The sequence below is a fragment of the Haemorhous mexicanus genome, chromosome 4, assembly GCF_027477595.1.
Source record: "Haemorhous mexicanus isolate bHaeMex1 chromosome 4, bHaeMex1.pri, whole genome shotgun sequence".
In the NCBI taxonomy this organism is placed as follows: Eukaryota; Metazoa; Chordata; class Aves; order Passeriformes; family Fringillidae; genus Haemorhous; species Haemorhous mexicanus.
The window spans coordinates 7701204-7773292 of NC_082344.1; positions in this window are offsets into that span (position 1 = coordinate 7701204).

Below are 72089 nucleotides of genomic sequence, written 5' to 3' on the forward strand. Positions count from 1 at the left end.
CCTCTTTTATACCACCTTAGCATTTTAGGCAGGTTTTATGCAGAGTGAGAGGCCTGTGCCTTCAGAGCCACCAGAGAGAAAGAGACCAGTAAAGGTTTGGGGAAAGAATACCTCAAAAATGTTTTTTCTTGTTTTCTTCTGTCTCATTGCTGTTTTTCTGTTTGTTTTTTTAATTCGATTCTCTTAGATCCAATAGCTGATGATGGATAGAATGGCATTGTGTTCTCAACATCACAAAGGAAATAAAATGAATCTAGAAAATATCTTCTTACAAAACAAGCTCAATGTATTAATTTTCCACTTAAATCACAAACCAGATTTTGTTTTGTAGTTTCAACTGATTGCTTCAGGAGTGAAATAGCTTTTCAGGGATGATACACTTAAGGATATAGTAGAAGATGTTGCAATCTATAACAAGAACTTTAAAAGTTTTTATTACATAAAGCATACATAGTTTCATGCTGAAAAAGAATTTATATTCCTCAGTCAACTATCAGGTAGAACCAGAAATGGTTGCAGGAAGGACAAATCTTCACAGAAAGAAATGTATATATGATAGCACAGGCTTTTGGTGCTCTAGAAAGCTGCCCCTGCTGAAATCACCCCTAGCAGGTGCAGAAAACCCCAAATTCCTCATTTTATGGTTAAACCACATAAAATTCACAAATAGTTTGAATGCAGTTGATAAGTTAGGATTTTTTATGAACAGCTCTATGGATGTGCTTGCAACCACAGTTCACAATCTTGAAAGTTTCCTACACTGTTAAATAGTATGGACAGACTAGCTGGATGTTACACTATCTCTATAATTTAAACATTTTCCAACCAATTTTCGCTTTTAGAATCTGATCAGTTCACAGAGTAACTGACTGTGCTGTTATTTCACTTACACACACATAATAGAGAGATTTTCTGGCAAAAATCTGCTCAGGCTCTTCCTTCTTTTCCTTGGTACTGTTCCTTCCTTGGAATCTGTTATTCTGCAACCAAACCCACATGCATTTTAAGATGTTTTAAGATACATAAACTGCATCAGAGTGGTCAGATTGTACTGCTTCTTGTTTAAAGAATTAACTGCATATCTCTTCAGTCTGATTATAGTCCTCTAGTTTATCTACTTACTAAATAAAGTTGCAAGGTCACAGAATCCCCCTAACAAAGAATACCAAATTAAAGTAGCAAACCAGTTATAAGATTTAGAAAGGTTTATTTACTTGGAGAAAAATTCCCTAGCATTTTCCACTTAGGTATGTAATACTCCCTATGGCTGATATTTGCTTTTGTTAATTTTTTTACAGATTATGTTCTATTGCCATGGAATTAAAAAAAAAGTTGATGTAGAATTCTCTGGGCATCAATCTTCCAATGACCTTTCATCTTAACTGTAGGGTACCTGGAAGAGGATTCTCTTTAGTAACACTTTTCACACTCAGGATTAATTAAATTTTAAGAACTCTCTACATTCTCAGTTATGAAAGCACCACTCTGATAACCTAATGTGGCTCCTTAGCCAAGCCCAACTCTTTCCTCATCTCACCACTAGCAGGTGCCTGAGCTATGACATTATTTCAAGCACTCATCTAATGGATGGCATAAGAGAGAGAGAGAGAAACAATTGATATCTTCTGAATAAGCCAAAATATACAGTTGTAGATTTGATCTTCTCCATGAAAACTTAGTTCCATGTCCAAAGAGTTTGGGGCATCCCACAAGCATAAGTTCAGCAGCATCAAGCAAGCTTAACATTGCAGGACTTGTCCCTGAAAGAATTGTTGATGCAAATAATTTCCTGTTCCAGTAGGTTGTATCCTGGAAATAAAAGTGTTCAAAAGGTACTGCTTGGGATTTTGTTTGGGTGTTTTGTCAGTTTGGTGGGAAATGACCAATTTTTGGTGGCCTGCCAGAAGATCATTCAAGATTGCACAATGTGACTGTAAGGTCAAACATGGAGGTACAGTAAAAGAAGAAGAAAAAGGGGGGAAAAATCCCTCAGCAATGAGAATTGTCCAAATAAATCAAGATGATAGACGTCATAAATCAGACATCACCATTGCCCTGAAGTCAGCAGCTGTCAAAAAATTTTTCCTTTACCAGAAAAATGCTCTGCATTTATAGTGCCCTGCATGTGTAGACAAATGCATCTCAGGGAAAGGAACAACCAGAAGTCTAAGACACTCCAAGCACAAGCTGTGAGGAACAAGGCACAATTTTGCCTTTGGATCTTACCAAGAATAGCATTTTCATAGGTTCATATAATGTCTTGGATTGGAAGAAACCTTAAAGAAAATCTATTTTTAACTTCTCCCCTTAGAACTGGCTGCAATTTTCCTAATTAAAAAATGTTTTCTTTTTTAAAACACTAATTTGATATGTTAGTTTGTTACAAATGTTCTGAATCATCCTGTTAAATGGAATTGTTGTGAATTTAGGAGCAGCACAACTTTGTCAACATTTCAATAGCTGTCTTAAATTTACAATTTTCCTGCTGGATGTAGCCAAGAATAAACTGAAAAAAATGTCATTGAGAAGAAGGAAAAAATTTGCCCTGAAATATAATGAAAGTGATTTAGCAAAATCATGTTGATGTTCTTTGGCCAGCTGGGAATCATAAAGTGGTGCATAGAAAAAGGAACTTTTGGGTGAAAAGTTTGGAGACATTATGTTAACTATGCAAAGCTCACCTTCCTTCTCTTTCAACTTCTCACTTGCAATATACTGCCCCTTTCTGCTCTTGTAAAGTCCTGCTTCCAGTCCCATGCTACCTTTAAGCTTTTCCTTCAGAGGTTTTAATGCATATAAGAGGGTGTCAAATTTAGAGTCTACTGCTTGCTGGCTGTCATCTGAATGAGCTTCACAGATCATTCCTTTTTTTTTTTTTTTCCTGCAGCTGAGGAAGTGTGAGAAGATTCAAGTGACTACTGACATCCTTTCAATTTGCCTTAGTCTCAACAGGGTTTTCTTTTGTTGCTTCTTAAGTTAAGCAGAGCAAGCAGAGAATGGGAAGCACACTGTGCACTTGAAGTCACAAGACATGTGGAAGAGAGGAGGGGAAAATTGTAGGAAGCACACTTCAGAGACATGGGTACAATGCATGAGAGAGACATCCAAACATTAAAATTGTGTGTAACTGGTGAGCTACTGCTGCTCTGTTGTCTCTCTCTCCTCATAGCAGTTATGTTCCTTTAATCCACCATGCCTTTGAAGTACTGACTGTCCTCCAGCTGACCACTCTACTATGCTGTCTGCATTGAAGTCCTGACTGGAGCTACAGCTCAAGCTTTTCAAGAGTACTGCGGAAGTGTAAGGAAGCTGCTAGTCTTAATTTAAATGCTAGGAGCAGGGCAGCTTGTAAGTGCATGAGTAGAATCAGATTTTTTACAAGAATACATTACAGAGAAAACTGCATTCTCTCCCCTACTTGCTTGTGTTCTTTTGCTTATAATCTTGTTTCTTTTCAAATGGAAATTTTACTACTGGAAGTCAAAGATAATATCCAGAATTTATAATTTTGTTATTTAAGGAAGACTGCTAAAATACTCTTTCTAATGTTATTGAAAGACAAGGACTCATATTTGCTGTAATCCTGCTCAGTTCTTTTTATTCATGGGCATTTTCCTCTTAATGCTGAGTTCACTTTGGAACCATATCTTTCCCAAATATAAATGAAAGCAACACTGCTGAAACTTGCCATCATGAAATTATGTGTAAATCTACACTAAAAAATAATAAATCTGAATTCAAAGCCCGTGAGATATTTGGAAAGATTATTATCACTTTCAGTGTGTTTGTAGCCAGGCCCTTTTTCAGTAACGGAAGGTAAATCTCTTTCTGAATTTTCATATCATTTCATGGCAGTAACAAACAAAGTCCTCTCCCTTACCTGTTAGGAGCCTTCTATTATAGCAGAATGGAGAAGTCAGGCAGGATATGGTGACACAAACTTTGAGTTCAGCAATCATTTATTTATTATGCTCTAAGTATTTACAGAATCTGTATCTGATTTATATAAACCTAGCAATGTACACTTTTTTAATGAGATTTTTCTGGTCGTAAATTCCATATTCCTCTGAGTGTGTTTTCATTTTTAATTTACTACATCCCCCAAAGGCTTTCTTTTAACTAGTTTGCTTGTTGTAAATTCAGCACTGATATTCTTTAAATAAACAGAAGCACAGAACATAATTTCCTGGTAACACTGTTTAGAAAATGGATCAGAATAAGGCCCCAAAGCTATTCTGATGATGAATTAATTATAAGATCCCAAGAAAAACGTGGCATTGACATTTTACAAGTTTTGGCATGCAGCCTTGTATAATGCTGTGCACTTAATAAAGTTGTTTTGACGCTTATAGTATGAACAAAGACTTAAGTCTCTAAGAATCAAACAGTGTTTCAGCATAATGTAAACTCAAAGGGTAACCTCCTGCAGCTAGTTCTCCATTTAAATTGTGGTAATCTGTATTATGCAAACAGAACAAAAGAATGGCTGTTAAAATTCTGAGCCTATATTACAGTATCTTGACTTGCCTTTTCTCTTGTGTATAAATTTTCAACAGCTTTTTCTTTAACAGTGAATATTTTTCAGTCTTTCATCATAAGAATGATCAAGAGAAAAACACAGAGTAGTAAATGTTTTACCTTCATACTATTTCAGTAACAGTTTGGGTTTTTTCTTCTTTACATTTATGCATTTTCAAGTAACCTGTCTATATATACCCATATTTTTCTGTGTCTCCAGCTGAGAAATTTACCAATATTTAAACTCAAAATTCCTGTAAAACTGAGGTAAGATATACCTGGTTTACAGTTTGGAAACTGAAACAAACATGTCCAAGCCTGGTATACTCATAGGAATGCAATTCACACTCCAATTAATGGAAATTAGATCTCTAATAAACCTTTCAATATTTCACCTAAAGAAATAAGGCTGCTAACAGGAAGAACAGAAAATTCAAATGAGTTGCTGTGTGGTTTCGTATGCTTGCTTTCTCCTTTCTCTGAAGGAAGAAAGCTGTAGCACAGCTATTTTTGCCACTTTTGTTACTGCAGGAAATATCTCTCAATCTTTCTCAAGATGAAGGAGTTGCATAAGTTCATAAACATTACATTTTGCCTAACTTAATTAGCTATTCTGAGAGCAGGAACAGGATCTAGTAAGGAAAGTTGCTGTGCTGTGCTGCAGTCAGTTATGTTAATTTGTTTAATCCTAGCTTGATTTTCTGCTGGGTTTGGTGTGCCACAGCCTAAAATTTTTGACCATACATGGACTGGCAGAGAAATCCTGGCCTTGCTGAAGTCTTTGTGATGTGAATTGCTCGAGTGTGACTGTGTAACATCTGTCTGATCCTTACTCATATTCAGCATCATAAAAAAGGGGTTTATAGTTGCTCAGTATTCTGGTGTTTCTGCATTTAGTCCTGGCCAAGGGAGTGCCATAGACAGTGAATAACAAAAATTAATTTTCCAAATTTTCTAATAATTTCATAAAATGCAAATGATGTTATGACAAGTGTTTTAATTAGTTCTTGTTTTTATTTGACTACTTTATCCAGCTCTGTTATTACTTAGCCTTGGAAATTGCCTTAATGCTGATGAAGCCCTTTTTCAGTCATAATGCTTCCTACAGAAAATACTACATTATGTATTCAGTGGGTATGCAAACTGTCTGAATAAAGGAACTCCTTGCAGATAAAGGAATGGATTACAGAATCACAGAATCAACAAGGTTGGAAAAAACTTAAGGGATCATCAAGTTCAACTTCACACCACCTTGTCAACCAAACCATGGCACTGAGTGTCAGGTCCAGTCTTAAGAACCTCCAGCAATGGCAACTCTACCACCTCCCTGGGCAATCCACTTCTATGCCCCATCACTCTTTCTGTGAAGAAATTCTTCTTAATGTCCGGCCTAAACCTCACCTGGTGCAGTTTAAGTCTGTGTCTTCTCAACCTGTCACTGGCTGCCTGGGAGAAGAAACTGATCCCCACCTGGGTACACCCTCCTTTCAGGCTTTTGTAGAGTGTGATAAGGTCTCCTCTAAGCCTTCTCTTCTCCAGGATAAAAACCCACAGCTCCCTCAGCCTCTCCTCATAGGACTTGTGTTCCAGAGTCTTGCTCAGCCTTGTTGTCCTTCTCTGGACATGGTCCAGCATCTCAACATCCTTCCTAAATTGGGTCTGGGCACAGCACTTGAGATTCAGCCTAACTAGTGCCATGTACAGGGGAAGAATCACTTCCCTGGTTGTTCTGCACACACTATTCCTAATGCCTGGTTATGGTACCCTGTGCAAAATTTATTATTGTGTTTTCTTTTCCCTCTTGGATGCTGGATAACCCAGGCTTAAGTCAGAGTAGTAGAAACTCAGATAGACCAAGGATGCAGATATTTGTGCCTTCTTGGGAATGCCCTGTTTGTAGAGATATCTCAGAGTTCACTGTGAATTTCTAGAGTCCTTCTAACCTGGCCCAATGGCAGGCACCCACCAGAGTCACTCCCTCACCCTCCCCTGCCACAGCTGGGCAGAGAAGGGAACAGGGGAAAGTTAACAAACACTTCATGAGTGAGATAAGGACCGGGAGAAATATATCAAGAGCAAAACAGGCTCGACTTTGCAAAGTGAAATTTATTACTAACAGAATCAGAGGAGGACAACGAGAAGTAAAATAAGCCCTTAAAACATCTTCTCCCCTCCAGCCCTCCCTCCTTCCCACTGACAGCACATGGAGATGGGCCATGGGGGTTTGGTCAGCTCATCGCCGAGATTTTCTTCTGCTGCCCTGGGAGAGGAGTCCTTCCCCTGTGAGGCCGTGGGGGAGACAGTTCTCATGACCTTCCCTGGCCTGGGTTCGCTCTCACGAGCAGCAGCCACCCCGGCCCTGCTGCAAGGTGAGTCCCTCCCTCGGGCAGCCATTCCTCCCAGAGCCGCTGTGGCGTGGCTCTCTCTTCCCACAGGGTGCAGCGCTCCAAGGCCAGGCTGCTCCAGCCTGGAAGCTGGGCCCTCTCTCTCCACCGGCTCTCCCACTGGAGCAGAGCCTCCTCCAGGCTCTCCCCCTCTGGCGAGGGCACCTCCCCCCGGGGCTGCGGGTGGATCTCGGCATTGCCCGTGCGTCCCCAGGGGCTGCAGGGGCGCGGCTGCTTCACCGCGGGCTCGGCAGGGCCTGCGGGGCGATCTCGGCTCTGGGGCCTGCAGCACCTCCTGCCCTTCCTTCTCCGCTCACCTTGCTGTCTCCAGGTTGTCTTCTCTCACGTGTTCTCACCTCCTCCTCTGACTAGAAGTAAAACCCATGAGGTTTGTTTTGAGTTCCTTCTCAAATATGTCATCCCAAGGCATTACCAATCCCTAACAGGCCCAGCCTTGGCCAGCAGCAGGTCCATCTCCAGAGCCTCAGGGACTGGCTTTGCTGGACACGGTGGAAGCTTCCAGCAGCTCCTCACAGGAGACACATCTGTGACCCCCTGCTACCAAAAACCAGGCTGTGCCCAACCAATACACCTGTGTTATCTGTAGTGTGGCTTGGAATTAATTTGGCTTCAAAATCTAAATCACTAATACCCTGCTGATTGCAAGTTTTTCTGATGAACTGGTAGGCAAAATGTTTTACTGCCATGCTATTGCTTTTCTGATGATGCTGTAAATACAAACTAAACATAGCATGCACTCTGAAAACTCTCAGAGCAGCAGTCCATCCTCCAAGAAATAAATAGAAATGAATGAGATTTTTTCACTTATGGTAGGGCAGAATCAGTCTCAAACATCAGTGCAAACAATTCATTTTTACAGCTCTACCTCTGTCAAGCTCTTATTACTTAACTTCTGATTTCTTATTATTGTTTCCAAAATCATCTTATACATTTCCATACTTTTTAGTATCTAATGTTAATCACTCCTGTTTAGCATTAGGAATCTCAGAAGGAATGCTCTTTACTCATGACCTGAAGGAATAAACAAGTTTTGTTCTCCCATCCATTTTGTCAGTCTCAATATTTATGTTTTTGCCAGCGTGGGTAAAACCACATGCATGCACATGTACATTCTATCTCCTTCACTGTCTTGGGTTTTCTACTGGCCTTCTAGGTTATTTGATGTATATTGGCTTTGGCCTAGAAAAAAAAAAAGTGATTTCTTCTGGTCAAAAGACCAAATTGGTGTAACTCTGAGCAAGACACTGCAATAGCAGCCTTGGTTTTCTGAGATACTTGTGAGGAAATAGCACTTTGTACTTCATGTCTGCTGAATGGAAACTCTGACCACAAAAGTAATCTTGTTAGCAGAATAATTTAAAAAAAATAGCTAAACATTTTGGGGTTTAGAAAATTCTTATTATTAAGAAGATAGCAATATTTTCATATTTGTTAAAAACAGTGTTCTCTTGCGCTCCAGCCAGGAAGGTATTTATTTATATAAAGAATAATAAACACCTGTAGGTGTCTGAGCAATACATCTATTTCTCAGTCCAGGCTCTCTGTGTATTCCATTTACACAAGAGAAAACCCTTCAATTTTAAGATCCTTAATTTACCCAGGAAATTTCATAATGGAAAATTATTAATTACTTCAGGCAATCAGTTTAGAGTTAATCACAGTTCTTTACTTACACTGAGAAAGCAAAAGGGGATCTCATGAATAAAATATAAAGAAAAAAATGAATATACATATAAAATTTAATAAAATATAATACATTAAAATACAAAGAAAAAATGCAAAACATCTTTTAGCCTAATAAATATGAAGTTAGCATTGAAATATTTCTTTCAAGTAGACATATCTTTTTAAGATTATATCTCCTCCTAAGATTGTATGGAATACAATGCTGCCAATGTCTCAGGATACTCAAGTGTTTGTGTTTTGAACAAAACCATAGCAATTTCACTGTGAAAACCCAAAGCACCCATGGTGCTGGATAGCAAGCAGGCATTCTGTTTCAGAAGTCCTGTACAGTACTTCAATGCCTAAATTCTTCTCCAGGCCTGGATTACATTTGAGTGAAGTATTGTAGACATTGTGAAGAAAATGAGAAAGAAATTTTGAAGGCCTGACATTCTGACTGTCAAATTCTCATGCTGTCCACAGTTTTATCTGAAGTGGCTGAGTAGTTCATGTCAGACAAGCTTTATTTGGTATTATTACTACTAATGGGCCACAGACCTGCGTGGCCAAAGAACAAAACAGTGCAGTCCTCAACACCAAAACTAATATTTAATAATTACTAGTTCTTACTGAAACAGAGGAGTCAGGAGCACCATCTCTCATCTGAGAGCTTGATAGCTGTTGACATTGAGTAGTATGCAGAAAAAAAATCAATTTCAATTGTATGTAGAAGCTCTGCAAAGGGGAAAATGTGAAGAAATGTTCTAGATTAGGGAAAATGGCATTCATGGTTACCCAGGTTGTGCTTATGCATCTTGATTTTACCACACAGGGTCCTTGTTTAAGGAGATAACAGAAAGGAATGTCACTGGAGAAGAATTTGTCTAAATTCTTCTCCAGGCCTACCCTGAAAAACATTTGAGTGAAGTATTGTAGACACTGTGAAGAAAATGAGAAAGAAATTTTGAAGGCCTGAAATTCTGGCTGTCAAATTCTCATGCTGTCCACAGTTTTATCTGAAGTGGCTGAGTAGTTCATGCCAGACAAGCTTTATTTGGTATTATTACTACTAATGGGCCACAGACCTGCGTGGCCAAAGAACAAAACAGTGTAGTCCTCAACACCAAAACTAATATTTAATAATTACTAGTTCTTACTTAAACAGAGGAGTCAGGAGCACCATCTCTCATCTGAGAGCTTGATAGCTGTTGACATTGAGTAGTATGCAGAAAAAAAATCAATTTCAATTGTATGCAGAAGCTCTGCAAAGGGGAAAATGTGAAGAAATGTTCTAGATTAGGGAAAATGGCATTCCTGGTTACCCACATCATGCCTATTCATCTCAGACTGAGCAGACAGGGCACTTGTCTAAGGAGATAAAAGAAAGGAATGTTGCTATTTACAGTGGTAGATGATGTTGCCTTTCTGCTGCAGTGGTGTCCTGCTTGTAAAGCACTCTGAATGTCTTGTTAAAGCTGCTAAGTTTCAGCTGAGGGGATCTCATTTGTGGCAAGGGCATTTGTCCTCCCCTAGCTCTGATAGTTATAATGTTTTGCCATTAATGAAAATTTTACAGTACAGTTGCATCAATTGATGGGATTTCTTTCTGGCACTGTGGAGACTCTGAGGATTTTTTCTTTTAGTAAGAATTGATTATCCCTCTAGTTTTTCCTAGAAGGAAATATTCACATCTAAACCTTTCTTACCAGAATGGATATCTCCTCTAAGGAATACTTTTCTGGTTTTGTATTGACTCAGCCTCTGAGGCTAACACATCTATTTGGAACTACAGATTGAGTAGGTTTGTAGGCCCAATTTAAACATCTGGTGTGAGTGATGGGTTATGATAAGGAAGAGAGTGGCAAAAATAAAAAAAAAAAATCTGAAAGCCCTTAAGCTTCTTGCACTGATGATTGCCTAAGTCCCTAAAACAAAAGGAAAACTTCCTTGGCAGCCAAACCTCAGTTGTAGCTGATGTATAATAGTTTCTGAAAGTTTTATTTGGGTATGCAGTTTGTTGTAGCTTGCAAAGGTACCAGGGACAGTTACAGACAGACAGACTAGTAGGGGGACAGTAGGTGATGGCATTGATCATGTTTGGCTGTGAAAACAGACATGAGAAGATTATGTATCTGAAAAGGGAATGATCAATAAAGGTTTTCCTTAGGATGTTGTGACAACTGGCTAAGTGTTGTTTAATGTGGGCAAACATAGAAGAAACAATTAGGGTGCACTGGTAATTGGAACTGTTGATAAGGAACTGTCATTAAGGTCCACAATATAATCTGATATCAGAGGAAATTATTATAACTTGTCACAGTTCATTAGCAAGCAAGATACTGAGTCAGAGTGGACATGAGAGTGGACATGTTTGCTCCCAGTCCAAAAAGAAAGGAAAAAAAAAAGTATGATTACACAAAGAAAATTGAGGTAACAGCCCAGTGTTGCTTCATAAAAAATGGACATATTTTTATCTACACAGCAGAAAAAGGGAAAACTCCAGTGTACAAAAGAGCATAAATCAACTAAATTGTTCTTTGTCAGTCAGAATACAGGGGTAAAAGGGCACTTTAAATGTTAAATTATATATGAAGTTTGTATGGGGCTACAGCAGCATGCCAGACTACAAAATACCACGATTAAAATGATGATGCTGTAACCTCCATTGGACTTCACTGCACCTATGATAGTTTACACTGCCTGAAGTCTGACATTTTATAGGGTGCTCTGAAACACACACCAGAATTTCAAACAGCCTTAAAGGAACCCACATTCACCACTCTTATTCCATTGTGTCGCACATTCCTTTCTCAGACCTGTAAAACTTCCTGCAAACTGAAGATTTGCCACTACCTCACACTTCTCTGATGCCTTTTGTATCACCTCTGCACCATAACTATTACACAAAATTGTGACTGGAGGGATGTAAGAATAGGAATAATTAACAATGCTCCTATAGGAGAAGAAAAAAATACAACACATATTTTAAAAGGTCAATTTCTATGAAAAAATGAGAAAATTATACAGTACATTGCTAGGTAAACAAAAATGCAAGGAAAAAGTCATGATTCTTTGTCAGCAAGGAATTTATCAGCAAATTTCAGGATTAGACTAATCAAAACAAATAGCTCTCAGATTCATCAAATTTATGTGCAATTATTTCAGATAATAAGAGCAGAATAGTAACTCTGTCCATACAAATTTCTAATTAAAAAAAGTAACTGTGATCTAGTTAATAAGAGACCTCTTCTCATTTAATGTTTCTTGGCTATTAAATCCCTAAGTTCCAAAAAGATTCTGATGATTTATGCTATCAAATAGGGGGTTTCAGGTTTTTTTTTTTCCTTCTTATGAACATATTTTTAACCTAGTCATTACTGAGTTAAACATTATTTATATGAGTGTATGCAATCTAAATACAGATGCAGTTGAATGTATAGGATGAAAGTGTTCAATAATACATATATTTTTTTGCTTCAAAGCAATAACTGTGTCAAGAAAGAAGCATGATTTTGAAAGTTAAGTTGCACAAAGGTGTGATTTTGTGAAGAATGTGATCTTAATCAGACAAATATTTATTCTTTGATCTGGTAAAATGCCTGTAAGCAGTAAGTTACTTCATCAAAACCTAAGTTCATTTAAGCATCTCTTTCATTTCACTAACTTTGATGAGACTTGAGATTCATCTGGTAATGGGAATTGGCTTGTCCACACTACAAACTTGCAGAAAACAGACTCTGAGGTGAGGCATTTTTGGGTTCCTAACAGGTCTACAATTGCAACCAAATACAGAAATCCCAAACTGACAGAATCATGATGGTGTTTTCCTTGGCTTTGGCTGAACAGATGTGAAATCTACCTTATTGTTTGTTACAGAGGTATTTCTGAATTATTTAATGTCTTTGTGGGGTTTAACACTGGGAAGGCAGAGTTTAGTCATTGTTAAATCTGTTCAGTGTCTTTAGGTTATCTGCACCCAAGTCATGGGTCAGACACATCATAAAACTGGTCCAATCAGCAGGGGTAGAATTCTAACCCTTAACATTAAATTCTAAGAAAATGCTGCATCAGTTTCAGACTTCAATGGTGTAGAGAATATGATTTAATACTGTTCCTTCTGTTGAATTGAATTGTGTCAAGTGGTTGAAATCTTGTCTTAAAAGACATTTTATGTAGGGTTTTGTGCCTTAAAATGGATGGTAAAGGATTTTAATTAGTCGCATCAGCTTGGATTAAGGAAGGAATATACAAGAGTGTACCAGGTTTGTGCATCCAAAGGAAAACTCATGAAAATTCGATGACAGCTTTTCTAGAGGACAGGTTGCTGGTTTTATTTATTTATTCATTTCTTTATATTTAAAAGAGCACCAAAGAGTGCTTGTCCTGCACTGAGTCCCCACGACAGACATTTGAAACAGAATAAGGGTGATTAACACAATTAATCACTGTTTTATCAGCAGCTCCAAAGATTTTGGAGTTACCTTGTTTGACTTTTAAAGTTTCTTAATAAAAAAATATCTGCTGTGACAAACTTTCTGCTAACTGGCCATCGACCTTACTCACCTTTCTATTGCTTACACTTAAATTGGTATTTTCAGGTAAAGAAAACAACATTTCAAGCATGGTAGCTGTTGCTATTGTTCTCCATTAGGCTGTGGATGCTAGTCACTGTGAGATATAAAGGGAATAATTATACAATTTATATTCTTTCTGGGCCCAAATTAGCAGGTGATTTGAGGTAAAACATGGTTGAGTCTCCTATAACCAGACTGATGTTGCAAACAAGATAGCTAAAAAGTGCCTGTGGTTATCTTGAAATGAATTTATATTAGAATTGTGTCCAGTATACTCTATTACATGGTGAGGACACCCAGGGTAAATAGAAAGTGATGGAGTTTTTTATCCTCCATAGCCTCTGTTAAAGTGTTCTTAGTAATGTTATTTGTATTTATTTTTTGTTTTATAAAAATGAAATGCTGAGAGTGATATTTCAAACTGTATATAACCTGTTTTTTTCTTAACAGAGTTAGTCTAGATTTTAAAAGTACAGGACCATGTCTTATGGGGTCTTTTAGCTCTGAGTCCTTTTCCTTGTCCCTATGTTCATCATTCATGTCATATTCACTAGTGCTATAATTACCACCTTGATCATATTTACAATTTCCCAAGATCCAAGCCAACTTCTCATAGTTTTGTTCTCAATTTCCTTTCCATACTTGTCTTAGCATCTTTTTTTCTTGTATGACTGAATCATGATCAAGTCAAACATTTGGTTTAAAATCAGAGAGATCAGGGAATTATTTTGACCATTGTTTATCTATAACAACAGTTTTTAGTTTTAAACTTTCTTTGCTTTAGAAATTTTACTATAAAAACCATTTTTTTTAACATGCTGAAGAGACGTGGTTATTCTTTCCATGTATGTCTGAGTTTAATTTTACACACCAGACTTATTGTTTCATTTAAAGAATTGTATTTCATTCCTTTAATTTTATTTAGTTACAAATGTTCAAGCCACATTTGGGACAAAGTGTTATGGTTATTTTCACAAAGCTATTCAAAAATGAGTAAATAGAATGCTTACCAAAAACAATATTAAACTGAACATGAAATATACTAAAAATGTCAATATTTTCTACCCGAAATTAAAAGATATTAAAATCAGTTTAGAGATACATGTATAATACTAATATACTAAGTGAAATTATTTTTAAAAAACATTGGAATTTTTTGGTATAGCTACATTATTGTAATCAAAGTTAAAATAATTTAAACAGCTCTCCCTCAACAATTTCAAGAACATCAGAGCATAAGAGCTTTCTCTGAATGTAATAATAATAATTTTTAGCAAAAGAGCTGCACTCTCTCCATTTGGAGGCTTCTATGAGAGATCTAAGTCTCTGCATGCTGTCCACACTATTTCATCTTTCTGCTGAAAGTGGCTCAGCTTCATAAAGTGAGAGGATTAAAATAAAAAAGTATTTTAGTAGATCTTGAACTATTTCTGTATGAGTTAACCTGGACCAGAGGCAGTTTGTCACAGTTTCTTATAACATCTGCTGCTTTTCTTCATCTTGCTACAGACAGTGCATCACTGTGCTTTGGATCCCTGATTTTTTTGGTTTTTATTCTTTTTCTTTGAATTTCTAAGTATTTCTGCTTTTGAATAAAATCATGGTAGTTTTTAAAAATCACCTTTAATAGGTTAATTTTTACTGAATTAAATACTGAATATTCAGTATTTGTAATAGAGCATTCACCAGAAGACCTCCAATTCTTTGTACAGCTGTCTGCCTGATTCACTCAAATTTACATTTGTCTAATAGCAACAGGACATAGTGCTGCATGCTAAAAGTTTTAAATAATCTTTTTAACAATGTAGAAAACTCAATATCAGTATTTTTTCAGGTTCTATAGAGGATTTTTCTTCTTAGAAAAATTAAAAAAATAGAATTTCACTTTTCTTAAGTCATGTGCAATGCTATGACCAACATGCAATCTCAGTGCTGCCTAATATTCTTACTTCCTGTGTTTATTTCATAGCCTTATTCAGGTTTGGGGAGGATGAGGAGCAGCAGAGGAAAGAGGAAAATAATTGCTTGCATAAACAAGCATTGGTATTTTTAAAAGAAAAATTCATCTTCTTATTTGGTGGAGTTCATGTTGAATTATACAGCACTTAAATGTGTGTTAGGTAAATGTATAAACTAAAAAGAAAAAATATAAACATCTAATTTCATTGCTTGATTCACTGATTTTTTGTATTTTTTCAGAAATAACAATGGTAGCAAAATCACATTAGAAATATTATAAAAACATTAAAAGCCTTTAATAGACAGAAGTAGTACTAAGAGGAAAGCTCACAAAGGTAGAAGTAATATATTGTCATGAAAAAAATCTCTTTCTTCCAGGGAAAAAAAAAATGAAGCCCAAGATTTGAATGATTTTTTTTTTTTTTTTTTTTTTTTTTTTTTTTTTTGTAGTGCTGTCTGTTCTTTTCCCTTGCTACTGCTAAGCCACAAAGTAAATGTGCAGAAAATGAAATTAACTCTGACATACCCATCTCATATCATCAAAATACAGGCTGACATGAAATAGCCAATAGAATCAATTGAATCAATAGTCTCTTCAGAAAAGCAGTGAAATAAAACCAAGAAGCTGAATTATGAATAGGAATAGCACTATTGAAGGATAAAGCCTGAAAAGGCTTCATTATGTGTTTCATCTGCTTATTTTGCAGATGTTTATATTTACGCTCACTTTGAGGGAAAAATCCCATTTAATTATAATTTCTACATCACTTTCAAGAAAAAGACTTTATAATAACAGAAGCAGCAGTTCACACTGAGATGATGCAGTGACTGGCATCAGCACACACCAAAAATAGGTGTAAGATATCTATTCCTTCTCCTTTCCTGTCCTGTCGTAGTCCTCCAAGCCACTTTGTCAACTCATCTCATTCTGCTCTTTCCCAAGAATGGCATGTGCAGCACAAAATGAAAGCAAAAATCTAGGTTGTAAAAAGTGTACATACCATTATGGTATTTTTCCTGGCAAGTTCATCAGCAGCAGGAAAACACCCTTCAACTGCCTAGTCAAAGAGGAATCATTAGAAAGAAACATTGTGCCAGAATTCAATAGCCTAGCTTCACCATTTAAAAAATATTTTTTCTTTTTTTTTCCTAGACAAAGATTTGAATATGTTTGCACACTTTTATATATTATGGTAAATACATTCTTTCTAGATCTTAATTGCTTCACTATACAAACATTCTGTAAAGTTACTCCATAATCTTACTCTTTTTCTTACCTCATTTGACCCATTTTTCTGCAGTTACTTTCTTTTAGATAAGATCTGTTTCAATGCAGGGGAAAACTACTGCTAAAGATAGTGAAACAGTCATAATTCTGATGATGCATACTATGTTTTTCTGTATTTTAGCAGTAAGGCTGTTTTATAGTCTTGTTAAAACCTGATTTGTTTTTAAAAGTTTGCATATTTCAGAAAAGCGGAAATGAACAGAAGTCCTCTGTAAAGTCTGACCTCCCTGTTAATTTTTGTGCAAATTCTAGCTGAAAGTATCGTGCCATTCTGACCATGAAACAAAGGACATTTTCATAGTTGTCTGAAGTGCTTAATAATTCCTGCCCTCCCTGTGAAGTTAAGTTGATCTGACTGGGGCTGAGGAAGAGATCGAGTGTTTGGTTATTCTGAGTGACGGTCAAGTCATCCCTTGCACTGAGCCAGGAATGAGTGCTCAGAGAAGGAGGCAAACTTAGGAGCTGCTCTGCTCACCACTGCTACAAGACTGCTCTCAGTGGATATTTTTAAATTTTCTTCTCCTTTATACCATTCACCTTATTTCCTTTTAGAGTTTTTATGTGTGTGATGTGCAGAACAAAGCCAAATGTGCATTAATGTTGAGTTAAATGCATAGGAAGCTTTACCATTTTATTACCATTTTATTGTGAAAAACAAGCCAAACAGCCCAAACATCCACTAACACTCACGGCTCCCTTTTCACATACGCTAAAGAAACATTTGATTGTAACAGAAAATCCAGAGACAATGACAACAAGCACTTTTCTTTTTCCCAAAGGCTGTGGCACAGATGATGTCTGCTATTATTAAGATCTAGCTGTAACTCACCCATCTGTTATCTTCTTGTGTGTGCCATACCAGGTTATTCATAACTGAAGGCTGGGAAAAAAAAAAAAAGGCTTTTTGCTTCCTTACAATAACCTTCAATGACCACAGGACACTCTATTAGTGTCTTCTGTTTATTGAAAATGAGAGCTTTTGTACACTTCTATGCTCTTTCATTTAGAGAGGCAGCCTTGTACTTCCAATGGATTTTTGCACTTACTGAGTCCTAAGAGAATCGAGTCAAAATGAAGCAGCTTGCTTAATGTCTTTGAGATGCATCTTTTAAATTTCATTTTAGTAGCTTTGAGTGAAATAAATCTCAGGCATCTGAAGAAGGGGGGGAAAGAAACCAAAAAAAAAAAACCAGAATAAAACCAAACCCAAGTCATGAGAAACAAGCCATAATCTTCCAACATATTTTCCATCCCATCCAGGCAGATGTTTGACCTTAAGACATGTAAAGCAGATGGATTTGATCTGCTCCTGATCTCCCTGTAATTTTGTCTGGGGAGATAAGAGATGTTCATCAGAAATTTAGCTAAATATGGGAACTAGGTAGTCAAAAGCAAAATGCTGGAGAAAATTGTAATATACATATCTAAAATTAGATTAATATTTTCAGCAATTGTATAAATTCTACTGAAACATTATAACAGTTTTTGTTTAAATGGCTGTGATAAGCCTATCAGGATATAATAGGAATACTACTAATGAGGGATGTGATTTTCTTAAATTTGTTTAGAAATTTAAGGCTAGAGTCTAGTTTTAGACTAGACTGAAGAAGAACTAAAGTCTTTTGTAGTGCACTGGATATGTTATTTAATTGCAATATGTGCTTTATTACCTTAACAAAGAGCAACTGCAGTAAACAGACCTGGCATCCAGTTTACATGGGCAGGGCAAAATCTGAGGCTTCTTAATTAACTCTCCCAACTCAATTGTTGCAGTGCATTCAAGCTGCACTGTCTCCTTTAGGCACCCACTTTGCTGCTGTTGGGGGTAAGGATGAAGATATTTTTTTTCCTCCTTCTAAATTTCAGTGATCCAATAAGAAGGAAAAAAAAAAAGTATTTTCTTTCTTTGATGCTTGTGTTTGAAAACTAATTGTTGTTTTGGATCATCAAAATATTTTTAATAAGACTTCACAGTTCTATTTTATTTATGTAATAGCAGCAATTGAGAAACCTGGAAGAGAAATTAAAAGCACTATACAAGGTGAGAAGAGAATTGCCTTTTTTTTGGCACAAGAAGCAAGAATGGCACACAGACCATGAAAGTTGCCAGCAGAGCCCATCTGTTAAGCAACAGAGTAAATCAGATGCTGCAAGGTTCCAGTGATTGCAGGAAAAGCAAACGCTGAGAAGGGGCGAATAAAGGCAGCAAGGTCATTTTCACCTCAAAGGTCTAAGGGAGTTTCTTTTCTTTAGAAGCTGCTCTTAAGTTGGTTCTTTCCTGCACAGGACTGTGATTGATCAGTCAGCCTAAAAAGGACCCAGTCTTTGCATCACTGCCTGGTGTCTGGGTGTCTGGTCAGACTCCTGAAACTTCAAGGGCAGTATCCTCATGAGAGCAGCCCTTTGTTGGAGCATGGTTCTCGACAGATTTCACTGTTGGATCTTTTCAATACTTGTTCGTGTGCACAGATGCTACCCTGGGACTCTGAGGAGCTGGGAACTTCAGGTCTTTAGTTCACTTCTTTGGATAGAAATTGTTTTTCAAAAAATTTTCAAGAAATTCAGTCTTGAGCACAGATACCTTACTTCATACGTGAGAGATGTGCTTGAAAGACACAAGTCCTGAGGAAACTTTTTTTTTCTTAGCAAACCCATTTCTCTTATTGATCCAGTCTCTATCATTTTCAGATCCTGCATTTACCATAAGCTCTAATGTGATTCTCCTGGTTTTCAGCCAGTAAATAATCAATTTTATTTTGCTGTAGCCATGAGAAGGAGGAGCCTGAAGCCCCTGTGGGTGTGTCTAGGTTGTTATTCTGCACTACCTCAGGTCACCAGGTGGAGAGTGGAAGTGAGGAATTGCTCCTTCGAGAAGAAGGTGGTCGTGGCTTATGGCCAGGGAAAAACTTTTAAGATAATAAATGTTCTCTCTAACATAAAAAATGCACTGGAGTCTGGAATCAGGCCCACAATGGAAGGTTCTTGAAGAGTTTTAGAGCTGCATTTCCAAGACTGTCTAGTTTTTTATTCCACACCTCTGATCCACAACACACCCTTCCAATGTCAAAATGACAAAATATTTAGCATTGTCAAGACTACTTTTGGCCTTTCTAAGCTTTTCTTGGCATGGACTTTTGGCTGTTAATTATCATGAAGGTAAAATAACTCCAAAAAAGGTATTTTATTATTTTTTTTTTTTTTTAGAAAATCATAGAAAGAAAAATCAGCTTTGCTTGATTAAATCACAGAGAAGAAGTGATCAAAAAATTTCAGGGCAGAAGGGAGTGTACTGAAACTGAGTGCCGAGTTACAGTGTAGTGTCTATCTGAGGCTCAAGAAATCTTATAGTTGTTTTTGGAATTAGATTCTTTACCTTAACACCTACCACATTTTAAAAGACATATTATTGCTTTTTGTATGAAAAATAGTAGCAAGGAAAAAAATATGTGTGTGTGGTTTCCCGATGGACAAAGAAGTAATAATAGAGTACATCCCTTTTCTATTGAATTGTCTGAAACAGTAAATATTTCTAAAACCATGGATATATTTATTTACCTCTTTTTCTGCCTTTTGAGAGTAAAGAAATTCCTATTGAAGATTGTGAGTAGTGATTTTACAAATTTTACTCTACAGCACATATCATTCTGTGCGTTCATGACCTTCTAATTCTCTTTGCAAGTGAACGTAATTCTCAAGTGCTTCAAGCAAAACATAAAAGTAAAAATGAATGTGTGAGTGTGTTTTTTATTTATCTATATCTATATCTATATCTATATCTATATCTATATCTATATCTATATCTAATCTATACACACACACACACACACACATATACATGTTATCTATATGATGAAGCCTGCAACTGTAGTTTTCACTGCAAATGTATGGAACTTTCTCTTTCCACCATAAGCAATGCTGATATGGACTTGTCCTGGACCAGGCTCTCTTAAAATTGTGACCAGTAAAAGAGTGATACAGCTGGAAGTGGAAATGTCTATAACTCTGGTTTTACTAAGCCATAGTTGAGGTAAAATATTCTGCAGAATTGTTTAGAATGAAATTAGTTTAACTACCCATCATTTTGCTCAGATCTTGAAAATGTGACCAGCATTTTACAGAAATAACAAAACAGTTGCTTCATTCAGTCAATTAAATGAGATTCCAGCTCATATGGTTTAATACTTAGCTCATTTTTAGATGTTTGCAGGAAAACTGGAAATAGTCTCAAGTTAGATGATCTGTAGCAGCTGCTTTCATGTGTCTGGCAGTAATAAAAGTTGGAATCTGTATAAGTTTATGGGAAAAAGCCTTGAGTAAATGAAAGGTGAAATTAAATGAGTATTGTTTAGATAGTATCCAGTATATTGAAGTGTGTAAAGATGTATTAGCACTGTTTGTTACTAGTCTCTGTTCATATGATTTGACATTTTGATAGAAAATGCTTTTTCATAGTCTTAAATCACTAAGGTAATCATTTAATGATGAGATATTGAAGGATATTTTAGAAAAAAAAGATAAATACTTGAAATCTTTTCTATAAGAATGTGGGTTTCCAAAGTTTTCATAGAGCTGAAAAAGTTTCTGTTAAACAATAATTTCAATTAAAATACACTAAAGTAAAATGAGAAAGGCCATATACATATGCATACTTGAAAACTATAAATGAAAAAATATATACTTTAAAATGAACAGAAAAGAAACAAATTTTCACTCATCTGAAATATTTAGAAGAATAAAAATGAGCATCTGTCAGATTTTTTAGCAGTCTTTCTTTCACAGGTTGAATCAGTAAAGGCAGGAGGAAAAACTGAACAGAGCAGCTCCATTGAAATTTCATCTTTTGTCTCTCTTTTCCAGGTACATTTTTTTTTCCCTCTATAGCAATATCCAGCTCTTTTATGAAGTTCCAGTGGCTTCTATGACAGATACTTCTCCAGCAGTGAAAGATATAACCCTCCTGTCTATCTGTGAGGAAAACTCAAATAAATTTCTTGATCAGCTGTCACTCTGCATCTCTCATCGCCAAACACTTTGAAAATCCTTTCAGAAGATGGAGCACAGTGTGTGTGGTTTTGGGGAATTCTCTTAGCAAACTCTGTGACAGCAAATTGAGGGAGTTAAGTAGAGCCATAAATAATGCTGGGTTGTAAATAAACTCAGAATTGTCTGAGGCATCCAAGGCAGGCATGGGGGTGGTTGTGTGTTGACAGCTCAGGGCTGTTGCACATGGTTATGATTTCTTCCTCATGCTAAGGGATCAATGTGGCAATGTCCCTCACTCAGGGTCACCAAATGTGGAATTTGCAGGCAATCCCAACATGGGAAGAGATGAAAATCTTGATTCCATGTTTCAGAAGGCTGATTTATTATTTTATGATTTATATTTTATGATATTAAAAGAAAATTATATATTGAAACTACACTAAAGGATAGAAGAAAAGGATTTCATCAGAGGGCTTGAAAGGAAAGGAATAAAATGAATGATAAAATCTTGTGACTGCTCACAGCCTTGACACAGGTGGCTGTCATTGGTCATCAAGTAAAAACAATTCAGAGCTGGGTAAACATTTCTCCAAATCACATTCCAAAGCAGCAAAACGTGGAGAAGCTGAAGCTTCTCAGCTTCTCAGGAGAAAAGATCCTAATGAAACATTTTTCATAAAATATGTCCGTGGTAGATCTCCAGAGAGAATCCATCAGAATGTTGGTGGTTTTAAGCCCCTGTTCTTTGTTAGTAGTGTTTGGAATCAGGATCTGTGTGCTCTGGCAGTCTCACACCTCTGAACAGCAGCTCTGCTATGTCTCATGAACTCAGGCTGAACGACAGAGCTGAAATGCCCTGCATGATGTGCTCCCTGCCTTGGCCTGGGTTCATGCTGCTGGGGGTGACACCAATAACAGCAATCCCATCCGTGTGTCTGCCCTCACTGGCTTCTGAGAAACCTCCAATATCTTGGGGATTTGCTCCTTTTCACAGCTTATTTCATGGCAAAAACATTGCTTTCCCTGGATTAAGATTTATGTAGAGTGATGCCTTTACCACCTAGTAATTTTTGCACGTGTAAGGATCCAGTCTTGAAGAAAAGACTATGAGACAATGTGTATCACTCATAATGACAACACCTTTAAACATAAATATCCAGACAAAAAAAGCTCATCATAAATCCCCAAAATACTTTATCACTCCACAATCCACCCAACAGCTATGTGTGCCTGTGCTTGATTGTCTGCCTGTGGCTTTATTTCCCAATTGAAATTAAAAGCAGGACAGCTTTCAGTGGTAGTTGAGATTTTATAAAACATTCAACTTTACATCAGCACATTTTTGTATTCTGGATCACATCCTCATGCTCCCTCAGTCCAGGCAGTTCTATTTGAGGAATAGAGGTGATCAGCTTGTGTCTTCCTAGTGCATAAGATTAAGCAAAGTAAACCATTAATCAAATAGATATGCAAATTAGAAATAATAATATGAGGTGTTAGATAACACAATCTGCATGCAATAGCAGCTGGATCTCTCAGGAAATTAATTTAGCAAAAAGTCCATATTTAACAGACTGCGTGGTGGCATTAAGAATGAAAATCTAGCCTATTAATCATGCAAGAAATTGCAATTAAATTGTATTTGTTAATTTCATAGTGAAGAGGTTTTAAATTAAAGCATTAACCATTTTCTTGAACCTTTATTTCTAGGCAATTGTAATTCAGAGGCAAGTGAAATGCAGTTTTTATGGGTTAAAAACTGTTTTCTATACAATATATTTAATTTCCTATGAACGCTTCCTTTGAAAAAAAAAAGAGGCACAGACCTCAAATTATGTATCAGTTTGTTTCTCACAATATTTTCCTCCTGTCTCCTTTGTTTATTTGTATCTCATCTACCCCTAGCAACATGGTGCTTTTGTCTTCTATTGTGGATTCTGGAAAATTAGGCTTTGTCCAGATTTTTATTCATTTGTGATGAAAGTATTTGATTTGTCTATGTTTATTCTTAACATATGAATGGAAAACCATAAAGGATACATTATTTGCAAATGTAAGATGTCAGGTCATGTGGAGCTAGTTTTGTTATTTCCTCTGCATTTTTTAAGGCATAAGGATTACTTTTAAACTTTGCCACTGCAATACGAACATTGCAAGTGTAAACTGAAGGCTACCCTAAATTATATTTCAACTTGGAATAAAAAGTGAAAGAAAAATTAGAGAATAAGTGTCTATTCTCAGCATTTTAATTGAAATATTCAATGTTATCACTGCTGTCAAGTAGGTTGCCTTCAGTCTTTAGAGAGGGTTCTGAAGGTCCATCCCTACTAAGTGGAGATAGGATGAGACAGATAAGACCTGAGAGGTCAATATTTCTGAGGAGGGATTCATTTAGTGGATGATCTTCAAAGAACTTTTTTATATTTTAAACTTATTGAGTACATAATGCACTCATTATGAGTCAGTTAATTTAGACTTTACAACGTTTAGTTGCCTTGAAATTATGAATCTAGTCTGAGTAACAGATGATGTAATTTATTTAGATAATACCTCAAGAGACAGATTCTTTCCTAGACAGTGCTCTTACTCTTTGCACCTTTATTTTAGGGTGGGAGAAATTGCCTCTGTGAGGTGCTCCTTTCTCTGAAAAGAGAAATGAATAGAAGGTGTTTAAGTTTCTAGAGAGCAGAAATTAGATGAGCTTTTTCCATTAAGAAAAATATAATTTTCAAGGCCAAAGTCTGACCGAACTGCCATATCAATTTCAGGTTTACTTTGGATTGTCTCCAGTTTTTCCTCAACTAATTTCAGTGGTATCTTAGAAATCCATGCATCCTCTTTGTACTAATGGAATCTGATGGGGAAAAAAAAAAATCTCATCAAATTGCAGTAGTTAGGTGATTCTTCACTACAAAATTGAATTTTAATATAGTGTATGAAGTTCTAGTCTTACATAAATGCAATGAGGGTAACTTTATGAGGGTTCATCTCATGAGAGTTTGTTATACTTGACTTCTAAAACAGTTGCTAAACCTTTACAATTTTTATCAGGTATAATATTAAGAAGTCCAGTCTTATTTGTGTAATAAAATATATTTGATCCCTCCTATCCATCGTGTTATTGTAAAGCATGCTATTTTTTTTCACATTTGTTTTTTTCTAATGACAAATGCTAGTGTTTTAGAATTCCCAGAGCTCTAATTTCATACTTCAAAAGCAGAACTAAGTTCCAATATGTCTTTTAAAGCAGGACAGTTTTGAAAGCTACACCTTACTTTCCTTCCTACAATACTCTTCAGTGAGATTTGATACTGGGCAACTGCTTACAAGTAAGTGATTTCTTGTTCTACTATTAGAAAGTCAAGATCAGGTTTCATAATATTCTAAAATATCTTCTGGATGCTGTTTCAGGAGTATTCCAAATTTTGCCAGCACCAACATAATTTGCACATTTTTGTTATGCTAATGGGAATGCAGCATTATGCATTGTGTCCTTTATCCTGGTGTGTTTTGTTCCATGCATTGTGCTTGTCTTTCCCATCTGATAACAGAGTATATTAAAGCATCTGTCCTTGTGTTACAAGGATTTGTTATTTGTAGGAGACAGGAAATAGAAATATGAAATTAATTTTCATTATGGATTGTACTTGCCCTTAAAAGAGGTTGCTAGATATTGCATGTTTTTCTGTTTCAGAGTAAGAAGTGAGATTATATCACATTACATTGATTAGAAATTCACTGTTAAAATGAAACTTGCTTGGAAAAAAACACCCAGGGTTTGTTTCTCTGCATTGAAAGAGTCAGGATTTCTCTGGCTCTCTGAAGGCAAGTACAGTCAGGATTTCAATCACTTTTAGCATATGTGACAATTGAAGTGTGCCACAAGTTTTATGAAACAGCTCAGATAATGGTTTCCTTTAGAGGATTAAATTTATGCATTGGTTATATTTCTATGTGTCTGGAATCTTTTAACATCAAAGAAGTTAAAACAAGTTTAGGTAAGCCACGAGTGAGATTGCTTTGGTCAAAATAAAGAGTGTCTTCTTTGTGATGTTGGTTTGCAAAGATTACTATCAGATGAATTTCTAATAATAGTTGGGAAAGCTATTCAGGGCACAAAAAAACCTGATAATACCTGTGCTAAAGGCTTTTGCACTAGCCAAACTTTGCAGCCCTCCTCAAAGGGTGGTTCAGAGTCTTTCTGAGTTGTGGGGGGAGATTTTAGCAGTAGATGAATTGTTTAAAATCAAATAATTAGTGGATTGATGATGAGATTTAGAAGATCACTGCAATTTTCAAGTTTTCCTTGAATTTTCACTCTGATTTTTGTTTTTTTTACTGGTTTTGTTAACTTATGACTTTTTTCTTGAGATCCTAATGGTAAACTAACTGTACTTATCCTACTGGCTTTTTTTTCCGTTTCTTTTTGTGTTGGTTTGGGGTTTTTTTACCTGCAGAAGTGAATATATAAGATAGATTAGCTCACACATGATACCCTTTAAATCATTACAGCCTTCTTGAAATGCAGTTATGGACTGGGGGAAAAAAACCTGAACTCTTCTGTTGGAGAATATGAGAACTATTTTGTCTAGCAAAAAGAATTCATTCTCTCTCTTCTTCTAGAGATTTTAGTTTCCATTTGGAATTTATATATGGCAGCAGATCCACATGAATACTTGTCTAACTCAAGTAGTCACGTAAATCAGATTGGTTTTTAATCCCCAAAAGTTTATGCTCAGATGAATGGATATCCAAGTCTTTTTCCAGTAAAGACTTTTTGTATTAGAGTTAATTTTTTTAGCTGTTAGCTGACTCCAAGGGATAATTCGGAGTTTAATTGTACCAAACCCAAAAATATGCAAGCAGTAAAAATGACAGCCATCCTGCCTTATTGACAGTGCAAATTCTAGCATTAAAATGTTTTAAAGTGCTCTAAAATTCCAAAATATCTAGACCTCTTCATTGCTTGATTTAATAGTTTATTGCTTGGAATTTTGCTGTAAGTCTTAATCCCTTTGTGCACACCATGATAAAATAGGAATGATATCTTAGGAATCCTGTCATACCAATCTTTAATTGATATTAGTGGTGCTGGACACATTGTTGTGCTGTCCTGGGAAATGGCTTTGATTAGGTATAGGTAATGTTTCCTAAGTTTTTACAACAACCTGTAACGAAATACAAATCTATGTCTTGTCAGTGTCAACCCACATTTTTTGTTATACATTTTAGATGTGTATAATATATATATAAAATCTATACAAAAAATGTGGCTTGACACTGACAAGATTCTGGCACCCACCAAAGCCCCTCACTCACTCTCCTCTGCAGCTGGACAGGAGAGAGAAAATTTAACAAAAATATATTATATTTTGTCTAATATTAGTCTAGGCTGTAATATTTCTGAGAAATCTTCGGCAAGAAGTAGCAAGAGGAGACTAGAAAATAATATAGATTCTTGATTAAAATAAGTAATTCTGTTTGAGACGCTGTCACACTAAAATTTTCTCACTGTACTGGCTGTCAGAGTAATCTGTTTTTCAGCTGCAAGCCAGAACCTGAACTTAGAATAATTCACCATCTAACTAAATGTGGCCAGAGGCCCTCAGTATCCATTTTATTCTGCATATCAGTACACTGCTCGTGCACTGCTGTGGGATAGAAAAGGACACTGGTCAATTTAATTTTCATTTGAATTCATTGATTTATGAAGTCACACTAAAAATTTGAGGTTCATCTGCCAAGAGCTTCCTCCCAGGTACTGCTTAGGTCAAGAAGCTCTGATGTTCTGGGAGCTCATGAATTGGGGCTCAAGGCAGGAGTTAGGAAAGGCAGTAACAAAAGTTACCTACAATTAATTCCCTTTGGTTTGCAGTACCATTGGCTGTTGTTCAAGTCCATGTGTAAATGTGAGCAAGGACAAAGGATAGGTAAACAATTCCCAGCTCTACAGAGGTACCTGCCTTGTGTTGTCTTGATTTTTCAAGATTTTCTAAGCTTTTTGATGTTTACATTCTTGTAAGAAACTTTCTCACACAGTTTATATAAATAACTAATTGTTTTACATTCTTTTATGGAGAAGGAGAAATTTGATAGCCTGTTGGTTTGTCCAGTGTCATTGGAGCGGTGGCACTTTCACCCTCCAATCCACTGTCACTTTTGGAAATCTAGAAATGTTGGAATAAAAAATTAAAAAGTCTTTTTTTACCTTGAAAAGAGCAGCATGTCCACGTCGTGTTATTTCGTGTCCTATAATAACAGCCTTGGTGTGCCCTGCTCCCCAAATAATATGAAAAAATTTAGAGTATTTTTGCTCTGCTATCATGTGGAGACATGGATGAGGAGGAAAATCATCTGGATCCAGCTCCCTCTTTATACATGTGGGAGATATTTTGGCAAAAATGTGCTTGAAATGAGTTACCAGGAGAGTGGTGAGAGGAGCAGGGTTGAAATGCAGATGATCTCTAAAAAGGAAAGGAATTGTGGGGTTAAGTGTGGTTGTACAGGCACATTTACTAAAACTGTGTCAGGATTTAGAGAAGCACAATAAATTCTCTCAAACACTGACAAAGAAGGAAGTTCCCATAAGATAAGCCAGCACAATGAGCACAAATGGCAAACAGAAAGGACATAATTTCAGGCCTACCCAAAGATGAAAAGTTTGGAATTAGCAAAGGGGACAAGATTCCACTGGGCGGACCTGTGGGAAAAGTGCAGATGCAGCATCAGGAAGATGCCCTGACAAAAATTCCCATAATGGCAAACTGTGATAAAGGAATGCCCTTAAAAACATGCCCTGCCAGGTTGTGGGAACAGCACCTACACCTTGTGGATACCCATGACTTGGAGTGCTGAAAAGTGGACGAGGGCTGGTGGGATGCTGCAGGAACAGATGTGTTGGTAGCTACCTTTCTACTTAATCTGTCTCTCTGCCTCTCCCTACTCCTCTGCCTTTCTACTTCACATTTACTGTCAAATAAAATCTGTACAATTGACTTTGGCTGATGGTCTCATTTGCACCTTAATTCAGGGAGAAGCATCTTCTCAGAATTGGACCCTAATATTATTTCAGAAGCAAAATCCTAATAATATTCCAGTGTATCTTAAAACTAAGTTGCCTGAATGAAGTTCTGAATAAAACTGCTGTAACTGAAAATATTTATGGCTAACGTTTATTTATAGAATTAACTGGGAAAAAAATCTGGGTTTAAGTAAGAAAAATTGCATAAATTAATCTAAGCAACATTTCAAATTAAATAAATTGTTTCCTTACTCTGGCATTTCCAGTTTACTGAACACTTCATAACAACAATATTTCCATAAAATACTGTAGCATGTTCTTATTGTCTCCTCTTTAAAGGTCAGATGTTTAACATGACCTGAGGTTTTTTGTAGTCTTGGTAGCATGAGAAAACCTTTAGTATATCATTAACAAAGTATCTTGATACAAGTGCAAATGAATGCAGGAAGAAAGGAAGATAAAGATACAACCGAGACTGCAAATGATGAATCTTCATTCAGAAAATGGTCAGCAGTTCAGATCTCAGACATGGAGCTTTAAGACAATACCAGTCTGGAATGATTAGAGGTTTGAATATCAGCAAAAAAGTCACAATGCTTAATCATCATACAGCAATTAACTGATGCAAATTGAAACTATCTAAGGATTATTTTGTCCTTCAAATAAAACTGATCTGATACAAATGTTGGGACGAAAGGGTTAAAACCAGAAGACATTGCAAGGAGGGAGCAGTTCTTGCTCAGAGTGACCTTGCAACTAAGAATGTAGGTGTGGGAAAACTCCACTTATTATGCCTAGTGTTGCTCATCCTCTGCCTCTTTTGAGAATTAGGAATCCTGTGTGATGTGCTTGAACCTCCTCCTGGGAGAGAGAGAGATCATAAAAGCACAGCATTGTTATAAACTGTGTATGCACGGAGCCTGATGGAGCCTCTGTCCATGTATGTTCAGGCTGCCTGGGCTTCTTAGTGAGGGAATGAATTAAAACAACCCTTTGCACTTCAGCTGGGCTTTGCTGGTCACTCTGGTGACCATTCTCGCATCTGAATGGTCACACACGTGCCAATTCACACAAAAATTGCAACTTTTATTAATAAATGTAACAATCTATCAGCTTTTAGTTAAGACTACATAAATTTTCTGGGAAATTGCAGATTTGTATGGCTGCAATGTCAGTGCAGTGTGTACATCTTGCAGTGGGCTTCACTCGATGACAGAAAATGTGGGACCCAAGTGCCAGCTCCCAGCTGTGGGTATTTGATTGGCCATTAGCAGTTGGGATATGAGATTTCACTCATGGCAGGAAAAGGCAGCTGCCAGGGAGACTAAGAAGTGCCCTGAGGGTGGGCATAAAACAGGAGCCTGACAGAAAGATGGCTGAGGACTGACACTGCCAGCAAAAGAAGGATGGAAGGGAAACTGCTTTCCTTGGCTTTGCACATCTCTCCAAAATGCATCCTATTTAAGGCACAAAAAGGATTTGGTATCTCTACTGAAGCTCTTACTCTTGGATTCTTGTCTTGTTCCAAAGGCAACTGACTATGGGATACAAGCAAAACATGCTCCCAAGGAACAGCATCAGGAATGTTAGATGTAAACCCTGATGCTGGATACCTAAGACTTTTTGTTTCCACTTAATGCAGATGAAGATAAATGTGGTCCTGTTAAAGAAAAGAATAATTGTTTTCCTAGGCTGGTCTTAAAATTAAGAATTCACAATTAAATATGTTTCAGACAGCAAATAATTTCAGCGATATTGTTTCACTGAATTTCTGTATTGTTTTTTGTTTACAGTAACCTTAAACTATCATTGAAATTTTCAGTAAGTCACTGCCTCAGTCCCAGTGCTTGGTCAGTTTTCAGTGTTCTTTCCTTCTGACTTTTACAGGCAGTTCAAAGTACTGGAGGGAATTTTAAGCTGTTGTGCTTTGAAAAAGTTAAGGTGTAGATTCCCTGAGAGAAAGCTACCCTGACCACTAATACATCCTTGTTAAAATCTCTTTTTTTTTGTCAGCTTTTGACTATGTCACAGAAATTAAACTGGTAATGATCTTTCTGAGCCACAAGAGAGAGGAAGAGTGGACCCTAAGTCTCTCATTTAATGCATTATTTGGTTTTCATTAAACACTAGCTAAAAAAAAAGCTGGGTTTTAAAGGGAAACACTTCATCTGGATAAACTGGTAATGCCATCAGAAGAACTGGGGAGAGGATCTGAAATAGCCCAGAAATGGACTCAGGCCAAGAAGAAGAGCACAGCTGTCAGTCCAGACTACCCTGTTTCTCAATACCTTGATCCAAAATTAAGAAAAAATGTGTAGTTAATTTCAGCTACACTTAAAGCATAAATTTGTATGTGACAGAAGGAATGGCAAGTTATTTATTTTTTCCTTATGGAGAAGTTAGATGTGTCTTTTTTGAATCATGTTAAATTGATAACTCTCAAAAATATGGTCCTCAGAATGAAGAGAGCAGATCCATTAATGTGCAATATATTCTTACACAAGTGGGATTCATCTCATTATCACTTACTATAACATATTAATCATTACTCAAAACCTGAAATTATTTTATTTTCAATCTTTAATCAATGGGAAATTCTTGTGAAAGTAGAAAAAGTGGAAAATATCAGCCTTTGATTCAGCTATATGTTAGTTTCACAAAATGCTGAATGCAAAACTCTTCTGATTTTAACCAGCAGTTAAACCTAGCTTAAGCTTAGGCTTCCTGAGAAAAAAATTTCTTTTTCTAGAATGAGTGGCTATTCATTATTTATATTTCTGTATAATTTTTAACTGCTGTGGAGAGGGTCGTGAATGATCAAAGAGCTAAAATAGAATTATTTATATCTATGTTCCTTAATTCCATACAGCACAGAAGCTGGTTGCAGAATAACTGTGAGTACACAATAAGCACAAACACATATTTATAAAACATAAATTTTCATTTCAAAGTAGTGACATTATCAGGTTTATACAGTTTGTGTGAGAATGACCAAAAATGTCAGTATTTAGCAATGGCTGCATGTGGCTTTTTTGGGTGGAAATTTGATTCTCTTCAGTATTGCTTGGTTTATGTAGCTCCAGGGAATGCACAAATCTGAAGCCTTAGGCTACAATCTTAATAGATCTCCTAAGCCAGAATAAGTTTAGAGGGTACCTCATGTGGAAAACTGAACTCTAATGGGATTGTGTGCTGCTGGCACAGCCTTCTGAATGGCTGTAAGCAGTTCAGTATAAACAAGGTTTTATTGTTGTTTCATATGTTTGGATATTTTTTAAAAGAAGAGCCTAATCAATGCAGTTCTGTAGTGCAGTTTCCCTTCTCAAAAAAGTAGTGTTTTATTGGGTTAAAAGGAGATTTTTAGGTCATTATATCCAGATAAAATAGGATGGGAATGCCCAGTCTCCCTTAACCTATCTGGTTAAAAAATGTCTCAATTGCTCTGACCTTGCTTGTTCATTCACAACAGTCCCACACTGGGAGCCCTCACACTTTTTCACATTCCTTTCTCTCCTGAACTTTGGAAAATATTTGAAGTCCAGTGTTCAAGTGTATTGCCTATTTTTGGAAACAAAATCTTTTTGAGACAAATTTATCAGTGGCTGCCTGACATGTTTTGGCATCTGAGAGATGGGATATAAAGTGTAAAGAGGAATCTTAGCAAAATTTTAATTTAGCAAGGGGAGCCTGCAATCCTGAAGTAACTCCCAAGAGATATTTGGTGCTGGATCAATGCTGGAAAAAAAATGGCTCACAGCATAAATGTAAATTGTAGCACTGAGAGAGGACCATGCTTGTCTTCAGTATCAGAAAAAAAAATGTGTTTACAGTCCTTTCTGTCCATGTGGTTGTGAAATGAAGTAACCTAGATGTCAAATAACTCCTAGACGTTTGCCTGAAGGAAACCCAGTACCACTAGTACATCACTCACCAGGATACTCTGCTGTACCCAAAACCCACTAGGGTGCTTGAAAGGCTTCTGAGGCTGAATGTAATAATTCCTATCATAAATTGATGGATTGCTGTATGACAGTTGCTAACTAATTGCTATTTCAATTAAAAAATCTCTGCCATTAAGAGCAAGACAATTTGTCTAGGGCTCAGACAAGGTGAGATTTAGTGTGGTCTCAAAGCAAGGATTTGAGAGGATTGGAATAGAGTCTTTTAATTGACTTAAAATATGAATGGGCTTGGGAGGTGAAGGAGCACAGACTTGGAAAAAAGCTTGAAGAGCAATTAGGTTTCTAAATATGGTGAACTGAGGACAAAAAAAGTCCTCTGTGCTGTCTTTGGCAGTTGGAGTGAGTTAATAAAGTAGTAGCAATGTAATGTTGCACAAAGCCCAAATGGAATAACAGCAGGTGTAATGAGATGATATAGGAAGGGATGGTCCCAAGGCAATTTTGCATCCCTAGCATTTCCAAATTCTTCTGCAGCAGAATGACTTTTGGAAGTGGGATTTCTGGTTGTGACCATATTTTTTTTCTGTAGGGAGTAGGAGTTTTACATTTCAGTGTACTCTAAGGAAAGTAAATCAGAGCCAGCAGCGCACAATGGTATTTCTCCACAAGGAGAAAGGTGATGAAGTCATCAATTTAAATTCTTTAGATGTATTTAATGTAATCATAACTGAAAAGTAGGAAAAAATTTAATATTTGCCTATTTCTATTTCACTGGATCTAAGAATGCTTGTATTTTCACAGGTGGGTTTGGTTTCTATCCTGAGAGAAATAATTGGGGGTTTTAGATATACTTTTGTAAGTGTTAGCTGAAAACAATTGATCATTCAGTTGTTTAGCCTTTTACAATTAAATTTTTTATCTTTTTTATGTTTTATTTTCCTGCCATATTATATGTGGTTTTAATTTTTTTTTTTAATTTTTTTTTGTGATTCATTGGCTACCTCAATTTGATTTTTAAATGGAAATTCAGAATAACAAAATAAATTCTCTGGTTTTCCTTTTTATAGCAGTTTTGAGGACAGTTTGCCTTTCTTTTCAAAGGGAGAATGTGTTTGTACTGGAAGATCATGAATCTGAGCCTGAGAAAGTTCTTCTTACTCCTTTTGATAGCTAATTGTAGCTCTCTTCTTGATAAATGATTTTATAATAATTATTGAATGATGAGCAGTGGATTTTCATGCCTGGTCTTGTGACCCAACAAACTTGTTTCAGGTGGAAAGCTCTTGTTCAAGGGAACTTTAAAATTACAGTTCAGGAGTCTGGAAAGATCTTTCATCTGAATCTTCTCTTTTCTTCCATTTGACCATAGGAAGTTGTATTCAGGTTTTCAAGCATATATTACAGACTCAGACAAAAGCCTGGGCTTGGTTATGGATTTCCACATATTTTTCACTTTTTTTTTAAATTTTTAAAAAATTTATTTTATCATAGTAAAAAAACCTCAGTGATTCCAATTAAAGAATAATTGCTTTTTAATGAGCTATAACTAAAACATCCTAAACTACTTATCATCTGTGGGTGGAAGAGAGAGATGGTGGAAAGGTAATACCTGGAATTTTGTACTTTGCTTGATGCCATGGCAGTCCATCCATATTTTTGAGAAGAATAAGGGCTCAGTTCTCTTCTGCAGCTGGAGAAAAAACATGTTTTTTTCTGTGTGTCTTTATTTCCCAAATGTCATAAGGGTGCATAATGTCCCTCTGCACAAATTCATTGCTTCGGATTTTAGGGCTGTAACTTGTATCACAATGAGACTGTGTTTGAGCACATAGGACTGAAATAGCCACAAAGTCCTCATCAAATGTGAATTTTCCCATTCTTATTTCAGTACCTAACATTCCACTGTCAAGTGCTAACATGTTAAATGTGATAGAAAAGATGTATTCTTCTATCTTGTTAAATAAACAGAGCTATTTTTGCTTCAGAAAAGTGCATAACCGTGGAAGAGACAAGGAAACACTGCATTTATGAAGGCATCAGACTCACTGTAATGTATTTCTCTTTACATGCTGGAAAATGTATAAGCTGTTGATTTTTCACAAGTGGAAACTGAGATGGAGCAAAACAATAAATCTGAATTCTTTACAACCATAAATAAGTAAAATTGCTTAGTTAAATGACAGTTTGTGACTCTATACCTTTTCCATTTCAAATACAATGGAATCAAAAGCATTTGTCAAGACTGCATTTTGGTTAGAAAACCATATCTGCCTTGGTATGTCTTTTGATAAATAAAATTGTAATAATTTTTAAGTTTACTTTTAAATTATTAAGACTTACTTCGTGATCAGTAAAGCAGCTTCAAAACAATCAGAAAGATTTGTTTCTCATTCCATATCTAAGTTTTTACAATTAGTTTTAGAACAGCCTTGGTATTATTGATTACCTTGACTGTTTTTATTTTCCAATGTTGAAGACAGGTAGGATAACAATTAATTTGAAGGCAATATTTAGGGTATGGCTATCCAGTAAGGCTAAGGTTTTGGCAATTTCTCAAGAAAGAGCAGATTGAATAATTTCAAATGCAGTTTTCCATTCATCTCTGACTAGGAAAAGCACCAACCACTGCTTCCCTACTACTTTTCTAGGTAAAGATCTTTAAGCCTTTGATAAACCCCAAAGATTAATAAGTGAAAGAAGGAATATAAAAACTTTCATTGCACTCTCTGCAATGTAGTTTTGCTGGTGTGGTCAACTGCATCATCTGAAAAGGAATGACATACTAAAAGGCGATTTGGGAAACAGTTTCATAATTTCCTTTTCATTTCCTTGACTGACACTTTTATAAGCAGCCTGAGTACTGGGGCTAGCAGGATCCTTGCAGGAATTAAGCAAATGTATCACTGGGTGGAGGTGGGGTTGGGGGAAGGTTCATTTTTTGTTTTGATTTTTTTTTTTTAACTATGAAAATATGTCCCAGTAGATGATATAACTCTTCTCAGTTATTTTAAAAACAGGGAAATCTGTTCATGCTGTAAAATGTGCAAAGTTACAGACAGCCCACCTCAACCTGGTGTCCCTGCCCCTCTAGCAGATGATAGCAGAAAAACTGGGAAACTGGGGCAGTGGGAAGAGCCATGGTGCCATGTGATATTTCAGTATGCTTCTGTTAGCACAGAGGAGGCAGTCTGTTAGCACAGGATAGTGCTCAGGTATGACAAGATGAAAAGCCTTAACTTGCTCACTGCATGATGATGTTGGTATTGCTGGCTTGAGTCAGACAGTTGTCTTCAAGTTGAAGATTTCTTGTTTGTTACTTCTTTGTACTTCAAGCATTTTGCTAATTAATTACTAGACAGTTTCCTACCTGCAATGTCTTATCAAGAGAGTAGATGGCTCTGCATTGTGCTTTTTATATTTTATGTTAATAAGTTAAAGGTGTTCAAACTTTCAGTAATGGATTATAAAGCAATCTGTGACACAGTGGCTGGACTAAATTGAAGAGCTTCTTCTAATTTTGTTTTACCTCATTTGCCTGCTGTCTGATATTGAATCAAATAAGTGAAGCTGATAATGTCCTTGTGATAAGAAGGCATGGGGAGCATGCTCAAATACCTTGTCTTCTGTCTTATGCTATGATGGTATGTGATCTTATGTTTTATGATCTTATGTTTTATGTTATATAGCTTGTTTTCTAGCTGCATAGAAAATAGATTAATTGTTTCACCTATTTTCACCGTTGTTTCTCCCCTGCTACAGCACTTTCTGGCCAGTTTAAATGGATCCTTCACCCTGTGAAGAAGTATGGATTATGCCTTTATGGTGAAGGCTGAAAATGAATGTGCATTATTGATCTTTTCAGTACTCCACAGCTAGGTGAAGTCAAAAAGACTCATTTTGATCGAATTGCAAAAGAATATAATGATTTCTATAGAAAACTTTTATCTTCTGCTATCTCCATCTGACAATAAAATATATGTTTGCTGTTTAGTTGTCCACCTATACCGTAGAGTCCCTGCAAAGAGGTTTTGGGATGTCCTTTGAACCCTCTGCTGAAATAGAGGTACTGCCATCCCCTCATCCACAGACTTTGTCATTTCTTTATAGAAGGCAGGCTGGTCAAGGCTGATTGATTTTTTCTAAAGGAATGATGGTGGTACAAAACCTCAAGGACAGAGTTGTGGTAAAATACTTCAGTTCTCAGTGTTAAAATCTCACACCCAAGTGAAATTATGAATTATTAAGTAGCTTCTAGAAAATAGGAAAAGCTTCAACTCTTTCCCTTCTCTTGTAGTGTAGGTTGTTGTTACAACACTGCTACAGAAGAGAAAAAAATAACCATTACTGTCTTTATTCTGATGACTGCTAAGTGAATGGTAATATTTAGAGGGGCCTTCCTCTTTTAACTGCAGAATCATAGCAAGAGCAGATATTTCCAGTAGCTTTTTAAGTTTAAAAAAAAACAGGTGGAATTGAAGTTTTCAGAGTTCCCCTACTGCTTCCTTTCATGTTTTCCCTGCAGAGTGTTCACACTTCATGCAGGTGCTCATCTGTTTGCTTGAAAGGCTGGGATACAGGTATGACCCAGTCTGGGATTCTGTTTTCCACTCTGGGTCTGGATGCTTCAAATCTGTAAGTGCAAGCTCCAGTGTTTTATGTCTCAGTCAGATTCTGGAAATAGGCCTCTATTCCTAATATATGTAATAGCTGAAGTGATTTTTTTTAGCATTTCATTTCTGTACAGCTCAGATAAAAACCCGAAGGCATTTAATGAGAATAATCAGTTCTAAGATTTCCTTATGCCAACCCTGTAAAACTATTAATGCACAGATTTTTTAAACTTTGAGCTTAAAACCGTAAGTTGGAAAATAAAACCCAAGACTTGCACTAGATAAATGATGTTTTATAGTGAATACAAGAAATTATATGTCTTCAGTGCATTTGCTTGTATAGGCTTAAGAATTGATAATACTCGTTCAGAGCTTTGGAGTTGTGAAGCTGGAATTGTTCTCATCTCATAAAAGATGAGAATCTCTTGACAAAGCAAAAGAGAACAGCTAAATATCAAGAGTGTGTGTGACAGACACCTCACAGACAGAGTAGACAATGAAATGTGATGGAACTCGTTAAACATTAGAGATAATGTTCAATATATTTGTATATTAAACACAGATATTTTCAGTTAGTGCTTTGGAAATCCCTGATAAAATTTTTTTAGGCACCTATCTTTATTCCTAAAGAATTTTTACAGTTTTTCTCAAATAGTTTCTCAACCTTCTGGCTAAAACACATAGTAAAAAACTGTGATATATGTGGAAGAAAGGAAAGTTTAGCTTAAATTTTTATATGTTATAAATTGCTTTATTATTCCAAAAGAAGGACACAAATGTTTGAAGTGTAAAGTAAAAAGGAAATAGCATGAAGAAAACAGTTATTTTGTGCTTTGTAGATTTCAAATGTGCAAATAACTAATACTGACCAGTTGTTAGAGCAAGAATTATAAGTGGATTTTCATCTTAAAAAACTTGGATGAGTCATAAGCCTCTGAAAATGAGATTTCTAATGGAAACACCAAATCAACTTTTACTAACTAGAGTGTCAGGAATATGACATTATAATAGAGCACACTGGTGTATCTGTATTTGCCTTTTGCAAACATAATGAACCTGGCTTCAGTGGAGAAGGTGCCAGGGTGTTCCATCCACATCTGCTGCTTTTCAGGATAATATAACAATATTCAGACATCTAATGCTGGCTGTTATGTATTAGCACCAGGGGAAGACAACCAGCAGAATTTCTTTAATAATGACTAGAATAACTGTGAGTTACTGTATGGATTATGGCATCCCATCCCCATGGGGACAAATTTGAATTCAAAATTTTATTTTTTAATATTTTTAAGTATTGATGACAACACCAGTAGTGCAGACTGGGACTCTGGCTCATCTCCTGTCTGACCCAGCAAGTGCTCAGTGTCAACCCACTCATCCTGTGCTGTTTTGTTGATGACATTTGATTTTGAATGTCTGCCACTGTACTTGGCAGAACCTGGGCATTTTGTTGTCCCATGTTTCCAAACGAGGAACCCGAGTCCAGGATGTGGCTGAATGCACACAAACAGCAATGCTGCCTCCCTCTAACCCAGAACATGGACAGAAGACAGGAACTGAAGGCAAGTGTTCTCTTCTCATCCCACACTGACCTCTGCCTCAAGAACCTCCAGGGACACCTTTTGTTTAGTGGTGACAACATGATATTTTCTAAAAAATCCCTTTGCCAGGATTTTTCTCCTGAGAGACTTAGAGGCCTCAGAAAAGAAATGTAAACAATAATTATCTGATTGCTTTGAATGTGGTCTGGAGATTGGTTGCCAACAGGTGCATCTTTGATTGGTTCCATGTGAATTGTTTTTAATTAATGACCAATCCCAGTCCAGCTGTGTTGGACTCTCTGGTCTGTCAAAAGCTTTTATTATTCATTCTTGTCCAGCCTTCTGATGACTCCTTTGTCTTTCTTTCGTGTAGTTTCAGTATATAATATAATATAAGATCATAAAATAATAAACCAGCCTTCTGAGAGCTTGGAGTCAATTCTCATCTCTCACCTTGTCCTGGGACCCTCACAACAACCCCACAACGTAATGGCTTTGGATAAGTTTTTTTCTGCTGTCACATCATGCTGTATTTGATGACAGAAGAACTGGGAGCTGTGCCCACAAAGCATGGTGAGGGTCAGTGCCCAGTGAGGGGGAGGACTGGAGAGCTTGAATGGCTCCAGATTGGCAGCTTGGAGAGGTCAGGGCTCTTTGCCACCCTCTGCAGAAAGAGCAGCCACCCTCCCACTGCCTCGAACAGCAAACTGGTCAGATCCCAAACCAGGTTAATGCTCTATAGGTCAATCAAGCTGTTGGAGACTTAGAGGAGGGAAAATTTTTTATCTAGAATACTAAATATAGTACAAAGAAAATTTTTAAACAAAAGATGTAGGGATATTGTCACATTTATTTTATTTCTGAGACATTTCCAGAATGAACAGAATTCAATTACTGATTATTAGACTCAGTAATTTTTTCCTGCTGTTATCTTCCTACTTACTTGGCTATTTCTTCTTCTGAAACTTAAACTATTAATTAATTCTCATTCTGTATTTTCATTTTCTGTGATGTATTTTGAGTTTCCTTTTCAGAGAAATTGGAGGTTTCTATTGCATGTTTGAAAAGGTACTTTGGTATGTAAAAATAAACAAAAATCATGGGGTATGTATCAAAGAATGTTTTTAGTCAGTGATATCTGAGAAAATGATAAATTACTATTCTAACCAATCTTTAAAATGAAAAATAAGTGAAAATTGTTGTAATTGTTTAGCAGAGAGAGGAACTTACTTCAGTTAATACAATGCCAATAGGTTTAAGTCAGCTCACGCTTGCAGCAGCATATTGCTGGTCCATTCCCAGTCAGAAAAACACTCACCCCTGAAGAGGTGAGTTTTAAATATCATTTAAAATGCTGTTTATTAGATCTAGTTCTACAGAGAAAGGGAGAACATTTAGATAATCCCACAGCCTTTTAAATACTGTGCACTGCAGCACCCAACATGTGACCAAATCAGGTGCACTGTTGTCACATGGCTCCATCTTCCTTTGGATCATTCCAGCTCTGGCATGATTGTTTTGATAAGAAAGTGACTCTTTGTGATTTCTGCTGTCAGGTAGCTACCATGCTCACGTAGGATCTTGTGCCAGATTTGTCACTTGGGTGATTTTAAAGGGTTTTCTTGAGATACTGCCTTCAGTGTTTCTTAAAGTAAGATGCAAAATCTTGTAGAGTAATTGCACTCATTTTAGTTTTAATTCATAAAGAAGACAAAATTACATGTTTTCCAGAGCTGATCCTGTTTATGAAAGGTACATAAACTATGTTGATATCTATGGAACTACTGCACAAAACTGTTAGGTGAGAGAAGAATCACCCAGTCCTTTTTTTTCCCCATTTTTCCTAGTTTCCCCTTTTAGCTATTAATAATGATAAACTATAAAACTAATGGCAAGTTAGGTTGGAACCCAAAATACAAAGACTTTCTTTTAAAGGAATCTCAATCTTCACAATGCTGTTGTTTTTTCTTGGGCTTTTTGTTTGTTTGTTTTTTAATTTCAGAAAACCATGGAGTGATTTAGGCACCGAAATATTTCAGGCTTTTTCAAATGGCCTCTGGCATCCCTGACATTTACCAGGAGCTGGCAGAAAAAAGACAAGAGCTGAAAGAGCATGCTTATCCTCCTGGGGCAGCATTTGGTGACATGGCAAAAAGCAACTACATCTAAAGACCCAAACTGCTGATTTGTAACTGAATGGAACATTTTAATCAATGTTTACAGCTCAATTTTTGAAATCAAGCTACTAAAGCCTTTAAAAATTCTAGTAGGGGGTGCCAGTCTGGGAAAAAGTCTGGTTTCCATGCATAACTTCATCTGTTTAATGGTTCTAAGGGTTACTGCCCTTACATTGTAATGCTTGCTGCAAGTACTCACAGTACTTGTGCTTTATTTAGTGATTGTTGAGATTAGTTTAATTTTGCACAGCACTGATCCAAGTACAAAATTTTCATTGGCTAAAAGAAAGGCATCTTTTAAAAAGGTCACATGTGTCAAATATCCTTAGCTGGAATGTTTTGTCTTATAAAAAGGAAGTTAGAAGAGCTGCTTTGCTGCCCTCCTTTCATTAATACTTGCACTGAAAGAGTTTGTATTTCAAAGACTTTATTTGTATGTGCAAAAGCATAAAAGTGCTACCAGAAAGCAAAATGTCAAATGAAATATTTTTCCCATTCACACAAACATGCAGAGCCATTTCTTGAATTCAGATCCACTTGAGAGCAAATAAAAGATATCTGGAAGGTAGTGAATGCAATTACTTCTTAACACCCCATTCCTCTGGCTCCAAATGTCAAAGATACAAAGACACAAATGTTTAAATTAACCAAGAAATATTTTCACTTCCTGTGCAATATTAGCACCAAGACCTTTACCCATTCTCTTACTATGCTATTATTTTATTTGTTTGGAAGCCCTGGAAAAGATGTTTTTATGATCAAAACTTTCAGATCTTAAGTAATATATTCTGGGCAGGAGCTGTCACAATGTATTAGTCTGAGAATGATTGTGTTATTCTCCTAGTAATCTGAAGCATTATGTTATTCAGCTCCTTTCCTATTAGAGAATTTAATTGAGCCCAAAGTGGTGAGGTCATTGGTTAATTCAAATGCAATGAAAATGTTGTAGAATTATTTTATTCTATTATTATAGCCACACTTTGGACATTCTTGTCCTTTATAGCTGATCAAAGCATGGGATTTCTATTTTTAGGAACTTTTTGAAGTACAAAACTCCGAAAAACAAGAGTAACATTTGTTTTTAATTGCTTGAAGAAGCAAAGATCAAGACCTATGCATAATTGAACAGAGCTGTGCAAAGTTCTGCTCTTCCATGCTGAAGCTACTTGAACAGCCAGGCATTAAACTTTTGGTTGGCCTCTGGATGTGGTTTGGCACTGTGAAAGATTTGAAACAAAAACAGGTAATTCCCCCTATGGCATTATCTCCTGGCTCAAGGAATCGTTTTAGGGTTCTCTGTGATGCTCCTGCAGTGCTTCTCCCCAGGTTCCTCCAGAATAACTTTTTGGGTGGGGCAACTCCTGAGGCTTCACCACTGGTGGAGAGGCTGTAACACTGCCCATGGCTTTTATGTGTTCCCACATGCCTGCAGCTCCTTAGGAGGCTAAATTATAAAGAGAGGCTTTTCTCATGAGTGAATCAAGCCAAAGGAATCATGCCTGCACAGCCCTGCTGCCTACAGATTGCTGCCTTTTAAAAGTTTTGAAGGTAATTGCTCCCAATTTAGATTTAACAAGAGTCACAATAGCTGCACTTTTCCTTCGATTGCTGTTCCACACATTAATGAGCTTTATAATAACTTCTGCACCCTGTGAATATGTTAGAAACTTAGATTCCTTACCTCTATTCCATCCTCAGTCCTATCATGCATTGATAAATTTGACATGCCTGCTCTTGCTAAAATAATGGAATTTCCACTTTTGCTAGTACAATGAACTTTAGAAAGTGTTTAATCATAGATGTTGTGCTCTGGAGGACCTTCAAAACTCAACTCATCTGTAAAGTTGATATTCTGAAGACAAAATAGCGTCTTACTTATTAAAGGAAATTATCTGTACAGGAAGAAAAAAAGCTTTAAGTCTCTTCCTTCCAAATCTCAAGTGGTTAATGCATGACTCTGCATGAATCAGAAGGATTCATTTGATTCCTGTGCTGACCTCTTTCAGGAAATGTAATTTCTCCATCTCAAACATATTATTTTTGCCTAATACAAAAGGGCATTAACCTGAACCGTATTGCACCCTTTTACAATTAGTTACCTTCTTTTTGCATTAATCTTTTATAGTGTATGGAAGGATTAGTGTTTGAACACAATACAAAGCAAAGCCTGAATACAAAATCATTGTGGATACTCCCTGTATTTTATTTTGTATTCTAGTGAGCTGATGAAAAAATTTTGACTTCATTTAATCTCTGATTTGGTTTTGATCCCGAGGGTCAAGTATTAAAAAGTATTTTGTTTGTAGACTTAGTAAAGAATCAGCAGTATGTTGTAATTACATCTGAGGATAGGAGATAAGCTGTTATCCTTATTAAGGCTGATTATTAAAAGGATGCATATGGGTAATTCACTCATGATAATTCTGGAATCTAAGTGTCTGCTGAAAGTGAAGATTTGGATACATTCCACTCCAGTTCCTTCCAGAAAGGGCCAGAGTAGCAGTTTGCTTCCATAAATCACTCCAGAGAAAAACAGGTATAGTTGACACCCAAATCTTCTCTATTCTGCATTTACAAAAAGATTTTAAAAAATTAATCCAAAGTGAAAAGCTAGGAAATAAGATAGAAATGTTTCTAAACCTCTAATTGATGGGTCATGTCTCAGTACACCTTTGAAACTAATTCCAAAGGATAGCTTTCTTTAGGTAATGGAGAGAAGGAAGGAATTTTAAAACAAGGGTGTTTTAAAACACTAGATCTTTGGGGGTTTTATCTGCTTTTGTGCAGTTGGAATACTGTTTGGTAGGAAACGATAGATTTTTGAGAACTTTTGTATGTTTTGATTTTGTCTTTGACTCTTAATGTTTTTCTTTTTCTATTTCTGCGATAACAAAGCTTTGAAAATCTGTTTGACTTCAGAGCCTGTTCCCATTTAACACACTGGAAGAGGGATTCCTTTTCTTCCCAATTCCATTTCCACAATGATTTTAATACATTTTGCCTGATGGAACTTTAGAGAAAATACAATGACTTTATTTAAAGTTTGGAATTCTGCTGTTATACATGACAAGTTATTCACAAGCTTGTTTTCAGCATTATAGTACAATGACTACTCTGGTACATAAAAGAACATAAATTTAAATTAGAAACTGAGTGCAATTTGATCTAACTTTTCATGAAAATGGTAAGCAGTTCATTTAAGGATTTTAGCAGGTCTTCCATCTGTTGGAGAGATATCACAAAAATTACCTTGAGTTTCAATTCAGCCTCATCCCTTCTTCTATTGCTTATTGATTTGAACATCATTGGGTAAACTTACTTCATAAAGTTAGAATTGATTAGGGCAGTGTTTTGTCTGTTAAAGTGGTATCTTTCTTTTCCCTAGAGTCTGGAAAAAAACTTCTGCAATAAAACTAATATCAGTAACATTGCTCACATTAGAATATCCATTTATATTAAAAGCCATAAATGCTAGCTTATCAAGGGACAAAGTGCCCTGCTGCTTTAGTGATCCAATGAATTAGGATTGTAGAAAAAGAACTGAAAAGATAAGGGGGAAATGATAGGATGAAATGTCCTTTTTCAGCATAGCAAATGATTTGGAATTGTGAACTGATTCATAGAAGTTGTGTACCATTTGTAGAAAATTAGAAGATACCAAATGATTACGTTCATCAAATAAATGATTTGGCAGTTCTGTTTCCAAAGAGTGGGTATTATTAGGAGAAATTATTGAATCTATGAATGCAATACAAATATACAGAAATTATAAAAAGTGACATGAGTTCATAATTTTAATGAACTGCATTGAACATGTTTCCACACATGACCTTGTTTTATTTAGCTGTGATAATGCAGCAGAATTTGGTTGATGGTGATATGTGCAACCAAAAGGGAAAAGATACCAAAGATTACTCATCTTCACTGAAATGTAAATAGTACAGCTCCTGCCAGTGCAGTCAGTGATCCTGCATGCCTGTTGAAAAAGCAACTATTCTTTTTGATGTATTAGAGAACAATGTAAAAGATGAAAGCGAGAAATGAACTGTGAGTTTGGAGGCAAGAAGGGTGTTGCATTTAGCTGGGAACCTACTATGGCCAAGTTTAAATACAAAAATACTGTAAATTCAATTGTCACATGATCCACACAGTATTAAGAGTTAGCAAAGACAAGCAGTATCACTCATTTTGTTAATTGAATTCCAGAACTAGAGACTAGCAATGTTAATGTCTCCTTCATCCAATGAGCTAAAGCTTGTGAAGTCACCTGTCTTTTCTCTCTAACCTCTTAAAATTATTGGGTAAATCTAGAAGAAACATTTGAGTATTTGTGACACAAATATACTTGAATTAATGCCTGATTTTCCATGCAGTGTTATCACCAGGAGGGCTACTAGTACTCAGATAAATGCTGTAATTTTCTGTAATAATGTGTGCTTACAAGATAGATGGTGTATGAAATGACCACTTCTGTGTATTGTTCCAAATCCAGCACAATCTTCAACACTTCATCATTGCTCAAAGATGATTTCAGCCTTGGAGGGATAAAGGATGTAAAGAAACACTAATTTGTTTCCAGGAAAAGAGGGAACTGCTCTGTTACAGGTAATTTGTTTAAATAAACAAATATTGCAAGCATTTTCAAAGCAATCCACGATCATGTCTGCAACATTCTAGGGTTGAGTGTGAGAGGTGTGACCACCAAACTCTCTCCCTTGACCACCTCAGCCTCTCTGAGTCATTTTGCTGATCACATTATACCAGGTTCCTCTTCTTGGCCAGTTAGATCAGTGCAAAGCTCCAGCAGGCAGGACTGGGATGTTTGTTCTGCTGCCTTCAAAACTCAAGAAATGCTAAGGAAAAGAAAGGTATTGTCAGTCTTTCAGTAGAATTAGTGTGTTCTTAAGTCCAAAGAGGAGGTTAGGGGTGGATTCCAACTAGTTGGTGTGTTAATCCTTAAAGCTGGATGGTTGTGAGAAGAGTTGAGGTGCTGGCATGCATTTCTGGAGGTGAGGTATGTTAATAACTGCGGGTGGTGGCTTTCTGTGCTGGTGCTCCAACTCTGCCAGTAAAATTGTGAGAGACAGCACACATGTATACTTGGTTTTTTAAATAAATTTCACTCATATGAAATTATGATCTCAGATTACATGTTTGCATTGTGACTGCTTTCAAAAGGAATCCCTTAAAACAGCAAATGTTTCCTCATTGCAGCCAGAGGTGCTCTGATAGTGAAGCACTTTCTTCTACAAATGTCTAAAGGATATTGTGTTCAGAAGCTGGACAGGGTAAAATTTGGACATTAAGCATTTTTAACACCCCAGAACATTGAAATATTAGGGAGCAAACCAAGGTTCCTTTACTCTGGGTTGGCACACAGGAGCAAAAAAACCCAGATATTCTCTGGATGTCAATATTACACAAAAGTTTACTGGCAAAATAAAGAAAATAAGGGATTTTGGCAAAGATTTAAAATCAATATAAAACACTTTTAGCATTAACTTTTAGCCCAACTGTAGAAACCAGAAACCTTTAATGCCATGAGATGTTATGTTACCCAAAATGTTTCATGCAAAGAGAATTAGGAGAAGAAGAAAGAGAAATACAGAAAAGGTATAGAAAAAGACATATACAGCTACCAGCTGGACAGCTCTGCCAGGCTCTGGGCTGGGGCATTTCACTGCTTCTCCTGGGCAGGGCCTGACCTGCCCCTCCCATCACAGACAGGCATTTCAGGCATCCCAAAATGACTTGAGACATCAATGTTTTCTGGTTTCTGACAGTGTTTGACCCGAAATTTCTGGGGGAGAAAAAAAAAAAAAAAAAAGAAGAAGAAGAAAAAAAAAAGGGCAGATTTGATTCTGTAACAAAAACTTGTTCTCATTTCCTTTGGCTTTTGAGTTGATTATCCTCAACTTTCCCTGGTATAAGTTATCTCTCTAATTAAGGCCAGAGTTATGAAAAGAACCTTTTCTGAGGATTTTCTCTTCTTGGGTCTTTCTAGAAAATACAATTTTTAAACTTTACAGTTCCACATTTCAAGAACTCACAGGAATGCCCCAAGAAATTCCAAGATCCACCTGATCATCCTGTGCTGGTTGTATTTGTTTCTTCATTTTGCCATTACTGAAGAAGTTTTAGCAACATGAAAACTGGAATAGAATGGTCAGTATATAAAAATCCACTTTACATGAATACTAAAGAATTTGCATATAAATAGGATTTTATATTTAAATGCCCTGTGGGTGAATGTGATCCAATACCCCTCAGAAATCAAAATCCTGAACTGTCTCATTTAAAGTTTTCCTGCTGAAAAGAAGGTGAAGTTGGACAGCTTTTGATTAAGATGACATTCCTTCCTGGGGAGTGCTTACAAGCCCAACAAATCACAATTCAATTAAGCTGTGCCCTGTCCAGCACTTTTGGTGTGTTCTTTTTCTTTTCCTGGCATTCCCACCCCATTTTTCCCTTGATTCATTTTGCAAGACTTCACATGGTTAAGTCCCAGGGGAGAGGCAAATGAGGGAAATTTTAAAAACCTGATTGCAGATCATGCTGCTTAAGACACAGACATTGCCCACCTCTGCCACGATGTCAGCTGGCTCTCTAACAATGAGATGAATAAGTTACTATCAGGCTGCATTTACATTTCTCCAACTCCTTTGTTTGCTCCCCTGTAATTAAAGGGTGTGTGGAATTTTCCATTATCAAACCCTGGTTTAAGGCAGCAAAAACTTAACACAAAGCCATGCCAGTCCTTTCCACTGCAGATGAAAAGCTGATTAAAGCCAGGGTAATGCAGCTGGCAGCCCAGGAAGCCACAGGAAGCACCCTTGTGAGCCACACTGTCCATTTGTGGCTCACAAATGCACTGTATCCTCCTCTCTCTTTCAGGACATAGTGCCTTATTTAACATCAGCCATGTCTCCTGCAGATTGTACCTTTCCACATTAAACTGTGAATTCTTCATTCGATTTTCATTGTGAATAATAATAATAATAATATTAGTTATAACTTTCGTAAAGCTGGTATGTGCATTCACACACATGCCCTGCATCATAAATCTCCTTAGTGTGATCTCCTTAAAGAGATCTTTGCAGCAGGAACCCATTTTCCCCAGTCCCCATCCCAAAGCAGCCAGTGGATGTGTGCCAGTAAGCCCCTGCATGTTCTGTGGCCTCTTCTCTGCCTCTGCCTGTCTCTGGTCTCCATCATCTGAAGATAATTTGACAAAAGCACTGTGTGAAATCTAGAGAGCAAGCAGTTTGACATGGCATGAAAATTGCATTAACATTTAACACTAAACCAAGCCTTAGCAGTTGGATTGACACCTTGAACGCTTTTAGATATTGCAAACCAAATCCAGGTGGGAAATTAGCAGCCAGGTGGGGAATTTCCACAGAGGTGTTTGCTGAGAGGAAATGAACTCTGCATTTTGGTTTACTATCTTGAGGAGATATCTATATCTAGATCTAATCTATCTAGATCTAATCTATCTATATCTAATATATCTATATATCTATATCTAATTTATCTATATATCTATATATCTATATCTATATCTTATCTATCTATATCTAATCCATTTCTATATATCTCTATCCAGCTATATATATCTATCTAATCTATATCTATTTATATCTACCTATACTATCTATATCTATCTATATATCTAGATATCTATATCCCTAGATATATAGATATATAGATATAGATATAAGTAGATATGCTTTTCCAATGAGCAGATGGGAGATGTGTTTTCCACACACAAGGAGGGCTCATAGTTTATAGGAGCACAGATCTCCAGGGGCTCTCCCCCTGAGCATGCACCTTCCCAGGGTGCATTAGAGCCTGGAAACAGTGACAGAGCTAGCAGGGAATCAGGGCTGGGATGCATCCTTTCTTCTGCCAGCTAAAGAGCCAAATGCATCTGAAGTGATCTTCGGTCAGATTAAGAGGAAAATGGTGCAGGATTTTCCTTTTTCTTTGTTGCCATCAGGCAGGAGCCTGGCAAACAGCAGCAGTCTGGTGTTTGCCAGAATCTACCCCAGTACCTGTTTGTCTGTGGAAAAATGATTACAGAAAAAAGGAATAAATATGGGAGAGTAATATATATTAATTTGGGAATTACTGAATTGCATGCAATTGTTTTTAATTCAGCTCCATTAGGCTGTTAGGTGTGAGGATCTGTGGTGCTCCCTGGATGGAGTCCTGTAAATGGATGCAAGGCACAACATTCATCTTTAATCTCAGAGTCTGTATTAAAGCTTTTTCTTTTTTTTTTTCCCACTGCATATGTGCTGTGTATATTGGGAGCACTCAAGTTTTGATTAAACTAAATTCAATCCCTGAGTCTTTCTAATGAACTGTAAAAACTGACTCTAATTTACATTCAGACATCACTATGCTCTCCATATTGTAATTATATTAGTAATGATCTATCTGACGTCTTCTTAAGTTTTGTAGGAATTTACTTGTGATTATAAAAAATATGGAGAAGAGATAAAGGAGAGAAAATCAGGCAATAAGAAAGGAAATAAAGAAGGAAGCTAGGAGGGGAGAAAAGAATCTGGAAGGGCAACAAGAGCAGAAGAAAATGTACTAGCATTGCAATGTCATTGTAAGCCTTGTCAAAATCACTTTCTTGCATAAATAAAATATCAGAAGAAAAAAAATTTATCTTTATCAGAGTAGCAGCCTTTTAATTTAATTAGAGAATAAATAATATTTAACATTATTAATAAATTCAAAATAATTACAATATAATGTGCACAAATAATATTCTTCTGTTGAAAGCAGTATGAGAGCTGCTATTTAGGAACCACAAGGAGTTAAGTTCTAGCTGGCTATGAAATTACCTCCATTCTAAGTCAAGCTCTTGGGACAGGTTTAAAATGCTAATCCCCTTTTTCTTTTCTCTCTGCTTTTGATGAACCATTTCTCATGCTCATTTCATTGAGTAATAATGTCAAAGTGTTCAAAACCCAAACATTTCAATTATAAGCATATCCCCAGAGATATCACTGATATAAAAGCAATTTTTTATCTGGTTAGGATTTGAATTATTAACTCTTCATGGTTTTTAAATCAGAATTTGAAAGCACATAGTAATAGTTATGGTATCTTGGCAGGTTAATGTAGTATGTCATGTCATATTTCTGTCTTGTGGCATGACATACAATACACACAAAATTTCCCTGTTTTTTGAAAATGTTCTTGTTCTTTGTGTTGTACAATCCATTGAATACATTAGAGCTACACATTACAAAATTGCAAGAATATGGTTCTTTTCCTGAATAATTTTAAAGTAATACAATAAAAAAATTCAAAACATAGAATTATTTTCTCATTCCTTGCGGTAATTTTTCTCTATAGAATGTTCTCTCCCCTTTTAATGTTTATTTAAACACAGACAAGTATTGACTAGACCTTTTTTGACATGGTTTTCCTTCTTCTGTAACTTCTCTTTCTTGAGTGAGTGTTTTAAAATTCTGTTTTGAAATAAAATTTGGGGTTTGTTTCCCTCTAAGCAGTTTGCAACCACAATGTGAAAAAGAAAAAAAAGAATCATTGAGAAAAAAAATGTTGCCTTGTCTTGGTAACATTTTATTTCTGAGGGATTATACAAACCTTTCATCATCATTGATATTATTATGCTTCCAGGGATTTGCTCTGTTGTCTTAATTCTTGTTAAGTTACTAAGAGACAAAGAAGCTCTTGAGGATCAACATGGCATTATTTCTCAAATTATTAATCTTACTTTCTTCCTTAATGCATTTTTATTCTCCTAAACCTTGCCACTAAAAGGGTTATTATTGTTTTGGCAATAAGATGGGATGAGGAAAAATTTATTCAAAGTCACAGCAAGGTTTTAAGGAGAGGCTGACACAGCCAAAGGGACTGACAAGAGCAATTAACACAGTCACAGAGTGCTGGATGTATGGGAAGATGAACATAAGAAATGCTGGATGTAAGGGAAGATGAATATAAGAAACATTTATAATTACCAATAACAACTTGTGTAAATAATGTGTGACTCAAATACAAGATGGGTCTCTACCTGCAGGCACTGACAAGCTTTCAGACATGGGACAACAATAATGGAAAAAAAACTTGCTACTCCAGGAGAATAATTATCACCATGTGATGTCTGATGTGGCATGCTGAAAACGCTCTGTTGTGTTTCTAGCTGTATTTAAAAAAAAATAAGAGCTGAGTTAAATCTGAATAAATGCCCAGGAGAAGATAGGAAGCCCATGGCATTGTGGAAAGGCCAGCTGAGAATGTGTGCAGAGGGATTTGGTGCCAGCCAAGGAAGGTAGTTCCAGCATGGGGAGCTGGTACTAGCTAAGGTTGCCCAGGATTATTTTTTTATTGTGGTTATTATTACTATTTAGGAATATTTAGGTTATATAGAGAGTTGACTAGTGAAGCATTTTAAATTAGTAATTAGAAATTTAGGAAGTAGTGACCCCTATTCAGGTCAGCTGTGCAAGTCCAGGCTGTCTTCACTGATACAGGGGTGAAAACAGTGAGAACAACTAAACATTGCACAGAGACTAAGAGAGCTGAATCAAAATATTTGGACTAGGCTGCTTCCATAAATAATGCAGTGTCAAAAAAAGAGAAAAAAAAATCATTCTTTTATGCTGTGAGTATACATTTTCGTTTTGTGGACAGTTGAAAGGATTTTGAAGTTATATTTAAATATGAAGTGGTATGAATTAAAAACCCTAATGTTTTTTAGCCTTACTTTAACCTAATTTGGGAATTTTCCTGTTATATTGATGTATTTAAAAGACTAAAGCAGTAGAAGTTGTCTTCAATGCTGCTGTAGTTGTTTACATCTGTCTCAGCAATTGGCTTCATTTCTTTAAAATGACAGAATGTCCTCTTTATCATGGCTATCATACATTATTATGCAGATCCACAATGCCATATGGAAGCATAAATGATAAAATGCACTTTCATTTAAGCCAATATAAATAGTAGTTATTGCCAAATTCATTCTTTTAATCCCTGACATCACCTCTCTGGCAATAAAGAAAAACTGAGTCTACTTCTCTAAACAGTTAATACATAATTTAAAAGCAGAGTATCAAGAGCATTATCAAAAAGTCCACACGCAAATAGAAATCATATTTGTGTACAAATACAAATTAACTTTGGAGGCACCCATTTTTATGAACAAATAACAGTAATTGTTTATATTGACATGTAGCAGATTGTAGTCTGAATTATAGGAGAAGATAAATAACTTGAATTGGCAGCAATATATTCTGCATGAAACTTGGGTGGGATTTGGTAAAGTCAAAGTACAGCTATGATTGTCTGGAGAGCTTAGAGGCATTAAGAGTCCATGAACTGACATCCAGATTTTTCACACTACTTGGAGGATTGAGAATACCTCAATGAAAAATAGATCAGTGCTGTAAGTAAAGATCTTTTGAAATCCAATACTTAACAGGTGGTGTAAAGGAAAGTTTAGATGTCTCACTGCAGGAAGTGCAGGTCAATGGCCAATTGAGAAAGAAATTACCAATTCTTCTGGATCCTTATATCTCAAGAGGAAAAAGAAAAAACACGTGGGTCAAATTAAAAATTCATTATTATTAAAAAGAAGTAAGAGAATGTTGTTAATATTTCAGGAAGTTTCACGTTCCTTACTCACAGAACTTGGTACCAGACCCATATTTCAAAAATAAAAGCAGCTTCTCTGTCAGCTAGTGTGTCAACCAATGAGAACCTCTTTTATATTTTTTCTTTGCTCTCTCATCTTCAGCCAAAGTCAACAGCAAGTTAAAAATCTCACAGATGTGCAATTCCTCACATTTCCATGAGAAATGATAGGTACATCCAAGTGAGGGTCCACAGTCTGGAAAAGCCTGCAAGGTAAATTTGTTTTTTTCATGTGTTATGATAGTTCTCCAGATAGTAGGAACAGTGAGATATTAAGGAATGCTGTACTTCAGAGAGGAAGGGAATTTGTGTGAGAATCCAGAGCTCAAATTCAGTCATGGGAATGTGAAGGTAAAGTCATTTTCTGGTGCTGTGTTCCAGAGTGAGTGTTTGAGGTATGGGGAAAAACTGCTGAGGGAGAAAGACTCCAGCAAAAACTGTTATTATTGTCCTATAAAATCAGTTGGAACTTGCCAAAAAAAAAAATCTCCCAAAACCATTGTGGTCACACAGGTTGATGTGTAGAAAATTTTATGAAGGGTAGATTCCAGACCTCCATCATCTCTGAGGAAGTGAAGTGCTCTCTGCTCCTGTGAAACTGCACAGCAGTACTTGGGATTCTCAAAACTGAAGGAAAGGTAAGACTTGTATTGCAAAAGAATAAATAAGAACTTTTGTTGTTCAGTGTTGTAAGTACTTGTGTGCTTTTGGATATTGCAACAATCACGATAAACAATAATCTAAATGTGCATTTTTTAGTCATAGCCTACTCTACCATTTTCTTCTGTTTGATAATGACTGCCTGTGTACTTGAAACTGAGGCAATTCATGTTGAGTAATGGAAACCTCAGGAATACTCCTTTCTATTATTCTGAAACTGAGCTAAAAAAGTGTTCTTTCCAGGCCCTAGGTGGGTAGCTTTATGTCAAAATCCAAGCCTGGCCATGCAGCAGAGACAGGAAGACTTTTTCCCCAGTAAGCTACAATGCCATTGAGGCTGACACTTCACTTTAACTGCATAACTCAGAATGGCTGCTGGGGCAAATGGATCACAGCCACAGTATGGTTTTTGTGCTTTCCTTTCTTGGTTTATGAATTTGTTTGGGAGCAAAGCCACCAGAACTGTAAGTCAAGTTATCAGTTCAACAGAGAGCTCCAAATAGCTCTGCAAGGCCAGGTTTGAATAAGACTCTCATATAATTTGGTTATAATAGTCTATCTGGAATATATATTGCAAGAATCCTGCCTTTGAGATCTGACCCTGTAGACTGAAGCAAAGAGAATTCTGAATGTAATAGAATTGGTGTATAATAAATAGCACAATATTTGTGCAAATTAGTTTTTGCTAGATACATTTGAATATCTTCAACTTCAGATGCCATGTGAATTCTTTGCCCCAGCTTAAAACAAATTCTCAAAGCTTGCACGAGCAGGAGTAGTTTAAAATCAAGAAGACGTTCTATCTGCATCTGTGTGGCAGTGACTGAATAACAACAGGGGGAGTATAAAATCAGAGAGACATTACATCTTTGCAGGTTATATGTTACTAACAGTGCTGTGTGACTAATTTGATGTGACTCAAACTCCTGAGGAAAAGATTTGTCACTCTGTCAATTGTGTTGGGCCGTGTTGGGTGACAGAGCTGGTGAGCTGTCTGCTAATGCTTGGAAAGAACATGTCCTGATGGTGTGATTGGATTCTGGAAATACTGACTAAACAGTTTTCCATAGCTTTGCAGCTGGTTAAATGGAGTGATAAATATCTCTAATTTCAAAACTGCAGTTTCAGGAAGATTAAAACCTTAGCAGTACCCCATCGGCTATCATATTGCAAAATAAGCTGGGTGCAGGATCACTTGGTGACCTGAAACCTGTAATACTGAAAGGCAGAATAATTTTAGATGCTGCTTTCTTTAAATTAGGAGACATGCAAAACAGGAGTACTTAGATGACAGCTACTCTGGTTGATGCTAATTTCAAATTTTTAACCAATTTTTCACTGATTTTTTTTTTTACCTAGAAAAGAACTTAAAAGCCAAAGCCTTGCCACTTTTATGTGTCATTCAATTAATTTTAAAAGCAGCATAATGAAACTAAGGTTTGCTACAATGGCTGCTGATTGCAAATTATTTCCATAATGTTTAGCTAGAAAAACTGGAGTTTCACTTCTTGTGCTGTATAAAAAATCCAGTTTGCAATATGGAGAGAAATAGGCTGGAGAGATCTAATCAGGTCTCTGAGATGCAGAAGGATACTGTGGCTACTTATTGCATGTGTTAAGAGCTTCTTTAAAACTGTAGTAACTGTACAATACCTCTATAAATTATTCAAGTGAAAGATGCCATAAAACTGAAAATAAGAAAAAAATTAGGAAGTGAGTGCACTCTCAATTAACATACCTGTGTCTTATTAAAAAAAAAAAAAATACGGTCATGTGCAAAATTGCTTATAAACAGTGAAAACAGATGAATTAAGAAGAAAATGGGGATCTTTTGTGCAATAGAGGAGAGGAAGATTTCTCCTCTTCCCCATCTTTTATCTTTTTGTCGGGGTTTTGCCCTGGATATCCATGCTTGTGGTAGGATGGAGCCTTGAGTGTACTAATATACTGCCTCACTGTAATATGAGGATGTGAGGGCTAGGAAAGTTTCTGTATTTTTAAGCACAAGATTTTAATGGCTTTTGATGGTTAGTATGGCTTTTTTGATATCACTCCTTTGTCTAGAAATGTTTTATATATATATATATAATATTCCCTAATTGTACAGTTTTTTTACGTCTAGAAGTTGAGGTATTATTCAAGACTTCTGCTTGGTCTCCCTTACTAATTTCAGTAGCCATAAAAAGCTGTTACTAACTGCAAATTGCCTGTCATTATAGTCAGTTGTTTGAAATCACTGAAGCGTTTCGAAATTCATGAGGTCTGCAAGGATATAAACTCAAATACTTTTAAGAAATTATGACTACTCCAATGAGGTTCATCATAACTTGCTCATCAGGTGGCTTATTTCACCACCTGTTACATTTATTTTACCTTTATAAATCATACATAAACATAAATAGTTATTGTGTCTTCATGCCATGACGTTTTATAGCAGCTCATTTTGATTGGAAAGCCAAATAGCATCAGGCTCCTTTAGCATTCAGACACTTCTAAGAGCATAAGGGCAATAGTTATGGATTTATGATTTATAACTCCAGTCCTCCCAAACTCTGTCAGCAATGGCATTATGGTTCAATTAAAAGCCAAGTATCAAAACAAAAACTGGCATGTACCATATGACAATAGCTTGTCCTGATAACAGGAGCTGCAAGGCAAAATGATGAATTGCTGCTCTGTGAGGAGCAGAGTTATAGCCCAGAGTTCTCTGCCCACAGTTCAATTAGGCAGGCAGAGATCCATCAGTGAACTGGGACTCAGATTCTGCGGCTCAGAGGTTTCTTATCTCAGGGCACAGGTAGGTTTTGGGAGGGAGGAGTGGTTAGCTCATTCCCACTTCCCCAGGTAAAGGATAAATACAGAAAATTTGACTGATTTCATTATAGAAAAAAGAAGAGAAATAGATAAAAAAGATCAGGGGAAATTTCCCTTTACTTCCTAAATGATTACTTAAGAAAGATGAAAGCTTTCCTGCTCTAAGACTTTGAGTTCAGGGGACTAAAGTTCTTGAGTCTGTGAGAAGCATGAAAAACAGTGAGTCAACAAACAAACCACACAAAGACATTGAGACTGGATTGCTGACTTGTTATATGATTAGTTTTAATTTCAAGGGGGTAATATGTCGTAAAATGGGATTAGCACAGGCTCCTAATTATTGTTTTAAGTGAATTTTAGTTTAAATGCACTTGAATATAAAACAGACTTTGGGCTCCTAGATTTAAGATACCTCAAATATTTTTTTTCTAGAGCAATGGTTAAAGGAGACAAAATTCCAGATACTAACAACACTGAATTCTGCCTTTCACTTAAAGGCCTTTTGTTTATTATGCCACTGCAATGGGCAGTGCAAGCAGAGAAAGAAAAAATATTACCTAAAGTTGTGAAACCTGGATTAAGACAGTCTAGGCAGGGTCTAAAGTAAGAATTTAAAATGAGAATTGCAAATGAGATCTAAAGGCATTCTCATATGGTAATGAGGCAATACTTTCACTCAGCATGGGTTTGCCAATGCTCAGCTCCTGTTCATGGGAATTGTGTGGCTAACATGTTTATGAAAAAGCAGAGATTAAAAGCCAGCATCAGGCTGAATCAATGTATTTATGTTCTTCTATACTAGATTTAAATGTAATACTAAGATTTAATAAGTTTGAGATTTAATAGACTTCTTTCTTCTATTTACCTCTGCACAGAACCTGCAGGATTATATTCTCTTCTGGGACATCACAGCCTGCCATTTGATATCCATCTTGGGTGTTTCTGTAGTCCAATTTTTCAGATATTTTTATCAGAAATTGCAACAGCATGCTACTGTTTCTGTTTACATTTGCTTTTTTGGAGTGGTCCATGTGGGAAGTTCCTCCACACTTGACCACTCCGTTGCTGGGACAGCCAACATCTCAGCAGGGCAAGCCCCACTCCAGGCAAAGCTTTTCAGTGGTGTTGAATCTTTACAAATAAAGAGATTCTTCTCCCTGCCAACCCTTGTCTGGTTGGTGCTGTTCATCTTAACGCTCTTCCAGTGCCTCATTTTTGGGCAGCAAAGGGAGAGGCCACTGGAATGGCAGGTGAAGGGTGGAAGACAGACAGTGGATGGGCTCAGCTGCAGCACTGCTGGCTCCTTAATAGAGCACAGCACCCTGATTTGATTTGATTTGATTTGATAACCCTGCTAAAGAGTTAAAAATTTTCTCTAGACAGAGTCTTTCTGAGGGAGTACTTCTCAGTTAGAAAATGCTGATTCATTTAAAGTTAAATCTTTTGTGGTCATGCAGAAAAAACTTCATTAAAAAAAGTAAACTGCTCCACTTTGACTTTTCAGAAAGACTGGTAACATTTTCAATTATAAAGGAACCAAAATACCTTATGAAATTTTAAACAATTGTATATAATTACATTATTTGTAAAACTGAAGCTGACATGAATTTCTTTTTTTACAAAAATTAATTATTGTTAATTATTTTTGGGTCTGCTGGCCTCATAGCCTACTTCCAACAGTGTCCAACAAAATCAAGTCAAGGGTTGCTTTCATGACTGATTCTGTATTTTTTTCCCTTTGATGGTGATCTGCAAAAGGGTTTCAAACTGTTTTTATTATCTCCAGGGTTCAGCTTCTTAATTGAAATGAGCTCCTGGTAGTTTCACACCAGAAGTTTCTTTAAGGTCTATTTTCATTCCTGTCAGGCAGGGAATCTCCTCACAGGAGTTCTCCTGTCGAGCATCTCCAGTGTGTCTCACCCCACACCCTGTAATTCTTGGGGAGATGTTCCTAGAGGTGAGAATCTCTAACAGACTTTCTGTGGCTGGGTGATAAAAGTATTTTCTCCACAAACAGTAAAATTAGGGACATGTCTAGTGGAAACAGAAGGGGTTGTTCAGCTCGTTGAGCTCATACCACGGGCTTGACTACAATGCTGGAGCAGAAGTCAGTACAAAGTCAATGTTTGCATTGCAGCAGCTGCCCTTATGGTGAGCAATGAATATAGGCTGCAGCATGGTATATTCCAGGGTATAAAGCTCAGGAATGACAGCAAGAGTCTTTCTTGCATGAGAAAAAAACAAAATAAAAAGGTTGCAATGGAAGGTGCAGATTCTTCTCTCATGCCTCCCTTCTGCTAGCATATTGCTCCAAGGACATTGGAGAGATGAGCTCCATGAGCCATGAGAGTGAATGCCAGGCATGCTGGGCAGGAATTGGATGCATCATTTGCTTACTTCTGGCACCTATTTGGATGCCTGGAGAGGGGCTGTGCCTTCCCAGTTTTCCCAGGGGAACTGTGGATCTGTTCCTCTCTGAGCAGTACAATGTAGCCCTCCCTGATTTGAATATTATGAAGATTCTTTCTAAAAATAATTATGAATAATTTAAAGACTCTCATAGTTAGAGATTAAGCTGCTGTCAAATACAGCCATTTCTCCTAATCTAAAGATTTTAAAATTCTTGTTCTTTGTTACAGGCTACCCTGTGGAGTGGTGCTGTCCCAGGTAGATGGGTATTTGTAGGATTTGCCTTGAAGCAGTTTTAAGATTGCTAAATGCAGCTTCTGGAGACCTGCCTGAAGCAACACCCTCAGAGAAAAAACAAAAGAAAACAAAAGGGAGCTTCTGCCTGGTGCTGCCTCAGCTTTCCCTGAGAGAACAGAAGGAAAGGGATAGAGCAGGAAAGATTCAAGCTGGGTGAATCAGCCAACCAAAATGGACCAGCACCACCCCCTGCCCCATTCCATTTCCAGCTGCTGGGTCTTAGAGGGACAGTCACAATTTCGGGCACAGATGTGGAACACAATAACATTCTGTGTTACACAGGACATTTGGCTATAAATATAAGTGTTTGCCATCTCTTTTGAATTTGAGCAAATACAGCTGAAAACAGGAAATGTACATATTTAACACCATTGTTGAAGAAGGATTGGAGCTTTTAACATTTTCATTTATCCTTGAGGTAAACAAATTTTTTTGGCTGATGGTATTTCAAGAGAATGTCTTCTTCATCCCTTTCCTTGACAATGTCTACACAGTCTGTATAACCTGCTGTTCTATTTCCCAGGGTATTCTTTATTAAATGCAGCAATAACAAGAATAGAACAGTCACATTTAGCTTAAGGTTTCTGTTCAAATACAATAGTTTATTTTCTTCCCTTTCCCCCTCAAATATCCTACTTTGTGTTGGTATTTTTTCAACAACTGCACTATATTGTGCCATTTTGGTCATCTCAAAAATAGTGGCTGGATGGACTCTGCATTGACCAGGTACTAAAAGATAATATTGTAAATTTCTCCTAAAAATTGGGTTGATTCCTAAAATGCCATTATTATTTCTTACATCTATGAAGGGAGGCAAGTGAATCAGGTGGAAGCATCACTAGGCTTATGTAGGCATATTGAAATAGTGTTAAAAGCTGGAAATATTCAGTAGAATATACAAAACATTTTTGCAAGCTTAGACCATTATAATTTGATCTGTGATTGTGTTTATAAACCTTTAAAAAGCTGTTTCCAATTTGGAACTTCTAGGTTCTCCATGGCTTTTTAATTTCTGTTATGTGAATGTTTCACTTGTTTTTCTATTAATATATTTCTGGAATGGTTATAAAATGTGACTTGGTTCTTGTTGAAGATGGCTTGGATGCATGAGACTACACCATGCAACCTGCTCATGTAAGACACAGCCTTTGCCTTAAATTTGAATATTATAAATAAAAGAATACAGTTTTTATGTGTGTGTTGAACCAAAGGCAGCAATTTCCCTATATCAAAAGATGGAATTCACTGCACAGATAATATCTTCAAAAGTGGCATTTATGATCTTATCCTTTTATCACTTCCAAATGTATTAGTGCCACTGTCTTTTGTTGTGTGGTTACAATCCATGCCATGAAAATAAATTATGAAATTAATAAGGACATCCCCCACAGCTTAATCCACAGAAATTTATAGTGAAGGAAGGAATTCTTGCAAGGAAGTGGTGATGTAAAGTCCATAGAAAAGCAGCATTGTTAATGGTGCTTAATTCAAGATGTGGAGTTATAGGATACAATATTTAATAGCTTTATTTAATGAACTAATAAAAAAATTACCCTCTAAAATAATAAAATAGATATGTTTATTTAAATGTTTTTTGCATATCTTCTGCTTTACTTAAATATGAATTAACAGCATTCCATTTCACATTAGGGATTATGTACTTTTAAATATAGTAAAAAGAATAATTCTATGAGCTGTTTGCAGAATTTAAGTACTAGTCAGGTATTCTGGATAAAGAAAAATTCCTGGTTATAGGAAACACTTTAAAATGCTGACTGCAAAATAACTTTTAGAGTAAAGGATTGATAAAGTATTTAAAATAAAATTGATTAACGGTAAAAAGATACAAATTCTTTTTAAATATCAGGAGATATTTTTAAAGAAAATTAACAAAGTATCTCTATTTTCATACCAAGGAAATAAAGAGCGGGGTTTTTCCTGTCAAGATATTTCTCTTTTGTTTTTCAAGCAGTTACACATCATGGAAGATAGTACATCATATACATGGAAGACTTGTGATCTTTAGCTAGTCTATGCACTCCTCTCTTTGATGGGAAAGTAAATGTAATGTCCTTTTTGGGATAAATGAATATAAATCTGAGCAAAATGTCTGGTTAGACAGGTTCTTTGTCCTGTTGTCTGCTTGTGCTGGAGATACTCCTGAAAGGGAATTAAAAATTAAGAACTGTACCAATTCCCCCTTTAATACAACGCTAACCAAATGCTATTGAAGTTTTAATATGGTAAAATTTTAGCACCCTGGTATATGTGAAATGTTGTAAGCCATATGCTGTGCTTAGTACAGTGGTTTCAATTTATTGCTGGATTTTTTTTCAGCTATCTTGCTTAATTCTCTATGATGTTTTTGATATTGGGCTTGATTATCTTAGTGGTCTTCTCCAAACTGAATAATTCTATGATTCTACATGGAATTTTTGTTGAATATCAAAATCTTTAGAGTCTGTTCAGCCTAACATGTGAAGGCCAAAACATTCCTGCTATAGCCCAGTTTGGTGATTAACACATAGAATTTGCCATGAAACATGGCAGAAAGAATTGGAGAACTGCATCATATATACTTGGTGTGGTTTGATCTCTCCTCTGATGCAAGAAAATGCTTATTTTTACCAAATTACCCTGTTCCCAAATAGACCTGAATTTGACTTTAAACTGGTATGGATGGGCTTTTTCTGGAAATCCAGATGCCAGTAAATTCTTGTTCAAGCCCCCACTGCAATCCCCCAACACAACACACAGGAGTTTATTGTTCTTTCAAAGCTTCTCAGCTGGGTGAATTTATGCCATAAATTCATACCTTCAGGCATCCATGCTTGTACCACAGTCACTGTGAATAATTGATAGTGCTTACAAGTTTTGATGATTTAGTACCTGGCCAGGCAAATTTGTAGAATGCCATGTATTTTTTTTTTTGGGCAAAGATTGATTTCAAGACTGAAATTTATCCAGGTCTTCAAAATTATACGTTTGGTGCAAAAATATTGTATCAAGGTGTTGTTTGTCCTTCTCTGTGTGAAGTGCACTGACAGTCCCTTTTCTGTACAGATGGCTGCTTTAAGTACCTGTGTGTCATACATAAGGAAATATTGCTGAAGGTTTCTCCTGTTATCTTTATTCCACTGGTTACCAAGAAGGTGATAAGATATATGCTTTGACTCAAAGCCTGCAGACTGCAAGACTTCTTGTTATATGGGGCAACTCAGCAATGCTTGTGAATTCCACGGGGAAAAACCTACTTCTTGACCTTCCTAAAGGGCTCTAGATGATAGATAATTCCTGTTACCTAAAGATGCCATAGTAGTTCTGCTGAAGAAGAAAAGTGTGTTGTTTTTTGTGGACTTGTGTGTCACTGTCATATTTTCTGAAAAATCTCTTTGCCCAGGAGTCTTTTCCTGGGAAGCTGAGAAACCTCAGAGAAAAAGGAAAACAATGCCATGTCATTTGCTTCTCCTGTGTTTTGCTGCTTTGGAATGTGATTGGGATATTGTTTATCCAACAGGTGATTGTTTTATTGGTTTCATGTGAATTGTTTTCACTTAATGACCAATCTCTGTCCAGCTGTGTCGGGACTCTGGAAGAGAGAGTCACGAGTTTTCATTATTATCTTCTAGCCTTCTGTCTGCATCCTTTCTCTATTTTTTAGTATAGTTTTAGTATAGCATTCTTTAATATAATATCATCTAATAAAATAATAAATTAGCCTTCTAAGAACATGGAGTCAGATTCATCTTTCCTCCCCACGATGGGGTACCCTGAAAACACCACACCTGTGCATGTCAGGATGGCCATGCATGCTGATGTGTGGAGGTTTTTAAGGAAGAATGGTTGCTGAACCTTGAGTTCTTCTGCATGTCTACTCTGTTTTCCTAGAGAAAAGCAGACAGAAGCCAGGTGCCTGCACTGTACAATCCCTGTGTGTACAGTCTATGATTTGGTTTGCAATAACCCCCTGAAATTAACATAGACTTTTTCTTTAATAGAGCTGCAATTAATATTGGGTCATCTGAACCTGCCATTGTTGTGCAGCAGGTGTAGCACCAGCAGTTTAGTCTGTGGGAAACCTCAAAAGGTGTTTGTGAGGCAAACAATACAGGCTCCCTGCATTCTTGCCCAGTTAGAGTATTGTAGTGTGAATGAATAGAAGATCACTGAAATTTTTAGAAATTGAGGATTAGGGACTCTGTAGAGCTTCTGTCCCTCAGAGGAGTTGATAAGTCTAGGTTTATAAAATTTTCTAAGGGCTTATCAGGTGATGATTGTTTGGGGAAATAAAGTTTTTTCAGTTGTTAAAACCCAGCAGGAGGGAATTTTTTTATTAGCCAGTCCAAGTTACAGTGTAAAAAGAATAGGGGAAGTTAATGTACTTCTACAAATATATAGTACTAGGAAAGAATAATTTTGGGTGAGAGATTTCTAGGAGTGTGTACATGAACCCTTCATGATAAGCACTTCCTCCTTCAGAAGCTTCAAATGAAATAAAAGAAAGTAAAAAATCCAGTTATACTGGTACACTTCCTCTCAGAAAGCTCTTTTCAAAACCTACCAACTTTTGTCTCCTATCTCTAAAACTTTAAATCTCTTCCTTTGACTCAACAAAATCCTACAAAAAACTCTGGCCTTTTCACAGGTGCTCAAAAGAGCTTTTGCTAAGCCAGAATGTCATAAATGAGTCTTGTCTTGCAGACCCTGAGTATGGTTTAGGTGTTCTCTTTTTAGGCTTCATCTCTCCCATATTTTATTGAGTTAACTGGGGAGGATCACACTTGACATTTGCCCTCTCAATTCTGCTGAGCTGTGAAATGCAGTTTATTATGTGAAAACAGCATTCTATCATGAAATTAATATACTATTATTTCTTTTTTTTTAAATAGTAAAATGCTAACAAATCTATCAGGAGTTTTGCAGAAGGAACAAATATCTGAAGAAAATACACAGGAGGCAGTACTTTTAACATTTGATGGAAAATAACAAAAATTTAAACAAGAAAGCAATACAGCCTGGATGTTTGGGAGATATACTCACATTTAGTTAACAAAACTACCCTAAAGAAGAAATAAATCATTGTATTTGGGAGAAAAAACCCTCCTAGTTTTCACAGCTAGGTTCAACTCAGGTTAATCTCTTTAGAGAGATGTTTATTTTTCAGACACTGAGAACTTTATAGTTATGTCTTAAACCATGCTACCTTAGCAACTACATCCCAAATAGTAATTGGGGTGTTGGTGTACCTCCCTAAGGTTTTGCAGAAAAGCTTTTCAGCAAAACATCCACAGTGGAGGAAATTACTCAATACTTTAACCACAGAGGAGCTGCAGGTGGTGACACTGGTGGCAACCTCAGCCTTTAGAGCAAGCAGATTTTCTGCACCTCTCTTCAGAACTGAATCAGCTGCCTGTGAAATTCCTGCTCCTGATGCCCTGAGTACAAAGGCACAATAACATGGCCCTGTTTTTGGGATCTCAAATCTATCAGAGAGGCTGTGGCAGCAGCACAGAGGTTCCCCAAGGCATCTTCTCAGTGACAAAAGGAGGCTTTGTGGCTCTGCTTCCCACTGGGTTTGTGAACAGTGAAGGAAAAGAAATTTATTGCATTAAAACCAGCTTGTATAAATACAAAGATGTTTTTTTAAGGGATCTGGAGTACTGTGTTTTGTCCCCTGAGGTACTGCAAACACAGCAGTAGCTCTGTATGAATGTATGGAATTTGAAGAAAACTCTGCAGAGAAAGGAAGTGAAATGACTTCAAAACCAGCTTGATGTTTGAGGGTTTGAATCTTCATTTGTTCTGCTTTTGCACACATTGCAACCTTTAGTGACAGCTGGCGCTCATGTTAGGAATTTGAATCCCTTTACAGAAAACCAAAACTTTTTCTATTTAGTGCTCTTCCATTTTCAGTCTCAGTGTTATGTGGTTAAAATCAGCCACTTGGTTTAGGTTTCATTCTGGTTTGGGTTTTTGTTGTTCTGTGAGGGCCATTTTGTATTTTTGAGAGGTATCACATGCCTTTGTTGTCACCCTTTCTCATTATTGCTGTGGGGATCAGTGCACACAGGTTGTTGTCTCTGAAATGAAGCCTTCAGCCTTTCCCCAGCTTTCAGCTGGGACTACTCAGATGGGCTTCCTAAGGAACCACAAACATGGGTAGTTATGCTTTCTGATCTGAATTCCATCCAAATCTGGTTTTCTGCTGCTCAACTCTTCCCCTCTTTAATTTCTAGTGGTGTGATGATAAGTTCTAAAGCACACAGCAGCTTGGCAGAGCCAAGGTTCAATGAGACCCAGAGGAGGGATGCTGCCTTTTGAGGCTTACAGAGGCTCCAGCATGGAATCTTTGGCTTTACAGAAACTGTCATATGAAAATTCCATGCTAGGAAACAAAGTCTGAATTCGAGATTTGCCCTCATGCAGTCTGACTCATTTTATTTTCATTTTTTTGGGGCTGGTTCCCCACCCTTGCTCGTGTCTGCATCTCAATTTTCTCTTTTAAGGGATAAAATTATGGTTGCTGGTAAAATAATGAGGTAGTTAATAGAGGGTGCCTCGCACAAGTGTTATTGGATCAGGTATGGAAAAAAAAAATTAAAACCACATGGCATTTCTGGGAGATTTTGATCCAAGAATTTTAGTTCCATATGTTAACTCTGGCTAATATCCTTCTTAATAATGGATTAAATATTGCAGTAAATGTTTCCATCTATTAGTGAATAAATCACAGGTACTCTGGAGTTCCTCTTTCACCCGTTTTAATTGCACACTGCAGACATTTAAAAAAACAAATGGGTGTAAATAACAGGTAAATGATGAGTCAAAGTGAATTTGCAGGAGTAAGGGAAAGTCAAACTCAGACTTTTGTCATAATATGGAAAATTTTAATATAAGAAATCTTTCACTGAACTTGGAAAATCTAGACTAGGGTGTTTTGTTTACCTGATCATGTCCAGATGCATTATTTTTAACTATCCTACCCTGGTATTCATGACAGAAAACTCACTTGTCCATCTTGCCTGTGTATTGGCATACTTCCCAATAAATTAGTATTTCAGGAGGCAAAGAAAGACAATGCTTTTTCACAGGAAAATGTTTCCTAAATAAAAAAAATAAATGTGGGATCCCTGTAGTGTATTGATGTGCAGTGGGTAGCAGGTTGCACAGGTGTGCAGATACATCTCCATGACTCCACCAACCCCCCAAGCCAGCTGTGAGACAGTGGCACTCCAGGGCCTGTTCCTATTCTTCATTCTGAGTAAATGTACTCTGCTTTTACAGTCCAGGGAATAGGGAAAACCTACTGATCTTTTTAAAAGAGAATATACCCTGAGTTTGCTTTTCAAGTGTGAAAAATCTGTATTTTATGATTGGCTTTTCACAAATATAAAAATGAATATTATATGTGTTATGTTAGAAAGTTATGCTGTGTTAATTTTCTTAAGTAGTGTGTTAAATATAGTTTTAGGTTATAACATAATGTTAAAACAGAAACCTAAAATAGTTTAGGTGATAACATAATGTTAAAATAAAATGTTAAAGTATTCTACATATGCTATGTAAGATACTTTAAAGAAAGGACTTGCACTGAGATAGCAGCCACAGGACACCTAAATCTTTCAGAGAAAGAGAATTTATTGCTCCATTATCAGAAGAAAAGAACTTCTTCCTGCCTCGATCAGGCCTGAAGACACCATCAGGATTAGGAGGAAGAAAGTGACACTGGCCAGACAGAATCCTGTGTTTGCATGGAATTTATGCATCATGGATGAGATGTATGAATATGCGACTGGCTATTGCTTTTAAAGGTTAATCCTCTGTTAATGTGTGTCTTTTTTTGGGCTTATTTTGCCCAGAAAGAGGTACCCAGATTATCAATAACTCTTTGTTTCTATTGTCTCATATTGTCCTAAATCCAAATTGTCCAAATTATTATTACTCTAATTTTATTACTATTTTTATAACCATTTTATTACTATTAAACTTTTAAAGTTTTAAAAACAAGTGATTGGCGTTTTTCACATCAAGGAAAGCATTGCTATCTGTACAAGAGAAAAGGTCCTGATGATTCTTTTGTGAGTGACATTTTAAAAGCAGCTCCTAACAGTGCATCTCTTTCTGCTGTCATTAAGGGAAGACAAATAGAAGCATGAACACTGCCACGCTGGCACTCATCAGCACCAGTCTGGAAAAGCACACAGGCCTGATTTCAATCTCTGCTGTTCTAGAGTTGTTAGTTCATTTCATCAAATAGTTGAAGTCCATATACATAGCGCTACTCACAGCTAAAATATTTGGCAAAATGCTGCTGCAGCCTGTTCAAAGTGTTTTTAAGCAGTTAAGCACTCAAAGAGTACATTAAAAGGTATGTACTTAAATGTGTACATAAATTAGGTTTAAGAACTTGGAGCTCTACAGGTTTCAGAATGCTTGTTAAACTGCTGCTTTCTCTGTTAATTAAAAACTCCTACTGCCAGTTTGTTCCTGTTTTATTAAAGTGCTTCAGCATTTGGAACTTCTCCATGAACAAATAAATATAAGCAGCCTTCACATATGTGTGCATATATATATATATATATATATATATTAGAAAACATCTTTTGGTAATATAATTATTTGCTTGTTAATCTGCCAGCAAATACTAACCTGCCAGAATGTAATTGTTTCTGCTCATAAATTGCTTTCTTACATAATCTCACCAATATAATCTGATGCTGGATCCCCTATGCAAATATGAACCTACACACATTTTTTATATGAATTTTGTATCATGTATTATGAAACTGCATGTGTTTAAAGCATTTTTTGAAAGCAGACATAATTTGTACATCACAAAAAATAAAATTTTCTTGTTTTCTGTTGGATATAGAAGAAAAAGGATAGACTATTACTCACAGCAAGAAGATATTTGTTACACACAAACACTCTGAGCTACAGAACTCATCTTTTCAGGTACATCCAGAAAAGTAAAACAACTGGGGCTCTGGTTTATGTTCAGCAGAGCACAAGGAGACATCAAGTTTTTTGGCAATAAGTGTGATTTGTATTTCATATTCCAAATTGGAAAATGTTCTGCTGCTGAGTTCAAAAAATAAACTCTCTTATTTCTTCACAGAAGTACAATCAGTAGGTTTGTATCAAATTCACAGATATATGTGTGCATTTTTATGTGGATTTGTGTAAATATGTACCCATATGTCTTGGGGACTAAAATGGATTAACACTTGAGTCTCTCCCATGCTTTACAGGTGTCAAAAATCCCTTTAATGTGCTTTTCCCTTCATTTCACTCCTGAATTGTCTCTGCCTTTGACCACTTTTTATCTCTTTCTCCATCTGCCAGTACTCTTACATCAACAAAAACCCAGTTGTCTGATTTTAAAGGCTGTGGAGAGATCAGAGAAAATGAAAGTTGGTCAAAACTTTGCAGCTGCAGCTCAGGGAAAATGAGGGTACAAGCTGAGTGTTAACTCACCAGCACTGGCCTCAGGACTTGCTGGGACTCGCCTTGGCCAGAGTTCATTTTAGCTTGTTTCTGCTGTGACAGCATTTGTCTTTCTGTCACAAGATTATTACCTGCCTTGTTCAAGCTTATCTCCATGCATAGCAAATGTGATCAAGATCCAGAAAACCTGTGCAGCCTCTACAGAAAAAGAGAAAAAGAGCCCACTTTCTGATAGCTGGGGCTATGGGATGCTGTTGTGTGTCTGGAACAGTGAAGTGGTGATGATCATCAAGTTGTAGCTGGGATCCAGTGGGGGAAAAAAATAACAAGTAAGCAAACTGCTTGAAGAAAACATGAAAGAAAGTAGCCCTGGGCAAGCGCAATACTGGAGAGACAGAAACTTCACCATAAATGTCACATTCTTCCCAGCAAAGCTCTTGGGGTGCTACTAATAAGATGATTCCCCTCCAAATTCCTTGATGGGTACTGTGGATTTTGGGATTCAGATGGTGACCCTCAAGGCTGAATGTTACACTGAGAAAAAAGGATAGATACCTGAAGGTGAAAGTATAGCTAAATAATTTTAAAATATTTTTGGGGGGAGGGGGTTTGTATTCCTTTGGACAGTGACTTAGCAATACTGTAACTGGGCTGATAGCAAGTGCCCACTGCATTTTGATTTGACTATCAAACCCCTAATCTATCCTTAATTACTGAAAATTCATGTTCCCTTCCATCCCCAGCCTTGAAGTGTAATAGTGTTGTGCTACTGATTCAAGCAATAAAACAACAAACTTTGGGAGTATGGTTGAGCTGTCCAAACACAGGATGTTTTTGACATCACTTGCTGTCTCTGAGACATCTGTTGTAGGACAGTGACAAAGTGAAATCAAGGTAGATTCATGCTGTACCAGAACTTGAAAAAAAAATCCTCTTTTTTTTTCTTCTTTATTTTATTTAAAATTTTAACTAACTAGCTGTGCTGAAATTGAGAAATTAGGGAGCCTTTTAGCTCCGTGATACTTTCTATTAGTTTTGTGTCCAACAAGACTCCTTGCCCTGTGCAGAGCAGAAACCAGGCAAGTTAGGGTCAGCAGCATCGTAGTAGGAGCTAAGTCATGAAAAACTTGCAGTCTTTGGAAGCAGGAATGTGGGATAATTCCAGTCCCTAGCAGAAGGCACATAAAACAGCTGATAAATCAGCACAGTAGGAATGATACCAACAGCAATAATGAAGGATGTATGTTTTGAAATAAGAAAGGAAATTGCTTTAAACTCAGAACCATGGGTTAGATACTTGTTTGATTTTTCTAAGTTTTAAACATTTTAATATTCAAGTTTACCTATGCAGTTTAGATTTAACTCCCCTAATGTCTGTTTTGGGAAAATTGAATTGAAAACTGAATTGTCTAAGCACCTGTATTGGGTTGAGGAGAGGGAACAGAGAAGACAACTTATGCATCTGAATTATTTTCCTGAGGCCAGTACAAATACCAGTAATTGTAAATTCTAAGAGATGTATATTATTTGCTCTGCAGTTTCAGGGGGATGGCAGTGAAATTATTAACAATGGCATCTCAGATTTTATGTGAATTATGCATCTCTGTAGTGTTTCCTTTGGTTCTCACCATAACAGCTATCAAAGCACTGTGGAACTATTTTATTCCAAAGTTACCATGCATAAACATTTTTTTTTCAATATGAAGCAATATCTTCACTTTAGCTGGGGAAACATAAGCATGCCCAATCCCAGGGTTTGCATCAAAGGAGTTTATATGTTTCTGTAGGTACTCCTACATCAGATGTTTTCTTTCCGTGCTGATGATCCAGCCTGCACTGATTTCCTCCAGAGCACTCATCCTGTTCTATTGTATTTGCAGGGAGGAATGATGAACCTGACTCCATGTTCTCAGAAGGCTAACTTATTATTTTATGATACTATATTATATCAAAGAATACTAAACTATAAATACTAAAGAATACAGAAAGGATGCTTTCATAAGGCTAAAATGATAATAATGAAAACTCCTGACTCTCTCCAGAGTCCTTACATAGCTTGGCCCTGATTGGCCAATGAGTCACAATAACTCACAGCAGAATCCAATGAAACAATCACCTGTGGGTGAACAATCTCCAAACACATTCCACATGAGCACAACAGAGGAGAAGCAAATGAGATAATTGTTGTTTTCCTTTTTCTCTGAGGTCTCTCAGCTCCCCGGGAGAAAAATCCTGGGCAAGGGGATTTTTCAGAGAGTGGGAATGCCACACTGCTCACTGATGTGGGGGCTCAGGGGAGGCATCACTCCTGAGCTCTGGTTCCTGGCAGCTTCCTTGCAGCTGATCAGCCTAAAGGCACTACCAGGTCTCTCTGCCTCACTCCTGCCTGCACACAGATAACAGGATCTGCATCACAGAGCTTTTAACAACTGAGGGGCAATACATTTTATACAGCACACACCATGACAGTAGCAGGGATGCTGCCTGTGTATATCTTCTCCAAGAGCTGCCTATACAAAGCCTTTGGCAATTAACAACCACTGTAATGTCCCCTGTCAGGAATTTTACAGCTTTGACATCCAGCACTCTGGCACTTCGGCCTTCAAACAATTCCTCACAAAAGGTTCATAGCAGACTTAACTCTACTAAAAAGTGAATAATTTTCTGGTTTGTTTTGTTCTGGAAATGGTCAGGAGGAGTGTCTCTTTCCATTAAAGAAGTTTGTGCAGCCATTCAAATCTTGGTTTATCAGAGCAGAGATGAAATGGGGAGTGATGTGTTCCAGGGACAGCATCAGCATTGCTCTGCATGGATTCCTCAGAGGAAGATCCAACAGCAAAATCAGTTGATGGACACATGTTTTTGTCCCATAGCTCTAAATGACTATTTCTTTTCATCAATCCTTTTTTTTTTTTTTTTTTTTTTTAAATAAGCAGGGCTAGCTAAAGAAGCTCTGAAAAAAATTTTAAGTGGCTCAGAAATCTAAAAAAAACCCCAAACCATCAAAGTTAGTTGAAGTAAATTTTCTATATTTCCTTACAGCCAGAATAAAATAACCAGAAAATTCTGTCGGCAATTCATCATCAAAAGTAGAAAGAAAAAAGCTCTTCCCTTAGAAAATTATGTTCATGACTCAAAAGTCATTCTGGGCTTCCATATCCTCTGAAGACACTTGAAAAATCTCATCTTGGTCTTCTGCTGTTCTAGTCATTCATATGGTACTTCTGGCTGAAGGCTATTTCTGATTTGCACCTTCAGATTGTATTTTCTTCTGCCAACATAAATATTTTTTTCCTATGAGAACTTTAAAATATCTGTTTAAAACACTATACTGAATTTAATAGCTCACAGCAATATAGCTGGAGAGATCTCTATCCCTGGAAATACATATTCCTGAATTTTAGGATGCCTATGTGTCTTAAAAATTGCCATTGTTTACAACTTATCTTAATATATCACATAATGTATTAAATATATAATTGTATGTATTTATATTAATTAGATAGTAATTTTAATTCTGGCTTTGAATTAAAACAAAGTAAAATAATTTGGAATTTTAGGGTTTAAATTTAATGTATTACATGACCAAAAAAAGGCAACAGTTCTTCTAGATACCCTTTGTTGAACTGGGTTCTCTCTAGAAGGAATACCAAACACATATAAAACCTCATTTCATAAACTTGGAAAATGCAAGTGCATCCAGCATTTTGCAACAGTTTTGCAATTTCATGTTTTTCTAATGATTTTTTAATAATTTAAGAAGAAGGAAAAGATCATGCTGTAATCATCTTTAATGATGTCAGGAGAGGTTTGGAAAGTGATATCCATGGCTTGTATGGAATGTAAGGGCTCTTGCCATAGGAATATCAGTAAATCAATATAATGTTGCTACACAAACATCTTTTTGCTATGCTGCTGTAGCAAAATAAAAAAAAATAATTTGCTTGAGATTCTTCAAGAAATTATTTCCCTGTAGATAGAACCACAGCATCACAGAATGGGTGGGAAGGGGCTTTGAAGATCATCTAGTTCCCAAACCCCTGTCATGGCAAGGTCACCTGGTGATCTCTAAGTGCTGCTGCTAAAGGATTTTTTTTGTATTTCAGCTGCCCCCAGCCAATCTTCTAACATTATTCTGTT